Source organism: Gossypium hirsutum, chromosome D08, assembly GCF_007990345.1.
Source record: "Gossypium hirsutum isolate 1008001.06 chromosome D08, Gossypium_hirsutum_v2.1, whole genome shotgun sequence".
Lineage (NCBI taxonomy): Eukaryota > Viridiplantae > Streptophyta > Magnoliopsida > Malvales > Malvaceae > Gossypium > Gossypium hirsutum.
Window position 1 is genome coordinate 60,929,605 of NC_053444.1, and position 65,861 is coordinate 60,995,465.

General features: G+C 33.0%; 2 protein-coding genes, 2 long non-coding RNA genes and 1 pseudogene across 7 annotated transcripts; 3 read left to right on the forward strand and 2 right to left on the reverse strand.

Annotated features, from left to right (window-relative positions):
* Positions 1-3,300: 3,300 nt before the first annotated feature.
* On the reverse strand, positions 3,301-5,314 carry LOC121219902 (uncharacterized). Its single transcript, XR_005916960.1, has 3 exons — positions 5,259-5,314; positions 4,117-4,201; positions 3,301-3,352 (listed from the first exon to the last, which is right to left on the reverse strand). It is a non-coding gene; the product is annotated as an uncharacterized lncRNA (long non-coding RNA).
* A 20,457-nt stretch (positions 5,315-25,771) lies between these two features.
* Positions 25,772-31,748, forward strand: LOC107936699 (probable copper-transporting ATPase HMA5). Its single transcript, XM_016869452.2, has 3 exons — positions 25,772-26,310; positions 28,780-30,180; positions 30,260-31,748. The coding sequence occupies exons 1-3, from the start codon at positions 26,020-26,022 to the stop codon at positions 31,532-31,534; spliced, it is 2,967 nt and encodes a 988-aa protein (XP_016724941.2). The 5' UTR covers positions 25,772-26,019; the 3' UTR covers positions 31,535-31,748.
* Positions 31,749-37,454: 5,706 nt separating this feature from the next.
* On the forward strand, positions 37,455-42,955 carry LOC107936700 (probable copper-transporting ATPase HMA5; annotated as a pseudogene).
* Positions 42,956-43,382: 427 nt separating this feature from the next.
* On the forward strand, positions 43,383-45,851 carry LOC107936681 (uncharacterized). Of its 3 annotated transcripts, XR_005916961.1 has the most exons (5): positions 43,391-43,662; positions 43,834-43,861; positions 44,287-44,458; positions 45,070-45,207; positions 45,384-45,851. It is a non-coding gene; the product is annotated as an uncharacterized lncRNA (long non-coding RNA). The 3 variants fall into 3 exon arrangements; XR_001694469.2 differs by lacking the exon at positions 43,834-43,861 and having other exon boundaries at positions 43,383-43,662; positions 44,858-45,207; XR_001694468.2 differs by lacking the exon at positions 43,834-43,861 and having other exon boundaries at positions 43,394-43,662.
* Positions 45,852-50,156: 4,305 nt separating this feature from the next.
* LOC107936708 (FT-interacting protein 3) lies at positions 50,157-55,202 on the reverse strand. Of its 2 annotated transcripts, XM_041098644.1 has the most exons (3): positions 54,715-55,047; positions 53,674-53,729; positions 50,157-53,515 (listed from the first exon to the last, which is right to left on the reverse strand). In XM_041098644.1, the coding sequence occupies exon 3, from the start codon at positions 53,463-53,465 to the stop codon at positions 50,433-50,435; it is 3,033 nt and encodes a 1,010-aa protein (XP_040954578.1). In that variant the 5' UTR covers positions 53,466-53,515; positions 53,674-53,729; positions 54,715-55,047; the 3' UTR covers positions 50,157-50,432. The 2 variants fall into 2 exon arrangements, with proteins under 2 accessions (XP_040954578.1, XP_040954579.1); XM_041098645.1 differs by lacking the exon at positions 53,674-53,729 and having other exon boundaries at positions 54,715-55,202.
* Between the last annotated feature and the right edge of the window lie 10,659 nt (positions 55,203-65,861).

Genomic DNA, 65,861 nt, shown 5'->3' on the forward strand with positions numbered 1-65,861 from the left:
TTACGTGTTTACAGCATGTTAGAATGCATGTGAGATTTTCGTGAATTAATTTTACCGATTGGTTGTTTAATTTTATAAATGGACTTAATCGCGTAAATTGTAAAAGTGGCTTGCTATTTGTTAAAGTGCTATATTGCTATGTTCTTTTAATGTGGAGGCCTTAAAATGAAATTAGGTCATTAAATGATAGTATGGACGGTAGTGGACAATCATTATTAAGCTTTTATATTATTTCATTAAGGATAGTTTGGTAATTATGTTAATAATGATAATAAAAATAAAACAAAACATCACTTGTTCATCTTTTTCATCAACATTGCCGAAACTTAAAAGAAAAAGAAAAGAAAAAGAGTTCCTAGGGTCCAGTCTTGTCTAAGCTTGATTAAGGTGTGTGTTTAGCTCAGTTTTTGATAATGTTTACGTTTTTAAGATCGTTGCTTTGTGTTTTAGCTAGCCCATGCTTGAATTATTGAATTGGTTGTGTATTTTGTGATTTTCCATTGAAGAGAGCTTGTTGTTTTTGTTGTTTGATGATGGAAAATTGATGGGTGTCGAATCCACCAATACAAACCTACGCCTAATTTGCTATTTAAGTAGTATAGGGAGTAGGGTCGATCCCTCAGAGACTGGGTTTACTGCAAATTGTTCTTCTCTTTACCAGATTTTTGTCGGGACAGTCGTCGTGCCCAAGAAATTCGGGGGGATAAAATCTGAAACCTAAAATAATTAAATAAATAAAAAACGTAAAAAGTAAAAGTTGAAGACAGAATAATAAAAACAGTTAAATAAAGTCTAAAGGAGAATTAATTAAAATAAGCTCAGCTTTAGGCATGGCTTTTTCCTCATCTTTGACCCGATCCTCGAAATTAGATGAACTCTACTTTTCCAATATGCTAGTTATAGCTACCAAGGACGCCTCGGACACCAACTCTTCCTTGTGTAAATTAGTTATGGAACGTCCTATAACTAACTCTTACCGATCGAACAACCACGAAACGTTCGTGATTTAGAACTCCGACAGCTTTGCGTTCTAGAAGAGCCTAGCTCGAACCAATGCCCTCAATCGCGTGAGACATTTAAATCCAGTTACTACTTCCCTTGACAGAACCAAACAACAATCTCTACTTGGCACGCCAATGTGTTCACAGAAAACCGATTAGAAACGTTCCTTTCGGAATTCCAACTGTACGTCTAACCACACTAAATCAAACGACGTCTTTTTTGACTTAATGTTGATCTGAATTTGTGAGTTGACAAAATCCTACTCTTAATTCGGAGAAATAATAAGTACTATAATTTAGGAGTTAAACTGCTCGGGTTCGTAACTCACGGGTTTTGACGAGGTTAATTTTGACCTAAAGCTGAAAATGGGTTTAGTTAACTAAGGCTTGGGGCATGTTGATTATTGGATAAATTAAATAAGGTAAAAGGGTGGTTGGCTACTGGAAATAAAAAGGGAATTTGAAAAAAGGATTGCAAATGGCTTAAGTTGGTGGCTACTAGGAATTAATAAATTGAAGGAAAAGAAACTAAAGGCAGCAAATGAATTCGTGACAAGAAAAGAGAAAATGTATTGAAATATGAAAGCTTAATATTTTTTATTGATGAATAAATGAACAATGTAGCCTCTATTTATACTAGTGGCTTTACTAAATTAGGAGCCAACTAGTCATAGAAAATTAAGGAAAAAAATATTCCATGATATAAAATAAATTCCAAAATAATCTCCCACTAAGTCAACAAAATTTTCAGCTAATTAATATTGGAAAAATTCTACTTTGGCCCTCCTTCTTTGCTTCTTTCTTCAATCTAGCTCATTTGTCTCCTTTCTCTTCTATTTAGTCCCAAATTACATCCCTGCACAAAATTCAATATAAACATGGAAAAATTACTGGTGCACTTTCATAATTTTACCAATTTAACTACATAAAATATGTAACTTTAGCATTTAATCAAAAATAAATATATGTTGTTAGATTATCATATTTAATTAAGTGATTTTTAGTAAAAATGCCTATTTGGGACTAAATTGTGAATTTTGTAAATTGAGGGGTCAAAATGTGAAATAAATGAAAGAAATGGGCTGCTAGAGACCTTAGTGAAATTCGGCCAAGCATGGGTGTGGTGAAATTTTGAATATTTTGTATTTTATGAAATAGGAACTAAATTGTGAAAAATGTGAAATGTTAGGGGCAAATGCGTAATTTGCCCATTTATGTGTTTTTGGATTAAATTTGAATGAAATGTGTTATTAAATAGCCAAATTTGAATTTATATAGATCAAGAACAAAAGAAAACGGTATTAGATCGGGGAAAATCGAAAGTGGTCTAGTAGTCAATTCCATCCTTCGTCTTTGTCCAAGGTAAGTTCATAAGTAAATAAATTCCATTAATTTTGAATGTATATGAATTATAAGTGCCGAATTGAATTATTAAATATATTTGGGTGTATTAGGAATTTGATATAAGTATGGGAGAATTAATTACGAGCTTGAATTGATCGAATTACGACGTCTAAAAGCCCCATACGAACTTTAGGAATAGTTTGGATACATATGTCATGACATAGGATTCCGGTATGTGATTACGTGTAAGACCATGTCTGGGACATCGGCGTCGTATATGATTTCGTGTAAGACCCTGTCTGGGACAGTGGCATCGATATTTGATTACATTTAAGACCATGTCTGGAACGTTGGCATTGTACGAGATTTCTGAGTTATCTGAGTATCCTATTTGATTTCGAGCGGTTCAACGGGCAATGGTACGGAAAAACCGAATGTGAGTTCAAATTAAACGATTCATGTATGTTTAAGTTTATATGAAGTTTGAAAATAAAGGTAGGTGTTGTTTTATAATATGATATTGTGAACTAATTGTTTAAATGTGATTATAAATACATGTGTTTGAGATTGGGAGTATTCGGCCTACTTGAAATAATCATGTAACACCCCCTACCCGTATTCGTCGCCGAAATAGAGTATGAGGCATTACCAGATTTTACCGAACAAATATTTTTTTTTTATTTTTTTAAAAACACAATATAACCCATTTGTAAAAATCTAATCTTCCCTGCAAATTTTTAAACCGAGACCAATCCAACACAACCAATCCATTTCAATATTTTTTCAAGATAGATTTATAATATTCATAAAGATAATCTCATTACATACCAAAACCAAAGTTTGTTAGCCATACCAATGGCTAACTATACATTCATTTCACATTAACATCTACTTTACTAGCTTATACATGCCATTGGTTTTCAAAATAAAGTTTCTTTATATATCGAAATCTTGAGGTTGATAGTGTGATACGTCTCCGACCAAATCCGACCTCTGAGCTCTTAACACTACAAAACAGGGGAAAAGGAACACGGGGTAAGCACTTTGTGCTTAGTAAGTTCATGCAACAAGAATTATATTTACCATATTATACACCTATCATTTAATAACACAAGCACACATCCAATTTACATAAACATATACCTATCACATACAAACTCAACTTTTGCATTAGTTAAGTAAACATCATATAAATTCATTACAAAGACAAATGATTGATGAGCTCATCAATTCCATATTTTTCATTCCCTTGTTATTTTTCCATATTTATCCCGTTGAATTTCTCGGAATTTCGATGGATTTTCAGAGGTACACTTTAGTGTACAAATCCGGGTCCGTCAATTCATATTCATGTGCGCACATTTCCATTTCAGAGAGCACACTCCCGCGAACCTCATCCTTACAGCGGGATTACCAGTCCAGGCTAAATCCCCTGTAATGTAAACTCATAGAGTATTGTCGGGATTACCAGTCCAGGCTAAATTCAGACCCCAATTCGGATTACCCGTCCGGGCTAAATCCATTTTCCACATATTCTTCGGGAGGGCTATATCAGGATAGGATCACCCGTCCGGGCTAGATCCTTTTTACAGTCAATTCCTTTTCAGAGATCCATTGAATTTTCCTTTCATTCAACCGGGATTTATTTTCTCTTTTCATCAAGAATATCAATACTTCATCAATTATCATACAATAAACATCCAACTCATTTTCACATCAATAACAAACATTTCAAGCATTTAAGAATATAATTCAAGTTACACAAACTTACCTCGATACTTGTTCGTAACCAAAAATCTACTAGTCCCAAACTTTTTCTTTCCCTCGATCTTGCTTCGTATTTGAATTTTCCGGATCTAAATAAATAAATTTAATCATTAATCTAATACTTTTCATGTTCATATGTAACATTCTCTATAATTCCATTATTATTTATAATGCATTCAAAGCTGTCTCACTGAGTCACAGTCACTAAATTATTTATATCTTGAGCTACGGAACTCCAAATTAAGATCCGTTAATTTTACCTGAAACTAGACTCACATATCTTCTTACCATAAAATTTTCAGAATTTTTGGTGTAGCCAAAAAGTACAGTTTATTCTTTAAAGTTTCCCCTGTTTCACTATTTGACAGTTCTGACCCTTCTTCACTAAAAATTAATTATCTCATTGTACAGAATTTGGATGATGTTTCCATTTATTTCTTCTGAAAATAGACTCATTAAGGATTCTAACCATATAAATTATAACTTATAATCATTTTTTTAAAATTTTTAATGATTTTCCAAAGTCAGAACAGGGGAACCCGAATTCATTCTGACCTTATCTCACAAAACCTATTATATCTCATGATTTACAACTCCATTGCTTACACCGTTTCTTCTATATGAAACTAGACTCAACAAGCTTTAATTTCATTTTTTTTCATCCTCTAATTCGATTTCTAAAATTTATGGTGATTTTTCAAAGTTAGAGTACTGCTGCTGTCCAAAACTGTTTTAGTGTATGATGTTAATTACCATTTTTCCCTAAACTTTCAATAAATGATAATTTTATCCCTGCTCAATTAACCTCTCAATTGAGCTGATTCTTCTCAATTAACACTTTATCCCATCACTTTAAACTACTTTATAATCTTTGGAAATCAGAGTTTCAGTACTAGACTTTAATTCCAAACTTTTTCACAATTAGGTCCTACAAATCAATTTCTATTGAAATTACCTAATAAAATCATCTCATAAATAGATTAAAGCTTCAATTTCATCCTATTTCATCATAAACTTCCAGCACATATTCATAGAAACTTTCAAATTCATTCATAAAATCAAAAACTAATGAATTTAGTAATAGGACCTAGTTGTAAAAGTCTTAGAAACACAAAAATTACAAGAAAAAGGAATGGATTAACTCACTTGGTGCAAAAATTATGAAAAACCAGCTTGAAGAAACCCTTAGGACGTTTTTGGCTGATGAGAATGCAGAAAATGTGAAGAGAATTCTAGATATTCCAATTTGGTCTTATTGTTATGTTATTAAATTTTGTTATTTTTCCATTTTACCCTTATTTCTTCAATTCTTCTGATTTTTCTCAGCGTATGCCGCCCAAAATATCTTCTTTTGGGATTATTTGCAATTTATGTCCCTCCTCATTTAAAAATTAATCTATTTAATCCTTCTAGTAACTTTTACACCTTTTTCAATTTAGTTCTTTTCACTTAATTGACTGCCCAAACATTAAAATTTTCCAACGAAATTTTAATACCATATTACTAACACTTCATAAATATTTATAAATATATTTTTGACTCGGTTTTACGAGATTTAGGTCTCGATACCTTATTTTTACCCAATTTCTTCAATAATTTCTTTTTCTAACTAACCACTAAATCAGTAAAATTCTTTTATCTATATTTTCATCCGATTTTCCTATCATATCAATATTAATGCAAAAATAATAAAATAAGTTTCTCTTTAAATCGGATTTGTGGTTACGAAACCACTATTCCGATAACCTTAAATTTGGGCCATTACAAATCATACTAATGTTCATTTGACAATTTAATTGCTTATGACTTACTAAGCTATTCAAGCTTATTGTGTGTGTTTGTTCATTGTTTTATAGATTTTGGAAGTTAGTTACGAGCTCAGGAATCGTCAAGGAAATCCGTCACACTATCGATTGCTATTTCGGTATTTTTTTTTAAAAAGCTTGATCTTTGAACATGTGGCATGTATAAGCTACCGATTGTTGTTGTCAATTTTGAAGTTGTATATATGTAAAGCCATGCGAAAATGGCTAGTAATGATGCTTATGTTTATGCATTTTCAGTCATGGTATAAGTTCGTGTTGGGAATTATGTTTCATGAAATATGTTATGGCGTGCTTGATATATGATTTGGTATAATATGCATTTGTGGTTGTTATAATTCGGTTCAAGTGAATTAAACATGGTTGTTGGATGTGTTTGGGCATGGTTTATTATTGATTTACATTTTGACTGTAATTTGTTTATGTATTAGTTTGGGAAATGGCAGTGATGAGCTGTTATATTTGGTTGATGGTAGGTAAATGAATACATATGTGCCTATGTCATGAATTTTGGTAATTTTGGCATGATTTATAGCATACGGAATTTACATGTTTTGAATTGGCTAAATTACATGAAAAAAAAAAGATTAATGTTAGTCAAGTGAGCAATGTATGAATTGGTTATGTTGCAAGTTAAATTCTGTCATTAGGATATGCTTGTATGTATTTGTACAATTTTGCTTAGTGAACCATGAGGTATAGTTTAACTCAGGCTAATGTGCGCATGTGGGAAAGCTTATAACTGAATGTTTTGATGTAATTTGAGTACATGAAAATGAAAATTGATTAAATAAATATTATTGATATGTTTAATTTCTAAAGCATGATTAGTATATGTTTTATAAGTGGTAAAAATCATGTTGGTTTTTGTTTGGTTAAGTAATGCAAATGTGTGAATATTATAAGTTGAGAACTATATGGTTTAAATTAATATGGTCATATGTGCATAGTCTTATGATGAGTTAAAATGGCTAGGCATATTTGGTTTGGATTGGTTTTTTTTTTTTTTTTTGAGCATGCTGATTAGGTATGTTATGAAATGTCTTTGATGTTCGAAAACGATTAAGGATATTATAGTGAATTGCGTATGAATTAGTAATGCACATGATTATATTTGATTAATTGGTAATGTTTAAAAAAAATGTTTCATGTATTGAAGTTTTATAAGACATATGTGGTAAGGTTTGATACATATTAGTTGAATTGAAATTTAGATTTGACAAAAGATTAATGATATAGATATGGTTCAATTTTATAGCATGGATTATTTTTGTAATAAGATTAATAATGTATGTTCGATTTATATTGGTCATGTGTTTTGTGTATGCAGACTTGACTTATATGGATGAGTGATTGGTTCCTAATTGAGTTGAAAATTATTATAAAAAAAATCAATATAATTTTGTGCATGATTTGTATTAAGTGATTGTGAAGAACTATGCTTATGTTTGGTAATGTCTTGTAACCCTAATCTGGTGACGGATAAGGGCTAGGGGTGTTACGTAAATATTTGTCTTCTTTACAATTTAGTCCCTAGGCTCGTAAAATAAATTTCATGCAAATTTCGTCCCTAACCAAGCCTAGCCAAATTTCATATACACTCATATCAGCCCATACATTTCACAATTTCACACATTTAACATACAATTTTCACATTTCTCAATTTAACCCGTATTTGACTGTTTTATTAAAAATCCTTTAACAAAAATTGTTTAATTAATAATAAGGGTTCATTTTCTTCTATAAAACTTCAAGAACAACTAACATGCTCTCATGGAAAAACCCTATACTTTCAACCATATTGCAAATTAGTCCCCGAGTTAGCTAGGTTAAGCTACAACGCTCCCGGAAACATAAAAATCATTAAAAACAGAACAAAAACGCACTTACATGCAAGAAGAAGAAGTGGTCGAATATCAAAGCTCCAAAATGGTGTTTTTCTCCCCTCTAGAATCGGCTAGGTGAAGATGAACACCAAAAAGCGTTTTTTGTTTTATTTAATTTATCTTTTAATACCTAATTACCTATTTACCCTTACCTAACTTTAAAATTTACTCAATTACCAACCCATGCACATCCAATAACTCATTTAATGGTCTAATTACCATATAAGGGCCTCCACATTAAGGTTCTATAGCTATTTAACACCTTTAGCTAATAAAACACAGCTTTCACACTTTACGCGATCTAGTCCTTTTTCACAAATTGAGCATACAAACAATAAAATTTCTCAACGAAATTTTTATACCATAATTATAACACGCTGTAGATATTAAAATAATATTAAAATAAATTTTATGACCTCGTATTTATGGTCTCAAAATCACTATTTTGATTTTACTGAAAACGGGCTGTTACGTAACTATTTTCTAAAATGAGATTAAAGCACTCATCCACGGTGGATGTACCCATATGTCAATAAAAGGCCTTTGGATATTCCTTTTATATATAGGTACGTGTGAACAAAAAGTCCTTTGGATCTTTCTTATATATATGTATTTAGATAATTTCTTGGTATAATCACCCTTTAATTATCAATGTTTTGTGTATGTTGTTGTAATTGAAAAGTATTTTTATAAAAAATGGTTTTGAAAATGCAATGAAAGAGTGTATTTTGTTAATTTCAAGTGTTTTGTCGATTGAGTATTAGCTTGATTGGATGGACATTGTTGTCAATGTAGGAGGACGTGTGTTCGAGTATACTGAAGTGCATTATCCTCCTATTTTTGAGTTGAGGAGGGGCTCTAGGTAGTTTTATGAGATTGTTCAAAAAAATTTCAAGTGTTTTGAATTGTTGTCAAAAATTATGGCGAGAGGTTAAAATGTTTTTTTTAAACATAATATTGAAAAGTAAAAATAAAATTAATATAAGTATACATGAAATATAAATTTTAATTACATTCTAAGTAATTAATATAAATTACCTGAACTCACGCTCGATTGTCATGAACATTGTGGCCAATATAGGAGGATGTGGATTCGAGTACGTCAAAGCGTATTATCCTCATATTTATGGATTCGAGAGGGGCTATGAGTAATTTTGAACATTATATTAAAATGAAATAAACAAATATGATTAAAACTTACAATGAGATTATTCATAAAAAAAATTCGCATATATAAAAAATACCAACTCAGTTGGCATTCTGTTGAGAGTATATAAAAGATGATTTTAATGAGCAAATTACACCTTTTAAGCCCAAATATTCGTAAGACTCTTTTGAGTTTGAGGCGGCTTTCTCAGGTAGGCCAGTCTAGGTTCCAAATGGGTCAAAAATGCAATGGGCGATGCTTAAATGAACCAAACTGGGATCCAACTACACAAGAAGTGGTATTAAACCATGTATACTCAATCAATTTCTTTCAAAATACTTAATTAAATATTTAAAAGTTTATTATGTTCTAATTACTAAATATTTGCTTACAAATAGGGGATAAGCCAAGAATTGAAAATTTTGAGGGGAATGCAAAGCTAAAATAGTTTAAATTGAATTGTTAATTTTTTGAAAAAAAATTAAATTTATCTATTTAACAGAAAAAAATAAAAGGGATTAAATTAAATTATTAGAATTTAGGAGGATTTAAAAGTGGAATTAGGCTATTTAAAAAAGGATCTAAGGTTTTTTTTTAAATAAATTTTAATAAAAAATTATTTTTCGAATTCCAATGCCGATAAATACAAATCTAGTTTTCCTTGAAAATCATCAAAATAGAAAATTCATAGACGTAAAATGAGAATTAAAAATATAAATTTCACAAAATTAATCAATAAAAAATAAATAATTTGTACAAAAAAAATACCTACATAATTAAATTTGTACAAAAAATTTTGTACGGTTAAAAAAAGAATAGAAAAAGTCTTAATAGAAAATACGTTAATTAAATATTTTAAATACCAAGATTAACCTATCAAATTCATTAAAATACCAAAGTTGTAACTTTTAATACTTTTAAATAAAGGTAAATAGATTTTTTTAACCCTAATTGCTCCTCTTAGGAGGTTTTATATATTATATAGATTAAGTAAAACACATATAATTACTCCTAATTACAAACACATGTCTGTTCTTATACATGCATATTGTTATGAGTGCAAAAGTTCTTGAGCTGCAATGATGACAGCGATTGGACTCAAGTGATGATGATTTTAGGGTTCTTGAGTGAGTGAGATAATGTACTGGGTTAGTGAGATGGAGGAAGAGAGGTTAAGGTTACATGGTTGGTGGCAAACGTGCATTTACAGATTACTCAGAATAGTTATTTCCAAGGTTTTCTGATGAAGGGTGTAATAGTCTAAATTTGCCCGGCCCACATACAGTTCAAAAATTAAAAAAACCAAATTAAAGAAAACAGTCCATAAAGTCTGGTTACAGTAAAGCCTAATCCAATACAATAGACCTAATTTCTAAATACCCTGCCAAAACTCACCAACCCTAGCCCGAATACCTCATCTAGCCCAACTATCATGGCCCAATGCAGCCCAACACAACCAGAAACCCTAGCACCAAACAACTTCCAGCGTCGTCAAACCCAGGGCCTCTTTCGCGCGTGCTGCGCCTTCGCGCGCGTGCGTCTTTTCCACGCGCGATGCCTTCACACGCCTCCACGTCCACTGCCCCGTACCTACAAGAAGGACAAACAAACGAAAAGGCAGAGAACGCAGCAAAGAAGAGCAGAAATCGACAGCAAATACTAGCAAAAAAATTAGGAAAAATGAGAAAAATAGAAATAGCAGAGAAAGAAATGTTCTTTTTCTTTTTTTCCGATTCGGCTATAAAAAAGCCATTCAAACACTGTAAACAATTTACACAGGCATATCAAATACAAAAATATTTCAAAGAAATCAAAAAGGTTCAAAAGGTGATTTTTAATTTTTATTTGCTATTCTTTAGTTTTTTTTTTTTTGCTCCTTTGTTCATTAAATAGCACTGAAATAAAAGAGAAAGAAGGGTACAAAGCGAGGGGTTTACCTGATCTTCGTTTGCTCCGTCGCAATCGGAGTCGGGCGAGTGTTGAAGGTCCCCTCAACAGTCGATTTACAGATGCGGCGGCGAGGTGATTAAAGGCTAGGGCCGAAACCCTAGCAGAGGAGCAGCATTTTTTTTAAAACCATAAGCTGTAAATGATTTTTTAGGAAATTTTAGTTTAAATAATGACATAATACGACGCCGTTTTGAGCTAAGGTTCCTAACGCCCAAACGACACCGTTTAGTGACCATACTCGATGACCCAATCCAACCGCGGCTAGATCCGCGCGTTTTGGTAAAGGGGAGGGCTATTTGCAACCATGACCCCTCCACCTTGTAACAGTATTTCAATTCGATACTTTTTTATTTTATTTCCTTTTCGATTTTAATCTTTTATTTCATTTTTGTTTCAATTTGATCCACAACAAAGTGTCGCGTTTTGAGGGACGGGAATATTTCCCTTTTTGGTCCCCTTGTTATTCGCGTATCTCGTTTCAGCCCCCGCATTTTGATTTATTTCCATTTGTTACCTTTAATTCTGCTTTAAGTTAAAATTCGACCCTTATTAAGTTGTCTTATATTTTTTTTTAAATATTTGTTATCCCGTTATTATTTAAATATAGGTAATTTTAGATCTAATATTATTTTTTATATTTATACTTCATATTACTTTAAAGTTATTATATATAAAATTTATCGTATAATATTGTTATGTACTATATTTTAAGTTTACTACATATTATTATGTTAAACCTATTATGCATTATTATTTTTTTCATCATGTATTATGTATTCATATTTTTGAAATTATTGTGCATTATTATTCTAAAATTATTATGTATTATTACTTAAAAGTTATACTATATTTTTTTTATATTTGTCATATTTTTAACGTATTTCATTTTATTTATAAAATTCTCCTTTATATTTTGTTGTGTTTTTTATTGTTCTTCATACAAATAAAACTCTCATATAATATTATTTTACATCTTCTCATTAACTTACGATAAATTATTGTTACTTCTATATGTATGGTATTGTTTTTATCATTATATTAACTTTCAATTCAATTTTTAATATTGCCATTAATATTTGTATAATATGTGATATGAAATCATGGTATTCATGTGTTCTGTATTGCTCACTTGTGTTTATTGATTGTCTGACATTCATTTGTATACGTGTTAGCTTACGAACAATCATTTTGCGTTGCACATTATTATTCAATCGTTTTTTTTCATTCAAAAGATTACGTCTAATATCGTTTAAGTATCAAAATCATTTTATTCAAAAAATCTTTCAAAATAAAGCAAATACTCGACATTTGGAATCTTCGAAAATTGAGCCCTAACGTATTGGGTTTCAATTCTATTCGTCGAATCTAAATAATCGAGAATATTCTTTAATCAAAACACATAAATAAAAAGCTCATTCTCGGGAATTTGACGCGTTGTGTCCTAACGCGTTGGATATGACATGTTGTTTTCTCGAGACGAGGATTTTTCTAACAAATGAAAATAAAGGCAATATTCGATATTTAGGAATTTTGTGAAATCGAACCCTAACTTACTGGGTTTTGATTTTCTCATTTGACCCAAATAATCAGATATCCTTCTCAAAACGCATAGGTTTTAAAATTTAGGAGATGAACTTGATTTTGAGGATTTGAAATATTGCGCTCCAACTTACTTAGTGTGATAATTCATGATCCTTATCATCCAATTCATTTTTTATTCAAGATAAAAGGATCGTATTTTGAAATCTTTTCAAAGTTCCGACACTAAGACATTAAACAATCGATTCGGTACCAATTTTGGGCGGCACGAGGGTGCTAACCCTTCCTCGTACATAACCGACTCCCGAACCTGTTTTCTCAAAATTCGCAGACCTAAAATTATTTTCAAGGTGATCCGATCACATCTCAATAAAAGATCGGTGGCGACTCCCGTTTTCATTTTAAAAGTCGATCCTCATTTTTCAAACTTAAAAAGGGTTTCGACAAAGGGCTCTTGAAGGTCTCGAGGGTCAACATTCTAGGCATTTGAAGGGGCTTTAAAGAAACCCTGACGACTTGCAAAGCTCACATGCTGTTTGGACTTCTTGAAGTCTCCAAGATTTCAGGGCATCTCAAAGGGCCACTCACTAGTCTTGGTAGTAAGAAACCTTGGAAGGTTGAATAGCTTGGAGCAAAGGGTCACTGGTGTTGAATATGGACTTCTCGGGTTCCTTTTTATAGGAGAAACCTTTATTGGTATGGAGAGCCAACGCTAAGGTTTAATGGTGAAGCACCTTGGATGGCTTGAAGGACCAATAGCCTAGGTTTATTGTGCTGAGAAACCTTGGGTTGCCTTGAAGGCTTGAGAAACCTGTGTTCGAGGTTAGGTGATACAGGGCCTTAAAAGGCTTGAAGAGCCTAACCCAGTGTTACTTTTGAGGCTTAAAGAGCCTACACCCCAAGTTATTTAATGAACGGCCTTATAAGGCTTAAGGAACCTAGTTGGAGGTTACCTTGGAGGCTTAAGGGTTCTAAATCTGGTGTTAGGTGATGTTGAAATCAACGATAAAGAAGCCATGAAAACATTTCTAACTTCATTGAAGTATTGAGAGTTGCCAACTAAGTATTTAATGCAAGAAGATAATAATTAACTATTAACTAACTATTTTTAACTACTAACTAACTCTTTTAACTAACTTTATCAGTAAAGCTACTGAAGAAATACTCATAACATGCCTCGTGCTAGTTAACATTTTCTTCCTCTTGTAACTTTATGCTCGTTAGTAACAACTCTAAGCCGACTTCTAAACTTGTTGAACAACCCTACTAATAATGGTTTCGTCAAGATGTCAACAATCTGATATTGACTTGGCACATAACCCACTTGAAAGGATCCTCCTGCAACATTCTTTCACATAAAGAACAAATCTAATTCGACATGTTTGAATTTAGAGCGCATGACAGGATTCCCTGTTACAACAACAACAGTTGAACTATCACACCACACTAATGTCTTGTTCTTAACTGGAGCACATAGCTCAGTTAACAGGGATTGAATCCAAACCATTTCTGTAGTGACATGCGCAAGACTTCTGTATTCTGCTTTAGCTGTAGACTTGGAGACTACTTGCTATTTTCTGGAACTCCAAGAGGCTGGATTCCCTTCAAGAAACACACAATAGCCTGACGTTGATCGTCGATCATCAGTATCTGACCCCCAATTGGCATCGAAATAGCCTTCGAGCAAAAAATTTGAAGTTCGACTGAACTATAACCCATGATCTAAAGTCCCTTGCAGATAACACAAGATTCTTTTAACAGCTTTAAAATGTAGATCCAATGGTTTGTGCATGAACTGACAGACTTTGTTTACAGGAAGGCGATGTCTGGTCTAATAATCACAACATACTGTAAAGCACAACATGCTCCTGTAAAAATGTTTATCTTTAACAGGACTGCCTACATAAGATGATAAATGACAAGTGGTTACCATTGGTGTAGGAGAGCCATTCGACCTGTCCATTGAGGCCCTTCGAAGTAGATCAAGTATGTACTTCTTTTGGCTAAGAAAAATACCATCTTGAGTGTAGTTGACTTCAATGCCCAGAAAGTAACTTAACTTCCTCAAGTCTTTCAAAGAGAACTGAACATCGAGTTCTTTAATAAACTGATCTATGGCTCGAGAGTCAGTCCCAGTGACAATAATGTCATCTATGTATACCAGAACATATAGCAACTGAGACCCTAATCGATGAATAAAAAGAGAGTTGTCAACTATAGATACTTCAAATTTAGTAGCTACGAGAAACTCCTTCAGCTTGTGAAACCAAGCCTGAGGTGCTTGCTTAAGGCCATACAAAGCCTTTCTCAATTTGCATACCAGTTGTTGGCCATTATTCCCTTACTATTCAAAACCTGGTGGTTGCACCATATAAATTTCCTTATGCAAATCACCATTTAAGAAGGCATTATTAATGTCTACTTGCCTGAGAGACTATCCCAAGGACACAGCCAATGTCAGAACCACTCTAATCATTGTTGGTTTAACCACAGGACTAAATGTCTCTTAAAAATGAATACCTACCTCTTGAAGGTAACCTTTAACCACCAACCTTCCTTTGTATCTAGCCACAGAACCATCAACATTTCTTTTTATTTTAAAAATCCATTTGCACTCTACTGCCCTACGACCTGCAGGTAAGGGCATAAGATCCCAAGTGTGATTGGAAAGTAAGGCATTATACTCTGTTTGTGCAGTTGCTGTCCAGCCAGAACTCTGAAATGCTTCTGTAATGGATGTGGGCTTTTTCTTAGTCAGAACAAAGAAGAACACCTTAGGTTTGAAAATGCCACCCTTTGACCAAGTTTGCATAGGATGGGAATTCACAAAGGTAGTGGACCTTTCAGGATTATCAAACTGATTACAGGAGGTAGGCACACAAGCTACAGCTGAGGATGCTGCTTGTTGACTTGTAAAAGAAGAGCGACCAGCAAGAGAACTCATGTTAGAGGAAGCTTGACAGGAACCTGCCACAGGAGAAGTTCTGGTTGGCCTTGATGAAGAAGTAGATGGATGAGCTGGAGGGGCAGTAGCTGCAACCATAGGAATGTGGGACCATTGATGGACAAACCTAATAAAGTCCATGGTAGACTGTGAAGAGAAACTATGCTGAAAAGGAAACTGAGATTCATAAAAAATAACATGTCGAGATACAAAAATTTGACCATCTTCATCAAGACACTTATAGCCTTTTTTATTAGTACCAATTTCAAGAAAGACACATCGTTTGGATCGAAATTAAATTTTGTGTTGGTGAAATGGCCTCAAATAAGGGAAACAAGCACAACCAAACACCTTTAGTTAGAAATAAGCAGATTTAACTTTGTAAAGTTTCTCACAAAGGCTACTCTTTTGTAGAATGTGAGTAGGTAATCTATTGATCAAATTAACAACATGAGCAAACGCAGATGACCAGAATTCTAAAGGTATAGATGCCTGAGCCAAGAGAGTCAATCTCATATCAACTGTCTGTCTATGCTTTCTTTTAGCCACACTATTCTAGTCTGAGGTATGAGGACACGTGACCCTATGCTGGATGCCAAGCCTAGAGAGCTCATTGGACAGAGATCGATACTCCCCCAATCACTCTGAAGCATTTTTATGGAACAACCGAATTGAACTTGTACCATTTACTAGAAATGAATAAAACACTTGAAAACCTTAGACTTGGTCTTGAGAAAGTACAACCAGGTATATCTGCTATGCATATTAACAAAAGAAACATAATAAGAGAAACCATTTGATTGTACATGTGCTGGTCTCTAAACATCAGCCACAACGAGTTCAAAAGGCAAAAAATACACCATTTTGTGAAGAACTGAAAGGCAACTTGTGAGCTTTGCGCTATTGATAAGCTGAACATATATGAGGTAAACAGTTGTGTTTGAAAGAAACATTACAAGCTCACCAAACATGAACAAGAGTGTTATTACAAGAATGGCCAAGCCTGTTATGCCATAACGTAAGAGAAGAAGAAAGTTGAGCATTGCATATAAGTGCTGAGCTTGATTGTTGAGCAGCAATAGGTTTGTTGGAAGCAACACGAGAAACATCAAACCTGTAGAGTCAATTATGCATGTGTCCCACTAGAAGAGTTTTCCCTGTCTGAATAATCCTTCACAAAACATAAATATGGGTGAAACTAAAAATAAACTGCATTATCCCTTGCAAACTGACCTACAGACAGCAAATTCTTACACACAGTAAGAATATGTACAACATTCATGAGGTGCAAAAGCCTAGGACCAGCCAATAAAGTAGAAGAGCCCATGTTAGCTATAGAAAAAAATTCACCATTTCCCATAGACACCTGACCTGTAGCTGTGTAGGGAAAAGCAGATGTAAGACTAGCCATGTCAGAAGTAATGTGGTTTGTAGCCCTAGAGTCAAAATACCAGGTCTGATCAGGTAGTGCAGAAGAATAGGCTCAAGGAGGTGGCTGATGGGATGAAGAATGCGTCTGTGAAAGTGAATTACAACAGTGGGACATAGAAGAGCAAAGAGGTGCAGGAGATGAAAACTTTACCCATTGAGTTGATGATAATTGACTATCATCGAATGGCTGAGACCAAAACCAAAAAAAATTTCATCAAATCTGTGATAACAAGTTTGAACCACATGGACAATTTTGCCATATAATTGGCATTGCGGTTTAAAGCGTGACAAACTCCGACCATTACCACGAGCCTTGCCACAAGACCTATAACAACCCAATTTTTAGTGGTGTCAGAAATAGTGGTTCGAGACCACTAAACCCAAAGAGTGAGTTCAAAAATTTTATTATTTATTATTTATTATTTATGAGTTAAGTGTGATTTTAGAAGGATTTTTGAATTAGTGATTTGTGTTTTAAAAGAATTTATTAGGTTAAGTAGTTCCGAAAATGAGGTATTGAGACCTCGATTTCATAAACTGAGTCATAAATATTTTTATAAATATTTACGGAGTGTCATTAAGTTAGTATTAAGGTTTCGTTAACAAAATTTAACGTTTTGATAGTTAATTAATTAAAAATGACTAAATTGAAAAAGGTGCAAAACTTTCCAGAGTGATAAAATAGCCTAAATGTTAAATGAGGAAGGACTTGAAGGGTAAATAAGCCTAATATAAGAGGCTGGACGACATGAGTGTAGAAAAATCATGAAATTAGTGTGAACAAGGGGTAAAATTGGAAATTAAATAAAACTTAATAGTTAAAAATAGGATTTAATTGAATATCTAGACATTTCTTCATAATTCTCAGCCAAAAACACCATTAAAGAACCCTTAAGAAGCTGTTTTTCATATTTTGCTACATGTGAGTTCAATTCTTACTCTTTTATTAAAATTTGTGTTTTTAAAACTTTTACAACTAGGTTCTACTATCTATTTCATTAGTTTATAATTTTATGGGTAATTTTGAAAGTTACCATGGATGATTGTTGAATGTTTATCATGAATTAACATGGAATTGAAGTTGTAATTTTGTTATATGATGATTTTATCAAGTGATTACAATAAAAATTGATTTTAGAACTAAATTGTGAAGAACTAAAGAATTAGGGTTTACTATTAAATTTATATGTATCAAAGGCTGTAAGATAACCTAGAATAATTAGATAAATTGTCAATTGAGAAAAATTAGCTCAATTGACGAGATAATTAGTGAGGGACTAAATTGTAAAAACTGTTAAATTTAGGGTAATTGTGTAATTTTGAAGTTTGAAGAGTATAAATTGTGAATTGAACTAAAATTGAAATATATGCTAATGAATGAAAAATTTTACATTCTAGATCAAGAGCTCGTAGATCAATGAGAAAAAGGAAAATTAGCCGAGTAGTATCTGAACTATTACCAATTTTACAATCTAACCCAAGTAAGTTCATATGATTAAAATTTCATGATTATTTGTTAATTTAGGAATTGTATAATCTATTTATTCATATTTTGTTGTTGAAATTAAGATTATTGTAAAAGTATGAAAATTAAATTGAATGTTTAAAATGAGTAGAACGCAGGATTGGGTACGATCATTCTATGGCAAAGAATGAATTGATGGATAAGACCATGGTTGGACCATGGCAATGTTTAAATGTAAGACCATAGCTTGGCTATGACATTTTAATGAAAAGAACATAACTGGGTTATGGCACCTTGAACGTAAGACCATGGTTGGACCATGGCAGTATATATACATGTGTAAGACCATAGTTGGGCTATGGCATTTTGATGATAAGACCATAACTGGGTTATGACACTAAAAATGTAAGACCATGGAAGGGCCATGACGATGCATGTGTAAGACCATAGTTGGACTATGGCACAAAAAGAACGATGTACTCATATCCATAAGTCGTTCTTCAATTCAATAAGAAATGGTAAAAGACTTATGTGATTGAATTGAAAGATTTATATATTATTATTGCTATTGATATGAAGGAAGTGTGTTTATTGATTATATTGTATTTGATAGGGAAAATTGTATGATTTATTTACAATTTAATTTATTATCTTAAGTTCGGTAAGATCAATATTTAACCTATTAAACTTACTAAGCTTCATTAAGCTTACTCGTGTTGTTTAATATTTTTGTAAATTAACGTATAATCGAGAGATCAGACCAACACATCAAGCTACACTACCCAGTTTAATCCGGTAGTTTTTATAATGTAAATTTTGGTTTATATGACATGTATAGGGTTGGTTTGGCAATGAAATAGTTTGAATTGTGGTTGTGAATCTTAAAAGTTTGTATGTATGTAATTAGTAGTAGAATTTGATAAATCAATGAAATGAGTTAAATAGGTAAGTATAAGTAATTGAAATATTTGTGATGTTATGTCATGTTGAGAACACGTTTTAGCTTGTATTGATTGCTTGGTAGGGATATATTGGTGTGTGTGAATGTTGAGTGCAGATTAATGTCAAAATAGGTGAGAAAAGTGGCCTTAAAATGACTTATTTTTGTCCACACGGGCGTGTGTCTCAGTCGTGTATGACACACGGCCTAACACATAAGCATGTGGTCTGGCCGTGTGTCCCCTGCATCTTAAATTTTCAAACAGAATGCTGAAGTTTTTACACACGGACGTGTGGCTTGGCCGTGTGACCCATCCACCTTGTACACGGCCTAGTACACGGGCGTGTGACTGTGTGACTCAAGTTGGAGAGTTACACGGGTAAGGACATGGGCTGGGACAAGACCGTATGCCTCATATCGAATGCCCACACGGCCTAAGACACGGGCGTGTCTCCTGGCCGTGTGAGCCACACGGCCAGCCACATGGACGTGTGTCCCCTACTTCTAAGAAAATTTTTGAGATTTTGGGAAAAATTCTTTGAGTACCCGGTTTAGTCCCGATTCACTTCTAAGGTGAATATTGGGCCTTGAGGGTCCATCTAAGGGACAATATGAGTGTTATATGATTGATTCTTAATATGTGTAACAAAGGTTGTGAAATGCCCGTATTTAATTTGTAAAGTTCGGTAATGCTCTGTAACCTTATTTCGATGACAGATAATGGTTAGGGGTGTTACAAAACCAGCCTCGTCCTTACCCTATGTGTCATTGCTTAAACTCCTGAGAATAGCTGTTGGAGTCTGCAATATGTTTCGAGCTGTCGACAGTATCATGTTTTTAGTGAGATGCCAAATTGGCTTGTAAAGGAACTTCTGTCAGCAAAGCCATCTGTCGTGCTTCACAATCAAGAAGCATTTCGTCAACAAGTCAAGAGACATAGGAGTAGTAGAGGCGATCACACGAATTGACTTATATTCTATAGAAAGACCAGCCAAGATGATGTTCACTTGTTCTTGTTTAGTAACCAAACTACCAACTGCAATTAAATTGTCACTCAGACTTTTTACTTTGGACAAATACTCATTAATGGTAAGATTTACTTTCTCGAGTGAGTATAGAGCATGGCGCATTCTCAATATTTTTATATTGGATTTGGCACCAAATCTTCTTTCAATGATCGTCTAGATTTTAAAACTAGTCTTGGTCGTTGTGAGATGTACCAAGATATCATTTGTGACCGTAGATAGTAGCCAAGAGGCTAGAAACTTGCCTTGCTTCTTATGAATAAGAAATGCAGGGTTATTAACTAACTGACCCTCGTTCCCAGTGATGAGAGGAGAAGGGACAAAAATGGTACCTAACACAAATCTTTCAAGATCGTATCCTTCAATAATCAATAAGAGTTAATGTTTCCATAAGAGAAAATTGTGCTCATCGAGTTTGATGGTGTCATGTTTGGAGAAATAATGGACTGTCTGTAAAGCAACACTGCCTTGACCCTGCAAATGACCTACTTCCCCAGTGTTGGAAGAATGTCGAGGCGTATCAACCACAGGTACAGCTTCAGTGGCCATAAAAACAAAATGAAACGAGATGAGAGAAAAAAAATCTCAGTTATACCAAGAAAGCCTTAGCTCTTGATACCATGTTGAAATCAACGATAAAGAAGCTATGAAAACATTTCTAACTTCATTGAAGTATTGAGAGTTACCAACTGAGTATTTAATAAAAGCATATAATAACTAACTATTAACTAACTGTGTTTAACTACTAACTAACTCTTTTAACTAACTTTATCAATAAAGCTACTGATAAAATACTCATAACAAGTGACAAGAGGCCTAAAAAGGCTTAAGGAGCCTAACATGGGGTTACCTTAGAGGCTTGAGGAGCTTACTCTCGAGGTTAATTGGCTTGCAAACTTCTAGAACTACTCGGACTTCTTAGGGATGAAGGGCCATGGAAGGATGCAAGGCACCACCTTCCAAGGTTAGGTAGGGACTCGAGGAGTTTATATTGGGTTACTTGGCTTGCAAACTTCTTTGACTACTTAGATTTCGTGGGGAATGATGGGTCGTAGGAGGATGTGAATCCCCACTCTCCAAGGTTAGATAACAAGGGAGTTTTTAAAAAACAATTTTTATTTTTATTTTTGCTGACGTAGTGTTTGTTAACAGCCACATTAGTATCGCCATTAAATAGTAACAGTTATTGTCAGTAAAATGACCTATTTGATCAATTTTATTGGTTTAGAGGCTTGCAAAAAAATCAAAATGATTTAATTAAATTTTTTTTTTCAATTCTAAGACTTATTTTACCAATAAACATATAAAACCAATTAATTGTTGGAATGCAGTAATACATTTGAGTTGGCAGATGGCCCAATTAGTTGTCAGATAATTTTTTACGAAAATTACTATCACCAGACTGTGAAAGTTTTGTCTTGTTTTGAAAAGTCGTAACTCAAACCTTAATTACCTCGCTATGATAACTAATGCAAGACAATTAAGACAATTAAAATTATTAAGTTTTTCATAAAATAATATTAGGGTCAATGTTGATTTGGTAATTAGAAAAGATCTTAATTATTATGAAATCAAATAAATTTCCCCACGTCCTCGTCACTCCAATTTTCTTTAATTTCGTCTTGTGTTTTTTTATTCATGGCTTGCCACTACTTTTAGTATCATTTATTTGTTTAAGCTAAACTTACGTAACTGAATATTATTTCTTTTTTTTTCTGATAATGTAAATATTTAGGATTTTAAATAGGATTTTCTATGAGAGTTCATCGATTTTGTTTTTTGAAAAAACAAAGTTTAAGAAATTATGCTACGTTAATACAATCAAAAGCACCATTAATTTTGCCACTTTTAAGGAAAACTAAAAGATTCGTCAGAGTAAATGCCAAACATTAACTCCCTCTGTATCCATGGACACCATCTTTACAATCCAATCTGCAGCTGAGTTCATCATTTTTCAATTCCTGTAAATTGCTTTTTTTGGTGTATGAAAATTTTAATATTTTTACTATACACTTATGTATAATTTATTAAAGTTGCTGATGAAATTTGTAATTAGTTTACTTTTTCTTTTTGTAATTGTTAATTACTCTATTATTATTTTTAAAAAATCTAAAAAGAAGAATGGTATTTTCAAATTCTTTAAAATCAATTTTTGTGAAAATACTAATTAAATCTAGGGATAAATATCAAATTTATAAATGAATTTTGTTTCAATTTGCAATTCGATATATGAACTTTTATTTGGTGCAGTTATACATATGAACCTTGTATTTCCATTCATATGTATACATCACTTATACACATTTAAAGAAATGAATACATACATTTATTTTCATATTGAATAATATAATTATTTGTACATGTAGGGCTAATTGGATAACGTTGTAAGTAATTTTTTAAAATCATACAAAATCGAAATTCATGTCTAATTTTAATATTTATCCTTTAAACCTAAAATTTAACCACAATAAAGTGATGAATTAAAATATGATATAATGTTTTAAATTAATTTAATTATCGTTGTTGTGCTGACTGGAACTCATCTCAGTGAAAGCGTAATAGACGAGTAATTTTAATACCTCTGCTGAAATTTCATGAACTTGGTTATCATTTTCACTTCGTCACCTTGGATTATTGTACCAAAATATTTGATGGTCCAATAATTCCAAAACATAATAAATATATTTGCTTACATTTGTCAAATCTACAAATATCTAATAATTGAGTATTACGTGGTAAGGAATTAACAAAACTTCAAACCCTACCTATTGGCTTAGTAGCATTCAGCGTTCATTCAAAAATTCATTTTATAGGACCAAATCATAAGAGTTATCTTATTGTGATGGCTAAATTGATAATAGTTTGCTTTTGAATTAATTGTAAATATATTATAAAAAACCCTAAAATTGATGTCATTCGTTTAGTGTTTTCACCTAAATTGGTTATAATTAAGCTTTCGTTTGAGAAAGTTAGATAAATCATTTTTCCATTCATGAAATCCGTGATAATTAACGATCCCAATCAGTTTATGATAATTTAGTATAGCTATCTATTTATTTATATTTAATCTTATTGATAAACCTCAAGAGTAGACATCATATTTATACAACAGTAGTCGTGATATATGCTTAAAAGATATACTATATGTTTAGATATTCCTAAAAATAATATCCCATAATAATATCCTAATACCCCCTCAAGTTAGAGCATGCTGATCATAAATGCCCAACTTGTTGAGAAAGTATTCAAATTATGGTTTACCAAGCACCTTGTAAAAATGTCAGCCAACTAAACGGAGGTTGGAACATAAGAAGGTGCAATCAACCCATCTTGGATTGCATTCCTATTAATGTGACGGTCTACTTCAATATGTTTAGTTTGCTCATGAAATATAGGATTCTCAGAATCAATAGTATTGGGAATCCAAAACACAAGCATACAATGAATGATAACCCAATCATCCTTTGAGCAAGGGGGAACAAGATCTGTAATGATACCATCAAGAAATCCAAATTTGTGCCGAGAAGATAGAGTGACGCAAATAACATAAGCTCAATCATTAAAATTATCGAGTTTTAATCGAATAGGAGTAATAAAATCACCGGTCGATCTTGAGGACCCGAGAAAAAAATGGAGAGTTAGGTTCAATTTTATGTGGTGGTAGTGGAGAAGTAGAATCGCCGTTAGCCATTAAGAACGATGAAAAAAATTGTGTTAAATTGAGAAACATGAATATGGCTTGAAGTAATAGACATCCAAAGCACAGGAAACAAAGGACAAAGCTAGAAATAGGACTAAAAGAGTTTAGTCAACAAAGTAATCAACGGCTTAGAATGGATTGAGTATGATGCCTCGACTTGGCCAAAGAAAAAGGTGGGCAATAGTCAACCTAGAGGCTAACACTAAAAAATAAGAAGCAAATGGCTTGGAGAAAAAAAATAAAAGGAGAACCTAAGCTCTTGATACCATGAAAAAAATAGGGTAATCCCTTTTGATTTTATTGATAAACCTCAAGAGTATACATATATAATATTTATACAATAGTAGTCACGCAGGAATAGGAAAGATATATAATATATTCCTAAATATATTTTTAAATATATGCCTAAAATATATACAATATATTTAGATATTCTTAAAAGATAATATCTTAACAATACTACAGTCAACCAAAAATTAACTTGGTTGAGATATTATTAAAGTGTTTATTCCACTTGTAAAGTAATAAATATAATTATAAAAATATTTTTATTTTTCATATCAAATAAATTTAAAAGAATATGATTTGACTTAAAAGAATCATTAATATAACAATGTACACACTAAAATTGGGTGCAATTTTATTTTTTTTATGTAATTTATATTTGTTTATGCAATTTTATTTCTCTGTACTCAATTTTACTATTTTAACTAAATTCACGTTTGATTTCCATATAAATATATGTTACATATAAAAAATGGGCTTGACCCTTCAAATAAAAAAAATTCAATTTAGTCTTCTTATAAATAGAGAAATTATAAATCTATATATAGTAAAATTGTACTTTATCCCTTAAAAATAAAAATATAATATCCCTTCAGAAACAATAAAATTATAAATTAATACATAATAAACTTATATTTTAATCTATAAAAAAATTATAATTAAAATCTTACTCTTGTTATTGCGAAACCACAAATCATATGAATTAAGAGTAAGAAAAGGAGATGAAATTGGCTATGTTGATTATAACATAGTGACCAATCGATGAGTTTATTAAATTGATTTTTATTTTGTTTTGATCAGATAAGCACAATATTCTATCTTTGCAAAACCTGATCAACTTGGACTTTGAGAATGACATTAATTCAAGAAATCACGTAATTAACTATGGTTGAGCAGTGAAAAAAAACACTAAACACCTGGATTCCCGGCCCAGGTCAAAATTTGGGATCTTAAATCAAAGATTCTATTTTTATTTTTATACAGAAAGTCAACCACGTTTGGGAAGGTATCATAACCCAAGATAAAGGTTAGTGTATATATATTTATATAAACTGCGTAAGTAGCCAAATTTCCGCCACTTTTATATTCATTTTAAGCTGGAGTTTTGGCGGTTCAAGCAACTATATATATACATACATGGCTATTTCTTACAGCTGAAGAAAACAGTTGAGGAGTCTCTATATATTTCACGTAAACTCCCTTTTCTATTTTCTTACCATTTTCCTAGAAAATTCTAAGCATTCATAACATAAACCAAGAAGTTCTTCATTTCCATTTTGGATTACAAGATATTACTTTCTTTTTTGCATCATACCGGCAGATTAGTTTCTTGTATACGTTAATTCCCTGGAATTAAGGATTTAGTTTAATTAATACGTATAGTATTTTTGTAACTAAAAAGAAAAGTTAACCCCAAAGATGGCTAAACCTCGTGAACTAGACTTTGACGTATGAGGTTAAGAAACACTATAAGGAAACAAAGTTCTTTTAAAAAGCCTTTCTTAGCTTTCGTTTTTTTCCCTAAATTATGGTAGAACATACCTCAAGCATACTCATGGCCAACTGACCTTATTTGAGGGGACACACCATCTACCCTTCCTCTATAAAATTTTGTTTATATTCATATTGCTTGGCCCCTCCGTTTCAACCTCCACTTGTCTATAGTCAAAATTAAATCATCCACGAATCCTCTCTTTTTTTCTCCTTTAAACTGATAAAACTACGTAACTCTATTTCTTTTACAGTATAATTAAGGGGCAAGAAGTTTGAAGATGGCGACGAAGTTGTTAGCTTTGGCATGCATAAGGAAGGAGAGTTATGGGGATTTGTCACCAAGGCCTCATTATCCATCGATGCCCAAATACCCGAAAGGGATTACGGCACAAGAAACGAGCTTGCAGGGATCAGAGGCGAAAGCTATGTTTTCAGTGATGGGGATGACATGTTCAGCCTGCGCTGGCTCCGTCGAGAAGGCTGTTAAGAGGCTTCCGGGAATTAAGGAAGCTGTTGTTGATGTTTTGAACAACAAGGCGCAAGTCATGTTCTACCCAAGTTTTGTTAACGTAAGTTTTTCCTTTTTTAGGTTCTTCGTTTCTCATTTCTTGAAAAATTTTCGGTTGTTTTTTAGATGAACAGATGGAGAAAAGTTTGATGATTGATTTGGGAATTTTGATCTTCATAAAAATTTCAAAACTTTTGAAGAAATCAACTCAAATTTTGTTCTTATCTAAGGAGTAAATGGATTAGATAAATAAACTTTAGGTAAACTACACTTAAGGTCACTAAGCTATTAATAAGTTTACATTTTGATCATTTAATTTTAAAAAGTTGCAAATTGGTCATTAAACTATTTGAAAATTTTCATTTAAATAAGCGGACTATTAAAAGTGCTACTGCATGACATTTTCTGTTCACATCGTCTGCACCAATCAAAGTTCTAATTCCCTTTCTCTTCTATATTTTGTTTTTCTTTTTCTTTTTTTGTATGAAACAACTTTAAATATCATAAATCTATGAACCAAAATTCAAACAACTTTCTCCTTCGATCTTCAACACTAACCGTCAAATCGACTTGAATCTAAGATATGTTCTTCTACTCATTGATGGGTACTAATCTATTGTACCGATCATTAAATCGTCACTTCAAGCTCACTAGTTAAACTTTAAAAATAAAACTTAACAGTTTAGCGATTTAAATAAAAATTTTCAAATTATTCAATATTGATTTTATAAAAAACATACTTCAATTAATTACAGATATTTTTTTTATCACATTTTAAAATTAAATAACTAAAACATAAAATTATTAAAAATTTAGTAGTTTACCTAAAACTTTAACGGGTCCGGATGTTCAAATTAATTGTCCCTGTTTTTTGTTTGTTTGTGCAGTGAAATGAATTGTTTTCACTAAGCAACAAAAAACCATATTTGGTTCTCTGCTTTTACAAGTTTGACTTTATTGCCTTTATTCCCACTTACCTTTGCTTGGGGAGGATAATGAAAAAACAACTTAAAGTAGGCATGACTATGAACCCTTTCCATTTTGACTTCCATTGATGCTTTACCTACAAATCTACAGGTTGCTGCAATTTGTTTTTGTGAATGGGGCCAGCATGGTCGTGAACCATGACTCCCCACCTTACGTTTATATACTTAAATCCCAAGTCTGTCCTCTACTACCACCCTTCAAATTTTAAGTCTATGACTCAATTTTGGCTGTGTTTAAAAAACCAATAAAAATTTCATAATTAAAAAATAAATAAAAGCATGAAGTGAATATGAATTGTCATTCAAACTATTATGTTTAAAAAATTAATGTTTTAGCTTATTCTGAAAGGTTAATGGTTGATTATGATTCTTTTTAAAAGATTGATGGTCAAATTTAGTTAAAAAATAAGAGTTAAATTAATAAATAAATATATAAACATTAAGAACTAAATTAATTATTATGCCAAAAAAATTAAAAATTTATCTTTTTTGGTTTCTCAATGCATTTAGTGGAATAAGCCTAATGACTAATCCTCCGTATTCTGGGAACAATCCTTCTTTATATTTTATTAGACATATATCTTAAGTTGATTGGAGTTAAAAGATCTTGAGAATATAAAAGCACCAACTATTAATTTCATCAAATACATCATCATTAAACTTTTATTATTAACTTTGAAAAGTAGGACCGACCATTTAACTATATATTAGATTACAATATATTCATTATGTGAGCAAAAAAATGATGTAAAAATATATTTATAAAAATTATATATAAAAATATTAATCAGATATTAAGAGTTATAGGTTTATGTCTCACCATGGTCTTTTTCTAGGTTAAATTGTTTTTTATATTAAATTTTTATATAAAAATATAAAAAGAGTAGCATCTAATTTCTATTATTTTTTAAATGAATATTTTCTTTAATAATTTTCAACTGAGTTGATTTTGAATTTATTTGTGTCACCAACTCTGTTAAGAGCTTAAATATAATAACTATAAATATAATATTTCAAATTATTTTATATGAGATTTTTTATATAAAAATATAAAAACACAAAACAAAAGCAACATTATACTAATATTTCGTATATTTTAAAAAATAATAATATTTTTTAATAAATTTTAATTGAATTGATGATGGATTAATTTGTGCAATTAACTCTGTTACAAGCTTAAATATACTATGTATAGATATGATATTTAACTTTTCAGTGAGGGAAAACTAAGGGAAAAAACTATACTAGTACGTCTATGCTTGCTGTTGTTTACTGTTGGATGGTAATTTCCAAATGACTAATAGGGTTGGACTGAAAGTTTTGCTACAGCTTTGCTCATTGTTACAGATGCAAAAAGATGTTACTTGATGGCGTTAAGTGAATGAAGTAGAGCTTAAAAATGTATCCCACTAATTGTTCTTGTAGTTCTATTAAAAGGTGCATGATTTAGCTCCTAACTTATTAGATGCATGTTGGACTTGAATCTGTCTTGTTCTTTTGTTTTTTTATGTTGAACAAGGTTTTAAAATATTAAACATTTATAGGAAGAGAGCATTCTTGAGGCCATTGAAGATGCTGGATTTCAAGCTGCATTGATTCAAGACGAGACCGACGATAAATTCGTTCAAGTCTGCCGGATTCGGATCAACGGAATGACATGCACTTCTTGTTCCTCCACTCTTGAAAATGCTTTACAGGCAGTTCCCGGTGTGCAAAAGGTCCAAGTGGCTTTAGCAACCGAAGAAGCACAGATTCATCATGATCCCAAAATCATAACCTACAATCAACTCATGCAGAAAATAGAAGAGACCGGATTCGGAGCCGTACTTGTTAGTACTGGAGAAGACATGAGCAAGATCAATCTCCGTATCAACGGTGTAAGGACGGTTAACTCGATGAGAATGCTTGAAAATTCCCTTCAAGCACTCCCTGGTGTTCAAGCTGTACAAACATCCCTTGAACTCAAAAAAATTGCAGTCTCATACAAACCAGATATGACAGGACCAAGAAACTTCATCAAAGTAATAGATTCAACAGGTAGTAGCAGGCGTTTTAAGGCAACGATATATCCCGAAGGCGAAGGTGCTGGAAGGGAATCTCATAGAAAGGAAGAAATTAAGCAGTACTTCAGATCCTTCCTATGGAGCTTGATTTTCACTACTCCTGTATTTTTAACCTCCATGGTTTTCATGTATATCCCTGGAATCAAACATGGATTGGACACCAAAGTAGTGAATATGTTAACTATAGGTGAAGTCATAAGATGGGTGCTATCAACTCCGGTTCAGTTCATAATAGGGAGACGGTTTTACACCGGTTCTTATAAAGCATTACGCCATGGGTCTGCAAATATGGATGTTTTAATCGCATTGGGGACTAATGCAGCTTACTTTTATTCTGTATACACTGTGATAAGAGCTGCTTCTTCTCCAGATTTTGAAGGTACTGATTTTTTTGAAACAAGTGCAATGCTTATCTCATTCATTTTACTTGGGAAGTATCTTGAGGTTCTAGCTAAAGGAAAAACATCAGAAGCCATTGCTAAGCTTATGAACCTTGCACCTGAGACGGCAATATTGTTGAGTTTAGATGAAGAAGGGAATGTGATAAGTGAAGAAGAAATCGATAGTCGATTGATACAAAAGAATGATATTATCAAAATCATACCTGGTGCAAAAGTAGCTTCAGATGGTTTTGTTTTGTGGGGACAAAGTCATATAAACGAAAGCATGATAACCGGAGAAGCACGACCGGTGGCAAAAAGGAAAGGCGATACGGTTATCGGAGGTACGGTTAATGAGAATGGAGTATTGCATATTAAAGCAACAAAGGTTGGTTCAGAAAGTGCACTTGCACAGATTGTTCGTCTTGTTGAATCTGCTCAAATGGCCAAAGCTCCTGTACAGAAGTTTGCTGATCGTATTTCCAAATATTTCGTGCCTCTGGTAAGTCAAGAGAGTCCTTTTAGGATTGTTTCCATAAAGTTGGTTTTAAGCTACTTGTTCTTGTTGTTGTCTTCAACAGGTGATCATGCTTTCATTTTCAACGTGGCTTGCATGGTTTTTAGCTGGAAAGCTCCATGGTTACCCTGAATCATGGATACCATCTTCAATGGATAGTTTCGAGCTGGCACTTCAGTTTGGAATCTCAGTGATGGTCATAGCTTGTCCATGTGCCTTGGGGCTTGCAACCCCTACTGCTGTTATGGTCGGTACCGGTGTCGGTGCATCTCTAGGTGTATTAATCAAAGGTGGTCAAGCATTGGAAGGTGCACATAAGGTAAATTGCATTGTATTCGACAAGACAGGAACTCTCACGGTCGGAAAGCCGGTCGTTGTTAACACAAGACTATTGAAAAACATGGTGTTACATGAATTCTACGAGCTTGTTGCTGCAACTGAGGTAAACAGTGAGCATCCCTTAGCCAAAGCCATTATCGAGTATGCCAAGAAGTTCAGAGAAGATGAAGAGAACCCTGCATGGCCAGAAGCACGTGACTTCGTCTCTATAACAGGACATGGAGTGAAAGCCATTGTTAGGAACAAGGAAGTAATTGTGGGAAACAAGAGCTTAATGTTGGAAAAAAACATTGTTATTCCAGTTGATGCTCAAGACATGTTAACCGAAACCGAATCAATGGCTCAAACCGGCATTTTAGTATCGATAGACGGTGAAGTAACGGGAGTTCTCGCCATATCCGATCCAGTGAAACCAGGTGCACAAGAAGTTATTTCCATTCTCAAGTCAATGAATGTAAGAAGCATCATGGTGACTGGTGATAATTGGGGAACTGCAAGTTCCATTGCTAGTCAAATTGGCATTGAAACTGTTGTTGCAGAAGCTAAACCTGAACAAAAAGCAGAGAAAGTAAAAGAGCTACAAGCGGAAGGTTATGCTGTGGCAATGGTAGGGGATGGCATCAATGATTCGCCGGCACTTGTAGCCGCCGATGTTGGTATGGCAATCGGTGCAGGAACAGATATTGCAATAGAGGCAGCTGATATAGTTCTGATGAAGAGTAACTTAGAGGATGTGATCACAGCCATACACCTTTCCAGGAAAACATTTTCTCGTATTCGCCTTAACTATATTTGGGCATTGGGGTATAATATACTTGGGATTCCAATAGCTGCAGGGGCTCTATTTCCATCAACTGGATTTCGCTTACCTCCATGGATTGCTGGAGCTGCCATGGCTGCTTCCTCTGTTAGTGTTGTTTGCTGCTCACTCTTGTTAAAGAATTACGAGAGACCCAAGAAGCTGGAAAACCTTGAGATTGGTGGAATACAGATTGAGTAATAGATGATGGGAGTTCTATATATCCACATATATATCTAAGCAGGTTTGTTATATATGTATATGTATAGGTTAGGGATGTGAAATTTGGCAAACTAAATAATAAAAGTATCATGAAAAGACTGGTTTCGCTAGGCTGCCAAGTTATGTACATATGTTTGATGGTATGATTTTCAGGATATAATTGTAATTTCAGAGTTAGGCGAGCTTTGCATAAGGATGAAAGTCTTTCTTTTTTTTTTCTCTTCTATAATACTAATTTTATCTGGTACGTGAGATATAATATATAATTAATAAAATATATTTAAATTATTAAAGTAGTAATAAAAATATATAAATATATTAATGCATGAAGTTTATTACGTTACATTCTATTAGTGTATGAGTTCATAATTTATTAGTAAAAGTACGAGGGAATAGTACTACATTTTGAACTCTTTACTAAAAAATAAGTGAATGAGTCCTTATGCATTTAGAAATGTACAAATTAACCCTTCCGTTAAATTTTATCTGTTAAATAATGATGTGAAACATTAAATACATGCTGAAAATTAATTTTTTATAGGTAAGTATAAAAATTGTCACCCACATTATATTTTGGTAACCCAACTATTAATTTCGATTTAGTCACTAAACTTTTCGAATTAAATATCTTACTCACTCTAAGCTTTTGTGATTTTTTTATTGGTCTAGTAACAAATTTAGCCCACCAATATTTACACATCTATCATTTTGATCCTAAATATAAAATATTCAACAAATTTAGCCATCAATGTTTACAAAATTTGTCATTTTAGTTCTAATTTAGAAAAAAATCAATGAATTTAGCCCTCAATATTACAAAATCTGTCAATTTAGCCCTAACTGTGAAAATTAAAAAATATATATTTTTTAAAAATTTCATTTTTTTCCCCTTTATAACCCATTGGCTAACTCATGTGAGATATTAAAATAAGAAAAAGAGTACCCTCTTTTAAGTCACTTGCAACAATTTCTTTTACTATAACTTAGACTTCACACTAGACCAAACCAATTAATTTGGAACTTGTCTTGAATAATCCCGAATGTAGAAGCCCAAATTTCCTCGGGCCTGCACCAAACAAACAGCCCACATAAACAAAAAATTAATAAACAGTCCATGACCCAAAACCCAAATTACACTCGGGGCCCATTACAAGCAAACCCAAATAAAACCCAAACCCGAATAGCCCAATACCCTTCAGCCCAAACCAATACCCAAGCTCGAAAACCAAAGTCAACTTAGGGTTTCAATGTCTGAAACCCTAAGCGCCGCCTGCTTCAGACCTTTGGTCTTCTACCGCCACCACCGCGCGTCTGCCACCACCATCACATCAACCGTCGCCCATCAACCTTGCAAAACAGAGAACACGCAAGCAACAAAATAATACAATAAAAATAGCATAAAAATAGAAGGGGATCGGCTATAAAAGGCCGGATTTCCCCTCTGTATTTTTTTCTTTTTTTTCAACGAGATCAATACAAAAAAAAAGCAGATTAAAGAAATAGAAAGGTTGATCCCAAAGTTTTTCTTTCTTGTTCTGTTCTTGCGCATTTTCTTTCACTGTTATTATTATTATTGTTTACTTATTTTCTTTATTCTTTTAAACTAAAAGAAAGTGAAAAGAAAAAGGGGGAGAGGGTACCTACCGGTTTCGAAAGCCTGTCGCCGGAACTCCTTTCCGGTGTTGGAATCGGACCGAGAGGGGTACGAAGGACCCCTCCTTTTTCATCTTTCCGGAACTAGAGGGGACAGATCTCTAGCAGGGTTTGAAGGTGGGGTTAAAAACCCAATTTTTGAAGGCGCCGACCACCGCCAGCGGTGGAGTTACGGCGACCTTTGGCCTGGAAGCCCGACGGTCGGACTTAAAGAGAGAAAGAACTGAGAGAGCTCTCTGTTTTAAAAATATATATATATAGAATAAGAATGTTTTTTTTTTGTTTTTTTGCTATTTATGCAGGCCACCATACGGCGCCGTTTTGAGCCTGAGCATTGTGGTCAAAACGACGCCGTTTCACCTAATACCCGTGACCCGGCCCGTTTGCCCTTAGGATCCGCGTGTTTCTGCGGTGAAGGGGTTATTTGCAGAAAGCCCTTCCTCTTTTGAGCTATGGTGCAATCAGGTCTTCATGGTTTTTGTAATTTTGGCCATATAATTTTTCGATTATTTTCTTTTAGTCCAGATTTTTAGAACACTGTGTTTGGGGCTGGGAATATTTCCCATTGGGTCCCTCATCCCCTAAGCGCATTTCATTTTAGCCCCGAGCCATCTTCGTTTATTTACGACTCTAACCCCTAAATTTCGATCCGTTTTTAATTCGGTCCTTAATCTATTTATTCATCATTTTTATTTTATTAAAAGAAGGAAACAAAGCAATTTTATTTAACACTTCATTTAATGTAATTTACATACTTTCGTTATTTATTTATTTTCCTTTTTGGTCAATATTACTTAGGTTTTATTTATTCATCTTTTTATTTGATCCTTTTATTGATTTTAACCGATTATCATTGCAACCTTATTCTATTATTTATTTGTTGCTTTCATGCGTTTTTAACATTTAGATTTATTAGCGTTGTTATTTCATTACTGCTATTGTGACATTATTACTTGCATTATTATTATTCATATATTGGCACTAATATTTGTTGGTTTTAATGTTGTATGTATATTTTAGGATGATGTATGTTATGTCATTATTACTATTATATTTGATGATTTATTATTTATTCTTTAAATATTCTATAAATATAGTTATCTTATGTTATTATCGTGCTTTACATTATATAAAGTAATTGTTTGCCTTCACATGATATTTGTATAAATTAAATTTATGTCTCGTTAAATATTATACTACCCTTTTTTACTTAAAATTCAAAAAGGAAAATTTTCAAAAATAAAATAACATTTTGCATTTAGAAACTCAAGAAAATCGTACCCTAATTTACGGGGTTCCGATTTTCTCGAAGATTTAAATACATGAGTCACTTCAAACCAAGTTTTAAATCTCACCGGGGATTAATATAAATTTTGTGTCCTAACTCACGGGACATAATCCTTTTATTAAAACCCGAGATAATCAAACTCTTCCAAAATAAAATTTTTTGACATTATTTCTCTTATCGGGAATTTTAGATATCGCGTCCTAACTTACGAGATGTGATTCTTTTCCTCGTATAACGTGAAAATATGCCCCTTTTTCCAAAAATTTTCCACATTTTAATATAAGGATTGCATTTTTAAAATTCCTCCAAGTTTTTTAATTTTCGACATTTAGACATTAACTAATCAACTAGGTATCAATTTTGGGCGTTACGAGGTTGCTGATCCTTCCTCGTACGTAACCGACTTCCAAACCCGTTTTTTTGAATTTCATGGACCAAACTCGTTGTTTTAATAAAACTAAATCGTTTATTAAAAACAATTTGTTTTCAAGGTGACCCGATCACACCTCATCAAAAAGGATTGGTGGTGACTCCCGTCTTCGTTTTCATTTTTTAAAACTCAAGTCGACCCCGTTTTCAAACAAAAAATGGTGTCAACACCGAACATATAACGTTTTTAATGCCTTATTTTCTTTTGGATCTTAAATTATTGTGCTTTATATCAAATTTTTAGAGTTTTTTTGCAATTGAGTTGAAAGATGGTACTCTTTTTTCTTATTTTAATATCTCACATAGATTTGCTGATGGGTTATAAAGGGCTAAAAATGAATTGATTTTTTAAAAATATTTTTAAAATTTTAGAGTTAGGACTAAATTGACAAATTTTATAAATGTTGAGGGTCAAATTTAATGAATTTTTAGAATTAGAACTAAAATGAAAAATTTTGTAAACATTGAGGGCTAAATTTGTTAAATTTTTTTATATTTAAGATCAAAATGATAGAACGTGTAAACATCATAGAGCTAATTTTGCTATTAGACTAATAAAAAAAAAGCCCACATTAACTCAAAGTGATGGAAATATTTAATTTCGAAAAGCTTGGTGATTAAATAAAAAAAAATTAATAGTTGGGTCACTAAAATAGAACGAAAGGCATAATTTGGTAACTATTTTTGTAGTTTACCCATAAAAAATAATTTTCAGCATGAATTTAACGTTCCACATAATCATTTAACTGATAAAATTTATGAGAGGAACTAATTTGCACATTTCAAAATGTATAATAACTTTTTTTTTTTAATAGATGAGATGAAATGCAATCACATGATGCCTAATACTTTTACCTAATTTATCTTATAAACTGAAATTTAAGTTATTTTTAAAAGAGCCTTGCCTAAGTTATGTTTTTCTAAACTGAGATACTGTATTTGTCCAAAACCTCGGATTCTCTTCTCTCTCTTTTCTGTTAGCATTCTTTTCTTTTCTTTTTTTCTGGGATTTCATCATTTATCCTAAGCACTCAAATTCCTTAGTATGCAATCATACAAAAAAAATATAACATGTTGAAAATAAAATAAGTTTAAACTACTCATCATTGATATTATGAAAAATAAATATAAATATTTTAAAAATTAAATATAAGTAAACAAAATGTATGGAATTAATTTGGAAATATGTTTTTTATAAGGAATTTATCTTAAATTAAAATTTTCCATTCCAAATTACAGCGTAAGTAGCCAAATTTCCGCCATTTTTATATTCATTTTAAGCTGGAGTTCTGGCTATTTCTTATAGCGGAAGAAAACAGTCTGTGAAATATCAGTCCTTTTTTCCTAGAAAGTTGTAAGCATTCATAACATTAGTTTCACAGTGCATACCAAATATATATGAAGTTTTATTTCATTAATAAAACTGTAAAACCAAATCAATTTTTCCCTTTTTTAATTTATATTTATCATAATACAAAAAAGTAATAATATTACCGAAATGTTGCAAATTTTACCAAATTAATATATTCAGATAAAAAGCTGGTAATGAATATGAAAACCTTAATTTTACTATTTCACGATTAATTTCCATATAAATATATGTTATATAAATATTTAAACTCATTGATACTGTGAAAAATAAATATAACATGTAAACTATTGAATTAATGGAAATATATTTTTATAAATTACTTTTTTTCATTCCAAATTTGTCGAGATATCAACAAATTAAAGATAAGGAAATTTTTGTACAAATTTGTTTCTATATTTTTATGGGGAATTTTAAATCAGTTACACAGGGTAGATTATTATCCATTTATAAATTATGCCATATAATAGAATTGATTCCTTTTTTGTAACCTCATATTATTATTATTATTATAATATATATATATGGAAAATATTTGTTGCTTGTCGGTGGAGTTTTTAGACTTCAAATGTAATGTGAGGGAGTTGATAAGTGTCTTGTAGGGTATATTAGATAGGCTCTAAGTCTTTGTACTCCTCGAATATTTGGAATTCAGTCCCCTTAATTTTATTATAAGAAATTTAATCCATTTACTTTTTAGATTTAAAAAAACAAATTGAATTGTTGACACCTTTAAGTTTCTTTTGTTAAATTTAAGATCATTATATCGACATTATTTTAATTACATGGCTACTAAGTAAATTTTTTTTAAAAATTTCAAAATGTCATACCAATAAATTTAATAAAAAAATTAAAATATTGGATTTGAATTTGAAATATGAAAAATAAAATAGTTAAATTTCAGAAAATAAAAGTATAAAGAATAAATTTTAAACTTATGAAACTATTTTAACAAATTTTAAACCCAATTGAGAAATGGGCAAAGCGCAAAATGTTCCGTTCACACGCCCAAAAGTACAGAACAAGGGGACGTAGCCCTGATGCGCGTATGAAAATTCCACGTTGTAAAATTTGCCTTCACGGTCCCCACACGACGTTTTGACCGTCTTCTCAAAATCCTATAAAGTACGCTGCATGGTTCCCTTTTCAACTTGTATTAACCTCGTTTGAGAAATAAATAAACTAACTCTTGATATAGTTCCTCTGCTTTTGCTTCTCTTATACTGAGTTCCAAGCAAAACCCTTTTTTTTTGTTTTTCGTCTGATTTCGCTAAGGTCTTCTTTGGGTAGTTTGAGATTTGAGTTATTCATCATACTATGGCTTCTCAATCTTCTAAGCGATCAGTTCATGATTTCACTGTTAAGGTTGGTTTTGGGTTCAATTCATTTTTATACCCCCATAGGTTAAATTTAATTTGTCTTTCATTTATCTCACTGGGTTTTGTTTTTGTATTTTGGCTGTTCAGGATGCAAGAGGGAATGATGTTGATTTGGCAAGAAGTTTGAAGATGGGGACGAAGTTGTTAGCTTTGGCATGCATAAGGAAGGAGAGTTATGGGGATTTGTCACCAAGGCCTCATTATCCATCGATGCCCAAATACCCAAAAGGGGTTACGTCACAAGAAACGAGCTTGCAGGGATCAGAGGCGAAAGCTATGTTTTCAGTGATGGGGATGACATGTTCAGCCTGCGCTGGCTCCGTCGAGGGCTATTAAGAGGCTTCCGGGAGTTAAGGAAGCTGTTGTTGATGTTTTGAACAACAAGGCGCAAGTCATGTTCTACCCAAGTTTTGTTAACGTAAGTTTCTCTTTTTTTAGGGTTCTTTGTTTCTCATTAATTTGTTGAAAAATTTCGGTTGCTTTTTAGATGAACAGATTGATAGTTTGATCTTCATAAAAATTTCAAAACTTTTAAAGAAATCATGGATGCCATAACTCAAATTTTGGTCTTATCTTAATAAATTTTAGGTAAATTTTACTCAGGTTATATTAAACTATTAGTAAATTACACTCAAGTCTGTCCTCTACTACAACCCTTCAAAATTTATGTCTATGGCTCAATTTTGGCTTCTCACATTGTCAACCCAATGATTAGGTTATTTATATATTTGATGAATTTAACTTTTATCATTACCCTTTTGAATAAAGGGTAATGTTAACTAAAAATTAAATTTTTTAATGATAATAGTGTGGCAATTTGTATGGTAATTTATGTATACTTCATGTTGACATGACATTATTTATATGTCACATTAAAAAATAATTTTAAAACTATAAAAGTATTCAAAAAATTAAAAAAAACAATAAAAGAGTTTATAAATTTTTTTTAAAAAAAAGGCATGAAATGGATATGAATTGTTATGTTTAAAAATTTAATGTTTTGATTAGTATTTCTGTTTAAAAATAGAAGTCTGACTTTTTGTTTTGAAAGGTTGATGGTTGAATATGATTCTTTTTAAAAGGTTGAGGATCAAGTTTAGCTAAAATGATAAGAGTTAAATTGATAAAAGATTTAAACATTAAGTATTAAATTTATCATTATGCTAAAAAATTAAAGACCTAATTTTTTTTATTTTTCATTGTATTTACTAGAACCAACCTAGTGACTAATTTTCTGTATTTTATGATCAATTTTTACTTATAATTAGTTAGGCATGAGTTGATTGGACTTAAAAACATAAAAGAAACAACTTTTAATTTCATCAAATACATCATCATTAAACTTTTATTATTAACTTTGAAAAGTAGGACCCACCATCTGACTATGTGGAAAATAACTATATATATATATATTATATTCTTTTACAACTATGACTATTTTTAAAGATATTTAACATTCGAACAATAAGTTACGATTTTAGATTTACGTATAATTTATAATTTCGAAAATAATGATAGTTAAAATTACAATAGCCAAGTGAGCTTTTGAGGAGTGAACTAGTTATTTTAAAAAAGATAAATTCTTCATTTGCTTATTTACTGTATTAAACAAAGAAAAACTCAATTAGTGATACATGTCGAAAAATAATTTAAAATTAAAATATAATTTTAAAAAATTAAATTAAAAAATTACCTATATATTCTTTTTTTTTCAATTTAACGATTTTGATATTATTGTAATTTCACTAATTAAGTTAGTATCATTTGATTTGTGACAATAAATTCAGTCAAAAATTTTATTATATTACTAGAAGAGTAAAAAAATATGTAAATATATATTTATAAAAAATATATATATAAAATATTAATGAGTTTTTGAGAGTTCTAGGTTCATGTCTCACCATGTTTGGGTTTCCTTCTAAGTTAAATTGTTTTTTATATTAAATTTTTATATAAAAATATAAAATGAAAGTGGCATCTAGTATATATTATTTTTTAAATGAATACTTTTTAATAACTTTTCAAGTTGATGGTCGGTTGGTTGATTCGTGTTATTAACTCTATTAAATATTTAAATATAATAACTATATATATAATATTTTAAATTATTTTTATATAAAAATATATAAAAATCATCATTTTAATAACACTTCGTATTTTCTTTTTAAATAATAATATTTTGCCATTTAACTCTGTCTGTCATAAGCTTATACATATAGATATAATATTTAACTTTTACATGAGGGAAAGCTAAGGGGAAAAAATATACTTGTACGTCAAGAACTATGCTTTATGTTGTTTACCGTCGGGTGGTAATTTCCAAATGACTGATAGGGTTGGACTGAAAGTTTTGCTACAGCTTTGCTCATCGTTTCAGATGCAAAAAGATGTTACTTGATGACGTTAAGTGAATGAAGTAGAGTTTAAAAATGTATCCCACTAATTGTTCTTGTAGTTCTATTAAAAGGTGCAGGATTTAGCTCCTAACTTATTAGATGCATGTTGGACTTGAATCTGTCTTGTTCTTTTGTGTTTTTATGTTGAACAAGGTTTTGAAATATTAAACATTTATAGGAAGAGAGCATTCGTGAGGCCATTTGAAGATGCTGGATTTCAAGCTGCATTGATTCAAGACGAGACCGACGATAAATCCGTTCAAGTCTGCCGGATTCGGATCAACGGAATGACATGCACTTCTTGTTCCTCCACTCTTGAAAATGCTTTGCAGGCAGTTCCCGGTGTGCGAAAGGTCCAAGTAGCTTTAGCAACCGAAGAAGCACAGATTCATCATGATCCCAAAATCATAACCTACAATCAATTCATGGAGAAAATAGAAGAGGCCGGTTTCGGAGCCGTACTTGTTAGTACTGGAGAAGACATGAGCAAGATCAATCTCCGTATCGACGGTGTAAGGACGGTTAACTCGATGAGAATGCTAGAAAATTCCCTTCCATCACTCCCTGGTGTACAAGCTGTACGAACATCCCCTGAACGCTAAACAATTGCAGTCTCATACAAACCAGATATGACAGGACCAAGAAACTTCATCAAAGTAATAGATTCAACAGGTAGTAGCAGGCGTTTTAAGGCAACGATAGATCCCGAAGGCGAAGGTGCTGGAAGGGAATCTCATAGAAAGGAAGAAATTAAGCAGTACTTCAGATCCTTCCTATGGAGCTTGATTTTCACTACTCCTGTATTTTTAACCTCCATGGTTTTCATGTATATCCCTGGAATCAAACATGGATTGGACACCAAAGTAGTGAATATGTTAACTATAGGTGAAGTCATAAGATGGGTGCTATCGACTCCGGTTCAGTTCCTAATAGGGAGACGGTTTTACACCGGTTCTTATAAAGCATTACGCCATGGGTCTGCAAATATGGATGTTTTAATCGCATTGGGGACTAATGCAGCTTACTTTTATTCTGTATACACTGTGATAAGAGCTGCTTCTTCTCCAGATTTTGAAGGTACTGATTTTTTTGAAACAAGTGCAATGCTTATCTCATTCATTTTACAAGCGCAAAAAGGAATGGCGATACGGTTATCGGAGGTACGGTTAATGAGAATGGAGTATTGCATATTAAAGCAACAAAGGTTGGTTCAGAAAGTGCACTTGCACAGATTGTTCGTCTTGTTGAATCTGCTCAAATGGCCAAAGCTCCTGTACAGAAGTTTGCTGATCGTATTTCCAAATATTTCGTGCCTCTGGTAAGTCAAGAGAGTCCTTTTAGGATTGTTTCCATAAAGTTGGTTTTAAGCTACTTGTTCTTGTTGTTGTCTTCAACAGGTGATCATGCTTTCATTTTCAACGTGGCTTGCATGGTTTTTAGCCGGAAAGCTCCATGGTTACCCTGAATCATGGATACCATCTTCAATGGATAGTTTCGAGCTGGCACTTCAGTTTGGAATCTCAGTGATGGTCATAGCTTGTCCATGTGCCTTGGGGCTTGCAACCCCTACTGCTGTTATGGTCGGTACCGGTGTCGGTGCATCTCTAGGTGTATTAATCAAAGATGGTCAAGCATTGGAAGGTGCACATAAGGTAAATTGCATTGTATTCGACAAGACAGGAACTCTCACGGTCGGAAAGCCGGTCGTTGTTAACACAAGACTATTGAAAAACATGGTGTTACATGAATTCTACGAGCTTGTTGCCGCAACTGAGGTAAACAGTGAGCATCCCTTAACCAAAGCCATTATCGAGTACGCCAAGAAGTTCAGAGAAGATGAAGAGAACCCTGCATGGCCAGAAGCACGTGACTTCGTCTCTATAACAGGACATGGAGTGAAAGCCATTGTTAGGAACAAGGAAGTAATTGTGGGAAACAAGAGCTTAATGTTGGAAAACAACATTGTTATTCCAGTTGATGCTCAAGACATGTTAACCGAAACCGAATCGATGGCTCAAACCGGCATTTTAGTATCAATAGACGGTGAAGTAAAGGGAGTTCTCGCCATATCCGATCCAGTGAAACCAGGTGCACAAGAAGTTATTTCAATTCTCAAGTCAATGAATGTAAGAAGCATCATGGTGACTGGTGATAACTGGAGAACTGCAAGTTCCATTGCTAGTCAATTTGGCATTGAAACTGTTGTTGCAGAAGCTAAACCTGAACAAAAAGCAGAGAAAGTAAAAGAGTTACAAGCGGAAGGTTATGCTGTGGCAATGGTAGGGGATGGCATCAATGATTCGCCGGCACTTGTAGCCGCCGATGTCGGTATGGCAATCGGTGCAGGAACAGATATTGCAATAGAGGCAGCTGATATAGTTCTGATGAAGAGTAACTTAGATGATGTGATCACAGCCATACACCTTTCCAGGAAAACATTTTCTCGTATTCGCCTTAACTATATTTGGGCATTGGGGTATAATATACTTGGGATTCCAATAGCTGCAGGGGCTCTATTTCCATCAACTGGATTTCGTTTACCTCCATGGATTGCTGGAGCTGCCATGGCTGCTTCCTCTGTTAGTGTTGTTTGCTGCTCACTCTTGTTAAAGAATTACGAGAGACCCAAGAAGCTGGAAAACCTTGAGATTGGTGGAATACAGATTGAGTAATAGATGATGGGAGTTCTATATATCCACATATATATCTATGCAGGTTTGTTATATATGTATATGTATAGGTTAGGGATGTGAAATTTGGCAAACTAAATAATAAAAGTATCATGAAAAGACTGGTTTCGCTAGGCTGCCAAGTTATGTACATATGTTTGATGTTATGATTTTCAGGATATAATTGTAATTTCAAAGTTAGGCGAGCTTTGCATGAGGATGAAAGTCTTTCATTTTTTTCTCTTCTATAACACTAATTTTATCTCGTACGTGAGATCTAATATATAATTAATATAATATATTTAAATTATTAAAATATTAATAAAAATATTTTATTAAATTAATGCTAAAAATATTTATAATTGGAATATCAAAACTTGAGTTCTATAACAAATTAAAATTTATAATAGCATAAATCATTTATTATTTAAATAATCGATTGAATCGTAACTCTATCAATATTTGCATTATATCCGTTCTAGACATATCAGAATATTATTATTGATAAATTTAAACTTATTTAATTATATAATAAACATCAATAGAATTTCGATCAGTTAGTAAATTAGGAAATAATTTACATAAAGAATTTTTATGTAGAACTAAAAATGTATATTGGCTATATATATAGAAATAATATTTTATATATTATTAGTGTCCATCAGCATTGTCAGGACTAATGGTAGAAGAGACGCTGTTACTTTCGCCTCTATTTTGGAAGCTCTGTCCCCTCTCCAGAAGTTCTCATTTTTAGCCCCTCTTTTACTTTCTTTTTTTTTGTACCAATAACTTTCTTAACATGGAATGTGAAATATTTGTGTAATTTACATTCTTTTTGCTCAATTCCCTTTCTGGGTTGCCGAATAAAATTGGATAATCCAATTTCTGTTTCAAGGTTCATCCACGGGATTTCATGATGTTATGGTACGCCCCTTTTATCTTCTATTTTTTCTTTTGCTTTCCTATTTTTCTTTACATTTCTCTTTGATTTAGCGGGTTTCTCTTTGATTCATATGATTGTTTGATCATATAATGTTGCTTCGAGTTTAGTTCTTGATTCTAACTATTTGTTTTCTCTCCGTCATTTTCCTTTAGGAGGTAATCAAGTCAGTGAAAATATTAGGTATGATTGTGCCTATTACTTTGGCTCTAATTGCTAGAAACTAAGCTTTGTAAAGCTGGATTATTTTAGAGTTATAAGATTGTTTTTAGGAGTGCTGAGAGTTTAGCATGCTATCGTCCATCTTAAATACTTGTAGCGGAGGGCACTTTAGGAGATTATTGAGGAATCAATAAATTTGTTAATGTTAAGGTGAACTTTTCGCTGATGATTTGATGGTTGGGATAATTGATGAAGCCATGAAAAAAAACCCACATGCCAAAAAAGTTCTATTTTAGATGGTTTTTCAATGACCGTGGTTCAGGCACAAAAGGTGCTTTCCTTTTAATGTCACATACTAATATCCCTTGCAGTTTTTTTTCCCTTTTTGAATATTATGTTGGCTTTGATACTTCTTGGGCTTTAACCATGTTTGTTATCTTGCATAGACAGCTTCATGAGATGCCTTAGAAGCTACTAACTAAGATTGACAAGGTGTTGAACTTTGCAACCGACGATTCCTTTTTTGAGGAGAGGATCACTGGTTGTTGGATTGATCCTTCTAGTGGTTGAATCTAGCCCACGAAATTTGCATCTTCCAAAGTTCTCGGTGTTGATGATGTAGGTTTCCTTTTACTATACTTTTGATTCATCTTTTCTATTACTAAATGATCATTGATATTAAGTTGCAAGCTTCATTGCATTAGACACATGGGCTAATTTGTTAAACTAACTGTGACATTCGTCAACGCCCTTATGCTATTGTCAGTGTTTGCAAATTATACTGAACGCATTGAAAAAATATAGAACTTGCATTCTCTTTAGGACAATTAGAGTTCTTACTCAGTTTTCTTAAATAATGTCTACACAAACTTGCTGCCTTTGCACCATTGGAAATGAATTAAAGCTAGATGCTCTTGAGATATAGATATTTGAATTGTGCATGATTGTTTGATTGACATACTTCTGTCTGCTTTGACCCTGCTTGTTTGTGTAACTAAGTCCACCTTCAAACTGTAGGAGATTGATTGTTGGCTCAAACAAAGCTGAAACTTGTTTGACAATTGATGGTGTTGTCTAAGCAAACTTAATGTGTCCTTAAAAAAAAGCACTGTCATGTGGTGACATACTGCCTAAGTTCGGTTTCCCTGTACATAAATCAGATTTTGAGATTGATCATATATCTTGAATTGAGGTTATCTTGAAGATGTTCGTGCTCTTATTGGTGACAGTGTGGAGTAGATGCCCATGCAATTGATAGGGTGCTTCTTTGATCTTCCAAGCCTTCTCTATACGCAAATATCAACTGCAATGCGCTATCTACCGCTGTCATTTGTAGACAGACCTCTATTGTTAGATCACTTTTCTAGGTAAGATTCTCAGAACATAGTCAATCATGACCCGTAGCTTCCCACTAGAATATTTTTTGAATTTGCCCTCTTTGTTACATGGGATTTAAATTGCTATATATGTATAAGCTTCTGAATCAAGTTGTTGCTTGTTTACTTATCTGCGGAGTGTTCTTAAATGGCATTACTATGATCAGGCTGGCATCAAGATGGACTTAAAGGTGAGAGTTGGATCCTGGTCTTGATGCTGCGAAGTGGATATTCATGTAGTGGCAAACTCAACTTGCAGAGCCACAAGCTCACTTGAAGCTGGGAACTCATCTAAAGCTGCGAGCTCATCCAAAGACGCGAGCTCAACTCAAGTTGCGAGCACGTTAAAGTGTGAGTTGTTAAGGTTTTTAGTGAACCCCGAGTTAAAATGCAAGCAGGGTTCACATATGCTGATGTCGATGTTTTGTTTAGTCTGTTTGTTTGAGATTACTTGTTAAAGCAAGCAGAGTTAGTATTGATTTGATGTTTTTAAGTACTGATTTACCTAATCAGTTTGTGTGCAAGTTTTATCTTTGCATTTTCAAGGTGATTTAGTGGGATTTGTTGATTATTTGTAACCACTATACCTATATATTGTAATTCATGTGGAATGAGAGGATGATGAGAATTTGATAGCAATTCATAAAAAATTGTTAAGTATTTTCCTTGTTTTCTCTCTATTTTTAATTGTTTTGTTCTCTCATCTTCTCAAAACACCAATAATTGGTATCAGAGCCTAAGTTTTTGAGGGCCTTGTGTGTGTTTTTCTTGTTGAAAAGAGTGTTGATTGTATCTTGTTTGTATTGCAATGTCATCTGAAAGTGTTACACCATTTCCACCTCTTATCTTTGCTGGAGAGAATTACCATTTTTGGGTAGTGAAGGCGAAAACATATCTACAGGCATATGACTTGTGGGAAGTTGTTGATTCAGACAAAGAACCACTACCTTTGCGAGCTAATCTAACTATAGCTCAAATTAAACAGCACAGTGATAAAGTTGCTAAAAAGTATAAGGCTTTGTTCTACCTTCAAAATAGTGTGTCTAATGCTATTTTCATAAGAATCATGGCTTGTGAAACTTCAAAACAAGCCTGGGATAAGTTAAAGGAGGAGCTCCAAGGGATTGAGAAGACAAGGCAGCAACAACTTTTGAATTTGAGGAGAGACTTTGAGAACCTAAAGATAAAGGAAACTAGAACAATCAAACAGTATGCAGACATGATCATATCCATTGTCAACAACATAAGGCTGCTTGGCGATTAGTTTAGCGATTAAAATGTTGTTGAAAAAGTCATCATAACATTGCCAGAGAAGTATGAGTCCAAGATCTCATCCTTGGAAGACTCGAGAGACTTGACAACAATCTCTCTTTAGAGCTCATAAATGCTCTATATGTACAGAAACAAAAAAAGAGCGAGCAAAGAAAAGGGTCACGCAAAAGGTGCTTACCAAGCAAGGAACAAGGAGAGTCCATGTTCTTCAAGAAATAAAGGCAAGAAGAAATGGAATCAAACAAAAGAAAGGCCAAAAAGAGATGGTGAGAAGAAAAAGTATCCACCATGCTCTAATTGCAAGAAAATAAGTCATTCAGAAAAGTTTTGTTAGACCAAACCTCGTGTGTAGTGTAAAAACTATAAGCAATTTGGCCATGATGTTATAATTTGCAAAAACAAAGTGCAGCAGCAACAATAGCAGTCTAATCAAGCTCAAGCTGCTGATGAAAATCAAGCTCAGGAGGAGCTCGCATTCACTGCTTCATGCTTTGCAATCAACAACCAAGACAAGAAAAATTGGTTGATTGACAGTGGTCGCACAAAGCATATGGTTTCAGATGAAATCATGTTCAAGGAGATTGACATAACCTTTAGTTCGAGAATTAGAGTTGGAAATGACCAGATCATTGAACCTAAGGGAAAAGGAGATGTTCAGGTTGGCACTCCAACAAGTACAAAAGTTATTACTGATGTTCTTTTTGTACCTGATATAGATCAAAACTTGCTCAGTGTTGGTCAGCTTGGTGAAAAGAATTATTCTGTTATTTTTTAAAAGAATAAATGTGTTGTATCTGATTCAACTGATCATAAGCTTATATCAGTTAAAATGAGTGATAGAAGCTTTGTTCTAAATTGGAACTTGATTTCCTTTAAAGCCTATTCTAGTTCAACTGATGGTACTAACTTGTGGCACAAAAGACTGGGGCATGTCAGTTACAAATCGCTTGATATGTTGTATAAGCATGGTTTGGTTAAGAACATGTCTGAAGTTGCTAAGCAAACTATAGTGTCCGAAGTATGTCAGTTTGGGAAGCAAGCAATACTTTCATTTCCTGTCAATAAGGCATGGCAAGCTATTGAGAAGCTACATCTAATTCACACTAATGTATATGGACTAATGAAGACTGCATCACTTAGCAATAGTAGGTACTTCATTTTGTTTATTGATGATTACACTAGATATTGTTGGGTGTATTTTTTGAAGGCCAAGTCTGAAGTTTCTGAAGTCTTTTGGAAGTTCAAAGTTGCTGTTAAAAACCATGTTTGCTGCAAGCTAAGAATACTCAGGTCAGATAATGAGACTGAGTACACTTCTAAGAAGTTTCAATAGTTTTACAAAGATGCTAGTGTATGTGAAAGAAATAATATAACGATTATGGATATGTCAAGATGTTTGTTGTTAGTGAAGAAGCTACCAAACAAGCTGTGGGCTAAAGCTACGAACACCTCTATTTATTTGCTCAACAGATTGCCAACAAAAGTTGTGAAGTATATGACACCTATTGAAGGATGGTTTGGATTCAAGCCATTAGTGTCACACCTTAAGATATTTGATTGCTTATGCTACGCACTTATTCATACTATTAAAAGGAATAAGGTGGAAAGAAGAGTACAACCAAATATCTTTGTTGGTTGGGTGGGCCTTGTTTCCTTTTCTTTGTATAATATTTTAGAATCCATCCTCTCTTTATACATTGCAGAAATTGCAACTTTCGTCGCCCATCAATTCTTTTTTTTCGTAGCCTGGTTATCTGGATTGAAGGGGAATTTTGATGTGCTGTTGTTACCTATGCCAATTCAAGAATGGGTAATGTATTGTTCGCCTGAAACACAAGATGGAACCTTCAGTGAGTTACACTTTTTCAAGAAGTTGACAAGTGTCTTATAAAAGTATGATAAAATATTAAAAAAATAAATATTTTTAAAAAATAGACATATGGCAATTTTTTAAGGTTATTTGTAGAATAAAAAAAGTATATTGTGTGTATCAAATATAACCCATATTATATATATAAGTGTGAATTTTAATTTTTTTTAAATTAATAAAGTTATGCTATTTAACTATTTAATTTTATTATTCAATTTAATTAATATTTATAAATGGAGTTAACATGATATCAATCTACTCCAAGATTAATAAAATTTAAATATAAAACTTTAATTTATTTATTTAAAATTTCAATTTGATAATTACTCTCTTTTAAAATAAAATAATTTAATTTAATTAGAATGTAGTGCTTAATCTACAATGAAATCATTAAGGTTTTTTTTTTTTTGAGGAAATTAAATATAAGTTTTAGACTTTTAAATTAATTGTTTTGATAAAATTTGTTAGGAGAATATTTTTCAATATTTAATAATTTACGGATAAAATTAAAATAAATAAATGTATGAAGGAATGATTATATATAATTTTAAAATTTTTACAAAATCTATTAATATAAAATTATAATAGATTTTTTAAATAAAATAACATATTCTTTTAAGAGAATATTGTAATTATAATTTATATATGTAATTATATATTTTAGTGAAGGCATTACATAATTCTAAAACAGAAAATAATTAAAATAGCAATTTGCGAATAAAAGAATATGGCAAAATCTAAACCAATCGATAGATTTTGAATCGATCTACTTGATCCACTCGGGATGGAGTAGATCTTCCTAAAAAAAATGGATGTGGGTGGGATGTAATGGATTTTTTCTTTTGGAAGTGTGAATGGAGTAGTTATGTTAATTGCAAAAAAAATTTATATATTTTATATTTAGATGTTGTTGTGAAGAATTATGTTTAAATGTTTACTTGACTTCAAAATTATATTTTTTTATTGAACTTGACTTTAAAAATATTAATAGTAAGTAGAAAACTTAAATCAAAGCATAACAAGATAGGAGTGCAAATGGATGCATCTAACATCAATAAAAGTAATAAAGATTTTTAAAATTATACATTAATAGTGGAGTAAGACAGGTGGTGAAACAAAACGTACCAATTATTCAACAGTATTCCACCCACTCTATTATCAAAACCCACGTATTGTTAAATTGAAACCCAAACCATATCTAAATAATAGCTATAAAAAAATACAAGAAGCTATCTTCTTTTTTTCTGAAAATATTAACTACATTAAAGACATTGAAAGGACTAAACAATAATAAAACTCAAATCTCTAGATAAAGAAAATCACAGCCTAACTAGCCTAACGAAAAGGTCACAGGGGACCCAGCACAAGAGGCTACAAATGACCAACAAACACCGCAACGTTGCCCCAAACAACAAAAACCCACAATAGTCTTTGCCCATAACCACCAAGGAAAAGTGAAGCTTCCATTTGAGATTGTATGGCAACACAGGAGACCGAAAACCACTCAACCATGAAAGCCTTCGGTTGGCGTCACACAGCCTAAAACTGCTCTGCCAACTCTCATAAATTTTCAATTATATATATATTTAAGAGTTTGAATGAGTTGTGTCAACCACCAATTGAATACTAGATTGTAAAATTACTGAAAATTTATTAGTTTAAGAAAACAATAAATATTTTATTTTTAAGTCAAATATTTTTATAAATTTATTACATAATTGTTTTACTCTATTACACTAATTATGCTTTTACTTTTCAAGTTTTTACTATTATATATATTGTATATATTCATAAAGTATTTGCTAAGGTATAAAATAAGATTTCATCAAAGCACAGAAATCACATGACTGCAGATACATTGGACTACTCAATATATAAATAGAGCATTGAAAAGCTTGACTGCTGAAACTACTCTTCACTTTATTCTAATTCTGAGTCAGCTTATAAAAGCAAACACAAATTATTTATGGATCAAAATCTCTTCAAAACACTTACTGATAATAACCATGATACACCAGGAGAAACTAAGGACTTGGATAAACACTTAATAGTCTTTAAAACATCCCGTGAAGGGTTACAACATGCTATCCGTCCTGGCAGGCAGCCGGCGGAAGAAGTTAATCGGCACTGCTGGCAAGCGGTACCGGAATCTTGGGTGTCTCATTGCATAGAACCCTGCTAAGGCTGCTATCACTTGAAATGGTGTCACGAACAACACTATGGCTGCTATAAGGCAGAATGTAATAAAGATGGCAGTAGCACGAGGGTCTCGCCAGCTTAGCAGCGCCTGAAACCTCTCCCCTTGTGTTGCAATATCACCGATCACGGTCTGAATTCTACCGGCCACACTCCTCAACCGATCATACCTCATTCTGACCAGCTCCGGGCTCTTGCTTGTTGGAAAAGTATCGAATTCCTCGTCGAGTTCATCGGGGTGCACTGCCTCAGCTTGTGAAACCTTTGTGTTCATGTGAGGTGGATACCTTGGTCTATATCGGAAGTTCCACACCCCTATTAGAAACATGTAAAGGAAAACCGTAGGCAATATCAGTTCGGGGAGGCAAGCAAGCATTAGAAAGAGCACATGAACTAGAACTGTTGTGATAGGATTCTTCCACATGCAGATATCTCCAAACCATTTCCCAATAGCAAACAATCCAGAGAAAACTGTCATTAGCCTGAAGAAATTTGCTTTGCTTTTACGCATGCTCCAAAGGTGTGAGTCCACATCAGACATATACTCGATTACTTCCTTCCGAAGAGGAGGCTCTGCTCGACCTAAACGTGCTGCCACTATATTGACAGCTTGGTGGCGTAGCATGTCAAGTTGCATCACACTGAAAGGCCTTACATAGTGCATTTTAGGTAGTAGTGGTCGAGAATATTGGTAAAGCATGTTTACAAAAGATACACAAGTAAACCTTATTGCCAAATGCAATTCCCCCATCTTCTTAACTCCAGTAGGATGAAGAACCAACAAAGGATAAGAATGTGTGTAGACACGACCTGCTTCCAATGTGGAAATACGAATCCTAACCTTCCCAATCTTCAGGTCCTTGTTCCCATTTGAACCCTTTTCTCCAAGCTGGCTGTTGTCGAATACACCAACGGTGAGAACGGTTGCTGGATCAAATACTTCCCAAGTGTACTGCTCATTGTATTTTGGAGATAAATTGTCAACAAGGGTGCGAGTGCGGACCCATTTCTGACCATATTTTGCCACACAGTAGGTATCTGATGTTCCCCTCCCGTCTCGTGTTTTCATAGGATGGAGACCTACAGCATTTAAGATTCCAAGTTCCAGGACACCAATTGGTGGCCTCCAGAGTTGCTTTGCCGTTGGGCGGAGATCACTGCTGTAGTGAGTAGATTCATCAAGTACATGATAACCTCCATCTAAACAAACACGAAGATGGATGCGGCTAGAAAACTTCTCTTTCTTCAATTGATCTACATCAACAGCAACTGGCTTCTCAAGGTTGAACCAACGAGAATGAATCATTCGATCATCAGCACGCTTGTCTACAGAGTTCAATGGTATAATGACCCTCCCAATGATCTCATCTTTTCCAGGAGCCACACGATCCTCAACCGAAAGAACCAGATGATCTTCAAAGGGTTCAGCAGCAACAAACAGAAGATCCTCATTCCAGATGGCATTCAGAGTCCGAGCCTGACATGGCTTTGTTTTAAGAACCTGGTGGCCTATTTGTGCCTTAACATACACATCAGGGAAACGGTTTTTCTCTGTTGGCACAAGGTCTTGTGCCTCAACAATATTGACACGCACATACCACAACCGCGGTGAATGATATACTTTTGAACGTAGCACTGCGAATGTAGCAGGTGAGCTATCAACTGGTGTAGCTGCATCAGAGTGCCACGCATCAGAAAAAGCCTCGTCTGCTTGAGTTCCTATCCAGACAGCAAGCATCAGCTCACCCTTTACCTTGTCTCCTTTCTTATCCTCAAGCCGGTACCACTGTGGAGCTAGAGGACTATCTGGTGGGACACGTAATGGGACCTCATTGATGTCGAACCTTACAACTCCAACAGTCTCATCTTTGACCATAGACTTGTCCTTGATTACAACTTCTAGAACAGAAGCTTGCATTCGATCCCTTGAAAAGGCGAATACCTGGTTCCACTCAGGATTTTGTTTCTTCTCAAAGTGCTTTGTTATGCCTTTGTAGTTCCCAACCTTTACTTCCACAAAGGGATCAATACCCCCGGTAACATCCACTGAAGGAAGTTCCCTAGCCTTGACAACCCTTACATAGAGAAAATGCATCCGCTCAACAAGATCATAAGTACTTGCAGTCTTGTCTGCGTGGATAACACGGCCCCCCACAACTCTTCCCCCTCCAAGAAAGGGACTGGTTTCTTTAAGTGCAAAATCAACTGGTTGTGCAGATGCTGCAGAATACATCCGGACGAGCTTTGGTGGAGGTGGTTCCGGTTTCATCTCATCGGCAATATGCTTTGGTACGTGATGATGATGACCAGCAGGATCAGAAGAATGATGATGATGATGATGATCCTGTTGGTGTAGATTTGGGTTGGGAAGATGATGAAAGGTGTGTCTGCTTGATTCAACTCTGTCATTCATGACCGAGCTTTGAACTGTTTGGGCATGGATACGAGTCACATGGGATTCATTAGTAGCCAAAGATTCAACAGCAGGTAGAGGGATTGAGGACTTTATAGATGGATCATCTGTAATATAAACTTTTAAGCCAAGCTCTCCTCTAACACGTGAAAATATACCACGCTTTTCCAAAGGGTAATGCAAGACAACAGCATCAGAGTAGGGAACAAATGAAGTCCCAGTTAGACAAACCTTACCGAGAAACGCTCTGGTGTTAGTACCTCTGATATTATTATAGACATAGGCTTCAAGAGTATGAAAATGGAGCATTGAAGGATCAGAGATGTTGAAATAAAAACTCTCATTCCAAACAGGATTGAGATCCTTTTCCTTGATAGTGGTACGGTACTTCTGACCATCAAAGTAGAGTTCCACAAAAGCACTGGATGAACCTTGCCCATCTTTAGGCAAAAGATTGTGGGCACTGACCACATCAACACCTAGCTTAAGGTTGCTCATCTGATGTTGTAAGAATGTGAGCTTGTATAAGGAAATATGGCTAAAGGTACCTGCAGCAGCAATAAGAAAATGTTGTTATTATTATCTTCTATGAACATCAGAAACAGAAATCGAAAACATTGCAGAGAACGGAAAAAAAATCACATGAAAAACTCATTGGCATTACTCTTGAATGAGACTTATTGATTGTGATGGAATTTAATGTTACCTTAGGAAATTATCATACATTCACAGGAGCCTTCACTTTTCAGGGTAATGCAGGCACTGTTCACATAAGGAGAACATACAGGAGCAAAGAAAAATTGATCACAACAACCAAAACAAATGGGAAACCAATCAGATACAGTGAAACAAGGATGGGACTGGTTCATAGAAAACATGGCCCATTTAAATGTATTTTCAGCTTATAATTTTTTTTTTCTGCAAAAAATAAATGAAGCCTCGGAAAATGGCGACTTTATAATAGCAATGCAAGAATTCCAAACACTTTGAGGGAAAAAGAAGTTGGTGTTTTCGTATCTACTTCCATGTTCATGAATTAATTATTAATAAAAAAATATTTTCAGATTGCTAACCAAAAATATCAAGTTTAAAATATTAATTTGACTTCTAAAAAGAAGTAAATAAACAAAAAAAAAGTCGGTGCTCTTTTTGTGTTTTTTTAAAGAAAACAAAAGTGCATGAGCGAAGCTCCCTCGTAAGGGAAAATCTAAAAGATGAATTATATTATATTAAAAGAAAATGACGCGATTACTTTGCACTTTGCACATGATCATTCTGCACTGTTTAAGCTAAAGATCCTTACACCACGCTTACAACACATGAGTTTTTGCTCAGATTATACGCTATTAAACTATAGAATCTCAACACTGTCTTCATCCCCAACAACAAAAAGAGTAAACAAAAGAAAATTGCTTGTAAAGTAATAAAAGAACAACGAAAAGCTTTAACCGCTTAATCTCCAAATAAATAACTCAGTGCACACAGAAAAAGGAACAATGTAAAATTGCTAATTAATTCCCTCAGTTTTCTCGGCAACCAAACAGAGGTTAAATTAACGATAGTTACATGAAAAATTCTATTTAACATTAAGAAATAAATTTACCACTAAATGCGCGCAACAGATTAGAAAAAAAACTGAAGAAAATGAAGGTAAGGCCAATATTAGTTCTCTCGAGCTTCTCATTGAAATGCCGCCATTCACCAAAAGAAAATCAAAACTAATAATAAAAAAGAAATTGAAATTCACCTGCTCTGAAATGTGAGCTGAGAGTAAGACGTCTTAAAACTTGAAACGTTTCAGAAATAAATGGCAAGCTCGCTCCCTCGATCCGTCTACATAAAATTAACTTGGCATTTGCAATGCATTAAAGTTTCTGAGAAAAGTAAAAGAGAGGAGTCAATGAGTTATTGCAGGTTAAAGGCAATGCACGGTAATCGGGGACAGAGTGATACAGGAAGAAGAAAACCACAATGCAGCCATTTGATAAAGAACAAGAAGAAGAAAAAAAAGAGCAAGTAGACGTCGTTTTCGATTCTGATTCGTCGTTTTTGACTTTTTTTAAGACTTTCAATTGGGATTGATCATACGTACGAAAAAATAAAACATATCAAAACTTTTAACATTATATTAATACCAAAATTTTTAACTTTATCGAAACTTCTAACATTTTAATTAGAAATTTTGATATATTTTTTTTACGATAAGATTTTCGTAATTTAATTTTATGAAGGCCTGCGTTCTTCGGTGGGTACATCTTATCTTTTATCTTGTGGTAGTGATACCAACCAGATCTGTACCACTGGCAGTACTATATTTGGAGGATTTCTTTTTTTGCCCAGTATTTTTTTAAATTTACAAAATTTATTTTAATAAACTTAACTTTATATTACAAGTCAATTAAATATCACCTCAATTGAAATTTTATTAAAATATATTTATTTTTATCAAGTAATAAATATTAATACAAAAATATTTTTGTTTTTCATTTTTTAATAAAATAACTCCAGACATAAAATTTTAAGCTTTTAAATTTATCTACATGTGGCTTGGTTTTAATATAAAACTTTTATAAATGTATTTTATGTGCTTTTTTTTTTTAGTTTGCAGATTTATTTTGTAAGAATTTTTGTTGTCCGCATAAGTTGTGATGGATAGATGACAATGTACGTTGTTGTTGAAACTCAATCAGTTAATAATAGTTTCTCTTAAAAAATGGATGACTATTCGTCGACTCCTTAATTTGTTTCTATTTTAAGAGTATTACAGATTAATAAATGATTTTACGAGTCAATTTAGACTTGTGTTGTTTTAAATTTTATATGTTTTTTTTTGTTACTTTCTATTGTTTAATAAGTCTTTACTTTTAGAAGTGTTTGTTTGTTCTTGTAACACTTTTTTGTTTTGTTTTTTCAAGTGATTTTAGGGATGGTTTTGTCATTGTCTTAGCCAATTTGATGACTCTCGATTCTTTGGTCGATTTTTATTCATCTCTTTAAATCATTCAAAGCTGATTTTCTTATCATATTAAGTGCTTACAATCATTCCAGATATATCGTACTTGAGTTATAACAAAGTCAATTGTCAACATGACATAATATTCTTTTAATACTGAGGTTGAAACATTTACTGTGTTAATAAAACTTGTCTTTCACTACTTATAATGAGTAATTATTTATTTTTTCCACAAATTATATGATCTCATTCTTGGAATGAATTAATCAATTTTCCTTAAATTGCGTTCTAGTTTTTCGTATACTCACCTAATGCTAATAGTTGGCCGGCAAATGGAAGTGCTTTCATTTCTTTTGTAGAAAATTTTTGGTAGATTATATGTTTTATTATTATTTATAGAATATCAAACGTATTTTATATATTATTGGGCAGGGGTAAAGGTCATGTTTGAACTCGTGAGTATAAAAATTTTAATCATTATTTTATTCAAGTCTAAGTTAAAATACCAAATATGTTACTTTCGAAAATAAGATAATAATTAAATATAAAATTTATATTTACAAAAACCAATTTAGCATTTTATAAGAATTGTTACCACTAATAATAACCATGAACCGTAAAAATATAAAAACATGACATAATATAAATGATAAATAAGATACTATAAATTGATATAAAAGTATCTAGAATAATCCAGGAGAAAGATAAAAGGACAATAGTCAAAACACTTGAAGAATTCATAAACAAACTAGAGATGCATTACTCTGATCAAACTACTGAAAATTGCATCATAGTCTCACAATCATCATACCAACCTAACGATGAACTCCGGTCAACCATGAAACCACTGTCAAGCGATTCATAACACCAATTATGCATAAAATGTCAAGTCTTTGATAACATATACTCTTCCCCATTTTCTCGAATTTTAATTTTACAAACACTATCACCGTGTTCTTTCCTAATAAGACTTTTCGAAAACTATTCCTGATAAATTTAGCGGCATTTTAATGTACATTTCAGAATATAATTAAAAATTAAAAGATAAAATTAAAATCATAATAGGATAGATAAAAAAATAAAAATGTAGAAAACAAAAATCAATGAATACTAATAAAAGAAAACTGCCACAAGCAATTAACCCCAATGCCGGTGCTGCAGTGATTTAGCATTTCTTATAAGTTTATTTGCAACAAATTAAAGATGAGTTTAAATAGACGGTGATGTAGGTTTAATTTATTTTTTTATATTATAATATTGTAACAATATCTAATTTTATTATCATTACTATTTTTACATTACTCATCTAAACTTACCTAAATTTAATTATAGTCCTTTTCGTCGCAAGACATTAATAATTCTATTTCGTAATACCAAAACTGAAATGTTTTTGTTAAAATTATCCATCCATAAATTTATTACGAACAAGAAAGAAGTTGGGAAAATGAAAATTAATTAGGCAAAGTGGTCAACTTAATAAAAGGGCACTGATTTTGCTGTGCCATGTAAAGCTGTCGACGATATTAATGCGAACCCATGTGGCGGTTTTCAGCGTCGGAGCTACTCGATCACTCTCCTGCACGTTTTCTCACTTTTACTAGTATTAAATAAAGATTTTAAGGACATTTAATCTGGTGGAGTCGCGGTTATCGAACTCTAAAAACATTTACCATCACCCACAGTGTAATTATTATCAGTTGGCTACGAGATTTACACGTGGTGATCATGATGATACGATCTGATTGATTATACTATGCTGAGGATGGTTTCCACTCACATGGGCTAACGACCAACGTTTGCAGGTGCAGGCTTGCTCGCACATCGAGGTAAGTTTGAGATTTATATGATTGGTATTTGACAGGGTGTGTTCAGTTTCTGTAACTGAAAACCAATGACTACAAGACTGGAGCATCCGGCAAACGGTGTCTTTTCTCTCTCTCTGTGTCTCTCTATCTTATTGGTTGGTTCATTATCCGGTTTGAGTTTTGGTGGCTATTTTACTCATATGAACTAAACAAAAATTAATATTTACAAAAATTATTTTAATTTAAAAATATTCACTCAAAATGACTTGAAATGAATAGTAAAATTGGGTTATGAGAATTAAATGATTGGCACTAATATTTTTTCTATTAAAAAAATAATTTTTAGGATTTTGGACATTAGATGATCGACACTCATGTATTTTTTTTAAGTTTTTTTTGTACTGATACACTGATGGCCGATACCTCTTTATCTGATTAAAAATTTTAATTTGTTGGGTGTGTGGTGCCAGCCAGCAAAGGTCCAAAGTTACCCAACAAAAGGGATAAGAATATTATAACATTAACCCCTCGTTAAATTTAAACATTTAAATTTATAAACATATTACATGTTATTTTTTAAAAATAAAAGAAACAATAATTTAACAATGTTTATTTAAATTATTATAAAATATATAATTAAACTTGAAAATTAAAAAAGATAGGAAAATAAGGAGGGATTAAAGTTGCAATATTCACATCCCTTTTATATATAAAAGAAAAAAGAAAAAACCTTCATTCCACCTTGTCTTGTTCTCCAACTTGCATGGTATAAATTTAAAGGTTTTTTTACCTATATAATATAAAATAAAAAAATTATTAAAATGGCATATTTAAAAAGTTATGTACTAAAATGGTACATTGAAACTGGTGGGGGTGGTGCATAGGCGGCACCACCCTAGAATTTTGACAATTCTGACTGAAAACAAAAATTAAAAAAAATAAAAAAACTAGTGAAGGCAATGTAATAGGCGGCACCACTTTTGTCCAAAATGGTATATACGCGGTATAAAAATATGGAAGGGGTATGGTGCCTATCTGATAGGCGGCACTAGTGACCCCTATCTGATAGGCGGCACCAGTAGCATGTCCCCCCTCCCGCTCCCCCATCCGGCTCAATTTTAAAGTATCAGTTAACAAAAATAGCAGAATAAGAGAGGGAGAAGAGAAGAAAGAAAACGTATTATTATTTTTATTGTTATTTTCAAATAGAATAGATTATGATAAGAAAAAATTATTTTGTTAGTATTACATAGTTTTTTTAGTGTTATTTTTATGTTTTGTTTTAAAGTTATTTTGTTTATTGTGATTTGTTAGTAAGTTTTGTGTTTAGATTAATTATGTGTTTATTGTGAATGTTATGTTTTAAATTTATTTAATATATTTGAAAATTTTTATGTTAGTAACTATTATAAAGTAGTTGTTAGTTAGTGGTAACAATAGAAAAAATAGATAATACTGAAAATATTTCTGTCATAGATATTGTTAGAAATGGCAATAAATTTGATATTGTTAGAAATTGTCTCTTTTTATTCATTAATTTTTTTATGTAATTATTTTTATGTTGTTCGAAATTGTTTTGAGAATTTTTGTTTATTTTTTATCAGATTGAGTATTGAAGATGGATAATCAGTTTTTCATATGCATTCACTTCAATGGAATCATCTTAACAACAATCGTTGGATGTATATTTGAATGTCGGCAACAAATAACAATGAGATTTAATAGAAATGTCTCGTTCGATGATATGAAGGAACTGATTAGCGCAAAAATTGTTAGACGTTGTGTGAGAAGGATCTCGAAACTTTTCTACAAGTTTTCAGTTTCGATGGATCCCATCAAATTCACCGAAATGGAATTTGTAGATGATGAAGACATGGAGACAATCATCACTCTTTATTGTGGGAATCAAAGTGGCCAAATTGCACCGATTCAGTTATTTGCTGAGTTAGCTAGTGTGGAGCCAACTGAAGATCTCATTGCATCTCGTGAAGAACATGGAGCTCAAGAACCGTGCATGGTGGCTCCAATATCATACGCTGATAGTGAATCAAATATACACAGGATCAATATCGATATTAATGTTGCACCCGATATTGATATGGTTGGTGATGATTGATACGATAATAGTGATCTTTACGATCAAGAGGTTGATAGTGATAGTGATCCCTATGTAGGATAGGTCCTCGATGATATTGACGAAAAAAACGTGAATGACGATGGAAACATTAATGCGTCTTCAGCTAGGAACCAGATTCGATGTATTGTGATACACAATAATCCTAGGTTACACCGTCGCTCATAGACCCCGATGCGGCGCACGTAGCTGAGTTCTTGGAGTACCCTAAAATACTATCTGCTCACCGGCTGGCCATAGATTACGATTCTGAAAAGTTGTTCATAGGCCTGAGGTTCGAAAGTAATGAAGAATGTGTATTTGCTTTTAAGCGGTATAACATAAATATATCAATAGACTACAAAGTAGCAATGTCTAAACTGACATTATATATTAGGGAGTGTTGAAAGTCGGCGGAATGCTGCAATTGGCGGGTACGAGTTGCATTTATTTAAAATTCACAGATATGGGAGATACGAAAATTTGTTGGGCCTCACATATACACATTAACACGTATAACAGAATATCATCAAAAACTTGATTCCAAAACTATTTGTACGTGTATCATGCCAATGGTGAAGAACATGCCGACCATTACAGTTTCAGTACTGATTGTCGAAATGCAGGCACGATTTCAGTATCGAGTATCATACCGAAAGGCATGGATAGCTAAATAGATGGTAATGAAATAATTGTACGAGAATTTTGATGCATCGTATAATGAGCTACAGGGATAGATAGCAGCTATTGGGGAGTACGTATCAGAGACTGCCATTGAGTTGACCAACTACAAACAGGAAAAGAATTTTTCATCGGATGATCTGGACGTTTGATTCATATGTGCACGCATTTTCCCATAGCTTGCTGTTTTTACAAGTAGATGAGATCTGGCTATACGAAAAATATACACAAATCCTACTTCTTGTTGTTACTCAAGACGGTAACAAGAACGTGCTCCCAATAGCATTTGCCATCGTAGATAAGAATAACATGGAATCATGAGAATTCTTCCTTACCAACCTGCAGAGGTATGTTATTAGCAACGATAATATTTGCATCATCTCCGATAGAGGAAAATGATTAATTGCCGCCATTAGGCGTTTCAGTGTGCCATTGAGATCCGTTTATTGCATTTGGCACATCACGACTAACTTCCATCGATGTTATAAGAATGTAGACTGGTGGAGACAAGTTGTAATAATGGGTAAAAGATAACCTTATCTTTTCAATATAAGTTTTAATGTTTTAGGGCAATACTGTAACTTATCTTTTTTTAATACATATATAGTGCACGAGCTAGAGCCAACATTTTTTGCCAAAGAATGACTCGACTTGAGAGTAACATGGATGGTCAAACAAACACATCTTTTTGACAGTGGTTAGGTACCATGGAGCCGTGGCAATAGGCTCAAAGTTTTGACAAGGGCTTTCGTTATGGTCAAATGACCACAAACTTGGTAGAGGGGATCAATGCTGTGTTGTTGAAAACACGACATCTTCTGATTTTATGTGTCTTCTCGGCTACATTCTACAGGTTGGCTACCTTGATTCCAAGAATAGGTCAGCAACAAGTCAACCAGATGGAAGCGGGACACGTGTTTTTCGAAGATGTCAGGGATGCAATGGTTGTAAACTGTCGGATGGCGAGGTCGATGAATGTAGAAGTATATTCACGATATCTTGAAACGTTTCGAGTTACGGAGACCATCAATCGTCAACCCGATATACCACTTAAGTCATATAGAGTTGATCTCTGAAATAGACGGTGCGATTGTAGGAGGTTCCAAACACTTCATTATCCATGTCGCATGTCATGACAGCGTGTGCTAAAGTCTCGCTCAATATTGAACAATTTGTAGATGATGTGTACACCCTCGAGCGCACATTGCGTATATCGGAGAATAAGTTCTCCATCCTGCTTGACCTGTCTACGTAGGAGGTGCCTTCAACGACTTTCGAGCTTGTCCCAGAAAAGGGTTGCGTAGGAATCTGAAAGGTCATCCACAATCATCCAAAATCCATAATGAAATGAATATTAGGGAGAAATCTGACGGTAAGTGTTATGGATTATGCAGATTAACTGGTCATAGTCAGAGTAAATGTCCGCGGCAAAACTACCATATTGGACAATCATCACGATTGGGTAGGAATTTAGCTTATGTAATCCAATGTACCTAATTTATATTACAAAGTTTGTTCCAATTTTTAATGTTGTAATGTATTTTATATAACAAAATTTATATTACAAAGTTTGTTCAAAGTTTTAATATTGCAATGTATTTGATTTATATTACAAAGTTTGTTCCAAGTTTTAATGTTGTAATGTTGTAATGTTGTAATGTTGTAATGTTGCTATTTAATCTAATTTATGACCACAAAGTTTGCTCCAAGTTTTAATATTGCAGTTAATCTAATTAAATAAATACAAAGATTATCTTTTTCTTGATTTATTTTTTTAGAATAAAAAAGTACAAACTTTGTAATATTTAAATTGCAAGAAACCCCTAAAATTGATGGTTTGATGGTGTGGTCCTAAAGGTATATTTCTGCGAGGTCAACATTCACGTTGTGGGTGATTGCGGCGATCAACATCCTCTTTAGTCGTAGGTGGGGGTGTGCGAAATATGAAAGAAAAATCATATGCCCCGAACGACATCGATGAACTTAAGCTGGGAAGAGGCTGTATTGCAGTGGATACAACCCAAGAGGAGTGGAGTAATGCAGTGGATACGGGCCGGAATGAGTGCTGTGCTGCGGTGGTACTGGATTAAAGATATCAAACCCAGAATGATATCTGTGTCCTAACTAGCCCGAGTAATAGTCATTGACCCGCAACTCTAGATGATAAGAACTATCAGTGGAATGTGTATGCGACTGCTCGGGCTCGAGCTCCGGCTCTGGCTCGGGCTTGGACTCTGGCTCAAGCTTTGCCTCGGCCTCTCTATTGGGCACTGGCTTATATGCCCCACTTCAATGCATGTGTAGAGGGACTACAGTCGACTGCTCTCCAAGTAAATATAGTTTTCCCGTACTAGAATACCATTATATGTACTCTAATGATGGTTGCAAATCGGAAGAAATATCCATCTAAGGTCTTCACGCCATTCGATTATCCCACACTGTAATAAATTTCTGGTGCACAACCCCCCAATTATTTTCATGTTTTCCTCTCTTGTTAATCCCGTGAATCTTCCCAACTACATTGGCGGAGCCGGGATATACTAGATACAACTAAATTGCTGGAGTACTCGATCCCTATTATACCACTCGACTGTTTGGAAATTGATAATTGATGCGGTAATACACCACAGGTGACAATGAATGTGGGCGACGAGGGTATAACAGTCACAATTTCTGGTCTGCGATACGACATCCAGATAAATTGTACGATTAATAACGTGGTTAAAATTTAACACGGTTCGAGTAAGATATACAAAGCAATTACATGTCACGAATATTGGAATAGCTTACCCCTTCCCTGACATGTTGTTGAATCATCAGACGATATATCGGGAAGTGTATAACCTTCCGATACCTGGATAAAAACTTCATCTACAAAAATAAATTACATGTTAGAATAGTATCATTAGAATAGTATCATTAGAAAAGAATGTCAATTAATTGCTATAACAAGTTAAATTTTATCACCTGTTCACTAGTGGAAATTCATATGCTTGGTGCCTAACAGATGCCAAGAATAACATCCGATAAAAAGCCTATGGCTGCAGCAATATAAGGCATCCGCCTATGTCTACGACATCAGGCTTTGTCGTCCAACAAAACTCACGATACAACATAGCCAGAACTACGGAACCCCAACTATACGAGCGAACATTCTGCAAATCAGCTAATAGGGGTAAATACATCAAATAAACCATATTGTTGTTCGCATCCAGCATCAGTACACCCTCTATAATATGCATAATGTATGCTCGAGCTGCGCACATCACCTCCTACTCAGTGGATTAATTGATAAAAGTTTAAAATTGGCTTTTAGCCATGAAAATCTCAAATCCGTAAATTTGGACTCAGCATCGTTGGGCGAGACTCTTAGTAGGAAATAACAAAGGGCAGCTGGATCAACTACCGTACTTATGCTCGTTACGGTAATCTCGTTGATTGGGAGTCCAAGTTGCAATGCAACATCCTCCAGAGTGACAGTGCACTCCCACCACAACAAATGAAAAGTGTGGGTCTCCAGGCGCCAACACTCGACCAATACAGATATTAAATCGTACCGCAAATCAAACGTCCAGATCAATGTTGCTGACCCGAATCCAGCTAACTCCAAGTATGGCATCAGTCATTCATCCGTAGAATATCCTAAACCATTCACCCGACCCCTTAATGCGCGGTACGGGCCCTGACAGTATTAAATAACATAAAATAGCTATAATAACATAATTTATTTTCGTAAATGATGTAGAAAATTTTTTAAGGGAATCTGTGATTAACAAATAACAATATATTACCATATTATTAATTGTGTTTGATATGTGACCATCGTTTTTAATCAATGAACCCATTGCAATACTTGCAATTTCAAAACAAATTTCGGTTATTAATTTCAAAGTTTGATGGATTTTAAATATTTATCAAAATATCTAAATTTTATATATTGCTTTTAATTACAAAAAAATACCAAATAGTTTTGCCCACATCATATATTTTTTGCTATACTACATTAACAAAATAAATATATCTTATAAATTTCAACTCAAACTCCAACTCAATTGTTCCATTCACAAATTCCATCTCAATGGTTTAATCTTTTACCTACATAAAAAATAAAAAAATTATATTAAAATAATAAAAATAACATGCTAATAAAAAAACATAACAAAAACATAGCATAATAAATACGAATATTATTATTATTATTATTATTTTAAGATGATAATAAGTAAAATGTATTGTTTAAAATATAATATATATATAATAACATGCCAACTTAATTATTGTCAAAAAATATAATGTTTTTTGCACAGAAAGATTCAAAAGAAATTTCATTTATTATATTTATAAAATAAAATAAAATAAAATTTAAAAACATAAATTCTTATTCTCAATTATAAAATCTTAAAAAATTAGAACATATAAACTAATTCCTAATTTATCTCATAAATCCCAACTCAATGGTCCCATTCACAAATTCCATATCAATTGTCTCATCTTTTACTTGCATAAAAAAATAAAAAATTAAAATTAAAATAATCAAAATAACATGCTAAATAAATTACATAAAAAATAAATCTAATCAACCTAAAACACACATAACAAATAAATTACATAAAAAAATAAAACATTCTTTGAACATAACATAAATAGGTTTTTTTTACTTCAATAAACATTAAAAATAAATTATCAATGAATGAAAGTATAAAATAAATAAAAACATACTTTAATAGCTCTTTTTAACCAAATAATACCTTACAAAAATAAAATTAAAAATTAAATCTAAATTTTTTTTTTGAAATTATAAACTGGGCTGTCATTAAAGAAAGAAAGAAACAACATAGAAAACCCAATATAATTGGGCTTAAAGTTATCTAAAAAGAAACTACCCAAACAAAAACGTATAGCAGATTTTACCCATAAAAAAAACTGACCTAATAAAAAGAATTAAATAAATAATAAAACGTTGAACCTAGTTTAATTGCCCAGTCAAATCAGACAGCCTGGAAGCATTTAAAATTTCTTCTTTTCATACTGAATCGTCACATCTGTCTGTGAGATAACAAGTTCCCAAAAACCTTTTTTCTTCATTCCTGTTACCATTTTCAAGAGTCTTCTTCTTTCAAAAATTTCCTTCAATCTGGATTTCTTGGCCATTCTTCTACCGTCACTCCTTCGTTGTGGAACAACTCATCTCTTACCAGGTATCTCTCATTCTCAGTTGCTAGTGTTTCCTTCGCTATTTCGTGGGCTTGATAGTTCTCTGATTTTTGGATGAACTGGAAACTAACTTCATGGAATAGAAAACTATGGTTTTTTATATCGTTGATAACTACTCCTATGCTTGA

Bases quoted from the DNA above. Each gene is read 5' to 3' on its own strand.
- LOC107936699 (XM_016869452.2), top strand. From the start codon at position 26,020: ATGGCGACGAAGTTGTTAGCTTTGGCATGCATAAGGAAGGAGAGTTAT. The intron at 26,311-28,779 runs GTAAGTTTTTCC...AAACATTTATAG, and splicing joins TCTACCCAAGTTTTGTTAAC to GAAGAGAGCATTCTTGAGGC. The intron at 30,181-30,259 runs GTAAGTCAAGAG...TGTCTTCAACAG, and splicing joins CCAAATATTTCGTGCCTCTG to GTGATCATGCTTTCATTTTC.
- LOC107936708 (XM_041098645.1), bottom strand. From the start codon at position 53,465: ATGAGCAACCTTAAGCTAGGTGTTGATGTGGTCAGTGCCCACAATCTT.